The following is a 71,661-nucleotide window of genomic DNA, read 5'->3' as shown; positions in this document are numbered from 1 at the left end:
AATGGTGTTCATGGGTTCGCTGGTTTTGAGAGTCTGAGAGGTGGGAAAGTAAGAATGAGAAGATAAAAGATGAAAACGGTGCTGGAGAGAGAGAGAGAGAGAGAAACAACCTAGTTCTGGTGGCGCTAGCCACCGGTGCCTGAGTTCGTAGAGTGAAAACGATGCGTTTGGGTTTGCCAATTCTGAGAGTCTGAGAGTGAGAAGAATTTAGGGTTAGGTTAGGCAGTTTAGGAACTTAGGGTTTAAACTATATAAAAGTCGGGTTGGGTCGGGCTCGGGCCAGGCTTTTTTTGACAAATCCCGAGCCTGGACCAAAAAAAATCGAGCTGGGCATTTAGGCTTGAGGTGAAGCCCACGGGCTAAAACTCATGTTCAAGCCCATTCAGGGCCAGGTCAGGGCGGACCGGCCCATCAGGGCTACCCGATCCATGAACAGGTCTACCTACTAGAGACCTGATGACCTACCTCTAGAAACCTACTAGAGACCTGGCAACCTACCTCTGGAGACCTACACTCAGCTCGGCATCCAAGTCACCTTCCAGCAAGGAATTCTCTAGCTCGACTTTTGAGTCATCAGCTAGTAGGGAGTTGCCAGATCGCACATCAATTATTATTATTATTATTGTTGTTGTTGTTGTTGTTTTTGTTGTTGTTGTTGTTGGAAATGATTCAGTTATTATTATTATTATTATTATTATTATTATTATTATTATTATTATTACAACCATTTTTTTGCTTTAAAAAAAATCCGTTTTTCAATACTTTACACCTCTATAAAAAAAGATGGTTTTGATGAAACATTTGTTTTTCAATACTTTACACCTCTATAAAAAAAGCCTCTACTAAAAAAAAAAAAACATCATTGTGCCTAAAATTAGCGTCCATGTACTTGAGATAGTTTTGCTATAAGAGTGGCTAAGAAGGTTGAGAAGAAAAAGTGAGAGGGTTGTGACAGGTTCTATGAGAGGAATAACCAAAAGTACTATAGAGAAGATTGAGAAGAATAATCAAAAGTTGTGAGAGGATATGTAAGAGGAATAACCAGAAGTTGTTGAGATGTTTGTTACTGAGAGGCTTTGAGACGTTTGGTCTCCCAAGGGGCATTTAATTTTTTGAAAAAAAAATGAAAAATCCCAAAAATTGAGAACGCAAAAATGTTCTCTAAAGCAACTTGAGTGCAACAATGTGCCAGGTCAACACATTACCTTTTAACGTGTGTGTATATATATGGAAAATTTCTTAAACTATTCCTATTCCTAAGATTTAAGAAATTGACTAACTATGCCACAATTGTTTCTGACAATTGTCATCATTAAATCTAACAAAAAAGTCAAATTTTCCCTCCATTGTTTCTCAAATTTTTACAATAAAACCCAACTGCTAAGAAAGAAAGAGGAATTGGGTTTTTTTGGATGCCATGGAGCAAGCCAATATGAGGGAAAGTGATAGGACAATGCATTTTTACCCTCCTGGTTGGAAGTTTGTGAGGGAGAGACCACCGTCCAAGCGACCGAATCCTAAATCCCCAACTTGGGGCCCCCCGCACTCACGGCTATTGGCTACTACACATCTCTGTCCAAGGTAGACATTTTTATGGGACTGTGCTATTCCTATTTACCGGCAGTATATGGTCACCATGTAAGAAGCTCTGAAAAAATATTCCATCCCACTCACTTTCCATGCACGTCCACCCTTATCTTCCATCACCCTTCACCTCCTCCATAAATTCATCGCCAACACCACTGCTGCCCCCACGCTCCGCTCCTCCTCCCCCTCCTCCTTCCTTCGATTCTTCTCTTCACTACTCTCCCATAGATTCATAGTTTCATCATTCTAGTTATGTACTTATGTTAGCTGTTGCCAAGGCCGGGGAACCTCCGATCCTACGCTCTTCCCCTACTCTCAGCTTTCCTTGCCTGAGGTTCTTCCGTTACCGGAGATTGAGGTAGCTTTTTTACTTGGATTTCTCCCTTCCTCTGCCTCTTCTGAAGATTTGTTTACTAATTGAGAGGCTGCATAATAGGATTTCAATGCTCCAAGTGGTGTCTAAATTGAAAACGTCTCAGGAGAATGAGACATTTGGAGTACCAAAATAGATTGTGGTCTATGATTTTGAAACGTGATTTTCAATGGTCTAGGTGGTGTTTGAATTGAAAACGTCTCAAGTGAATGAGACATTTGGAATACTAAAACGGATTGTGAAGCCGTTGGTGGCCGATGGGAGTGTGAAGTCGCACAAGATGTCACTTGCGTTCAATCGTGATGGGTTCAGCTTGCTAAAGCCGTCGATTATCTTTAGGTGTACTTCGTTGGGGACTATGTGAATTAAAAATGCATGAAAAAAATAGTCCTTAAAAGAATTTATTTTCTCCCTTGGATTTCACCCTTCCTCTGCCTCTTTTGAAGATTTGTTTACAAAAGGATGCCGACTTCTTCTTCCAAAAACCACCAACAGAAGTCCTCTCGGGAGAAATACAGAAACACAATGCAGAAAAGAACCTAGAAAGGCCGTCATCAAAACACTCATCATCATTTCATAGACAGGGTAACATAATCCCCCTACAACTTCTTCTCCCCAAGACCGACCTAGACCTCCTTTCCGGCAGGAAGCTCACCATTACCATGTTGGAGACTACGCCAGCGAAACTAATGAAGTTGTTGTTGAATGTCATGATACAAAGGAACCTGGGTGCCATACAAGTGGTGATTTCGCTGATGGGCGTGTGGAGTGATGCTTCAGGCACATTTTCTTGTTGGTGGTAGGGGTGCAAGTCGGGCAGGTTGGGTCGGGTTTATGGTCAACCCAGGCCCGACCCTAAAATTTGGGCTTAAGGCCCAAGCCCAAGGTTAAGCCCAATTTTCCAAAACCGAGTCCAGCCTGCCTTGTAATTTGATGCATTCGGGTTGGGTCGGGCCCGGGCTAGGTTCGGGTTGGTCAATGAACCCACTCTAAAATTATACGTATATAAATGTATTTATGCAAATATATACATATATTTATGTACGTATATATGTAAATATGTATGCAAAATATCTATACAAATGTTATATATACAATAATACAAATATGTACGTGTATTGTATATATATATATATATATATGTAAATATGTATCCAACATTTACATATATACACATATATGTATCCAACATCTACTGAATTTTGGCACAGAAGCAGAAGCTTCCGTACAATTTGTTCCCCAAAAACGATTGCTGGGGGTGAAGAAACCCTTTAATAGTCCATGCTAGAAAAATAATGCAGTGTTGACTTCAGTACTTCACAGCTCCGGCAAGGGAAAACCAATGGCGAGAGAGTAAACGATAAGTATGTGAGAGAGTTACGGTTCGGCGTGAAGAACCACAACAACCTACTGGAAAGGTTAAACTTTGGCAAGAAGAAATAGAGAATGCTAGAGTACCATGGATCAGGGACATAAGGGAAAATTTATTCCTAAAATTGATTACGTGTGTAAGTAGGTGGAGTTAAAAAAAAAAAAAAAATGAAATCTTTTACCCGTACAACACTAACAGCATTTCGAATTCTCCCGTGGAGCTGGCAATTAAAACTCCTAAATTTTATACCCGAATAGATGATAGGCAAAAGGGTCAAATTGGCATTTTGAAGAAATAAATGAAGTACACAAGCGTTTCCATATGGGATAAGGGAGGTAACTGTAATTTTTCTAAACTACAAGGTATTTATTAAAATCAAAATATAGGATGGTTTTAATTGTTAGAAAACTTAGGGAGGTTTTTCTATTTTATCTTTATTTACCGTTGATATAAGAATACCTGTTGTCTTTATTGTTAGGGAATGGTAACAGGTTTTAAGTAAAGGTGTAAATTGGGTCATGTCGCCTGCGACCCAATACAGCACGATAGATGGTTTGGGCTGTGTTGGGCCTAGGGTTTTAGGTCCATGGGCCGGCACAGCACGACCTACGAGCCCGTAGTGAGTCAGCCTTAGCCCGTCCGATGAACTAGCGGATGAGGGCGGATCTAACCCTCCAATGGTATTATGACACATGGCACCTCGGAACAACTAGGTGACACCCGGAACTACTTTGGCAACAATTTGCCTTAGCCAAGTTGATGGTGTCCCACCTGGCGGCCCAGGCGCGGCTTGGCGGCCTGGCCCTGGCGTGACCTAGCGGCCTGGCCCTGGTGCGACCTGGCGGCCTGGCCCTGGCGTGACCTGGTGGCCTGGCCCTGGCCCGACCTGGCGACCTAGCCCAGGCGCGACATGGCCTTGGCAAGAGCTGGCAACCTAGCACAGGCATAACCTGGCGGCCTGACATAGGCACCGACCTGGCGTCTTGGCCCAAGTGCGACTTGGCAGCCTGGCACAGGCATGACCTGGCGGCCTGGCACAGGCACCGACCTGGTGGCCTAGCCCAAGCGCGACCTGGCGGCCTGGGTCCTGTCTCCCGTCGTTCAAGCAGAGCCGAGCTAGATCGATCCGCTCGCGAGCTTCCTGCTACACGGAACCCTCCCTACATATCGTAATGCCATCAGAAGAGTAGAGCGTCAGGCAGCCAAATACATCGTGATAGACGAACGGTTGTATCGAAGATCCTACACACTCCGCTATCTGCGTTGCTTGCGACCCTCTAAGGCCGAGCTCGTCCTCTACGATACTCATGAGGGCCTGTGCGGCGGACACTTGGGGGGTAGGGCCCTCGCCTAGAATGCACTGCGGCAGGGGTATTACTGGCCAACGATGAAGACAGACGCGACCGAGCTCGTCAAAAAATGCGACAAGTGTTAGAAGCACGCCAACATCCACCACCAGCCTGCCGCTGACCTAAAATATCTTACTAGCCCGTGGCCATTCACACAGTGGGGGATCGACATACTCGGGTCATTCCCACCAGCAACAGGGCAAAGAAGGTTCCTAGTGGTGGCAGTCGATTATTTTACTAAGTGGGTTGAGGCTGAACCCCTCACAACAATCACAACTCGGAATGTGCAGAACTTCTTCTAGAAGAGCATAGTGTGTCGTTTCGGATTACCTCGGGTACTGAACTTGCGCCATCTGCACTCTTAGCTCTCTCTTTGCATTCTCTACAGTTCTCTCAGAGTTCTAACTTAAGCATCGGAGTGTTCCCATCAGGCGAGCTCCCCGGGAATTCTTCACTTTCCTCTTCCTCTCAGGTATCGTCCGTCACCATCTAGAAGCCAGGTTTCCGCCAGCTAGGAGTGTTCGGATCGCGCTGCATCATTTGGCATCGTTTATGGGAATCGCTTCAAAAAGCCTTCCTCTAATCTCTGCAACTCTCAGAACTTAGCATCCACGGCTTCCTCCAACAATGCCAGACGAGGTGCAAACCAAAACACCTCTGAGGAGCAACCCCAGCTTCCCACTATCTACATTGGACAGTTCATCGTACCCCTCTTTGTGGACGGAGTTTCCAACCTGAATGTGCCTCAAACAGTGGCACCTGTGAACGTTCCACTTCCTTTCACGATCGGAACAACCTTCACTGAACCCTCCATCATTCCTCTAGTGGCCAGCCAAAGCCAGCTTGAAGACCTAATGCAATGCATGCGAGCTATGCAAGCTCAAATGCAATAGTTCCAGCAGTTTCAACTCTATCAGCAACAAGTGTTGCATCAAGTTTCCTAGTATCAGTATCAACAGCAGTTTCCTCCACTGCCTCAGGCCCAGTAGCCGCTCCCTCCTTGGCATTAGGCCACGCAGCAAGCCAAGCCTTGCCGTCGGAATGAACTTCCTTCTCGCCGGGGAGAGACCTTGGCATCGTCTCACGGCAGGAAAGAGAGACCAACTACCCCTGCCTCGCAGTCTGCAGTCAGGTCGAGGGCCTCCTAGCTAGACCTATTCATGGGTCGGGCCAGGCTTTTACTGTGTATTAACAAATTTTTTTTAAGGCCCGAGCCCGAGCCCGACCCGACCATCGGGCCTATAACTTGGGCTCGAGCCCGGCCCTCATAAAAAGCCCGAAGCCCGAGCCTGGTCCCGGGCCCAAAATTTAGCCTATACTATTATTATTATTATTATTAATGTTGAAGCAGCTGAATAGAGAGAGAGATAGATTGAAATTATAAAGAAAAGAATAAAATATATATATTAAATTATAAATATATATTTTAAAAAATATTATATTATTTATATATTTTATATAATATATAAAATACATATTATATATTTTATAAAATATATAATACTAAGTCGGGCCGGGCTTTTTGGACAAATCCCGAGCCCGGCCCGAAACACAGTCGGGCTTACTGTGTTAAGCCCGAGGTCAGGCCCGCGGGCCTAATTATATGACCAAGCCCGACTGGGATGCGGACCGGGCCGGGCCGGGCCGTCGAGCTACCCGGCCCATGAACAGGTCTACTCCCAGCCAGTTCGAGGTACTGGCCAGGGGCCTCCCAACCAGGTCAGGGGGCCCCAGTCAGGTCGGGGGCCTCCCAGTCAAGTCGGGGGCTTCACAATTCGAGCTCCCGCTTGCCGAAAACCAGTTCGAGGTACTGGCCGCAGATTTGAGGCAAGGCCCCTCAGTTCGTAGCTACTAGCAGTAGTCCGAGCCCCTCCCTGGGCCCATCGAGCTCGGTAATACAAAGGCCAGCAATACTAACGCCGAGCCAACAAAGAAGCAGCGGAGGCATCGCCGAGCTCGCCGAGCTGCCACTCACGACCTGCCCGAGCTCAAGGGTAAGGAAGAGGTAAGCTCGGGTGAAGTAAAAGCCACTCCACTTCTCTCAGTTCCATCCCCCTTATCTCTAGAACTCCTTGTTGTTCCTATGCCCAAGGACTTTAAAGTTCCCCTGTTGGATAAGTATGACGGATCCTTCGATCCGAATGACCATGTTGACGCCTTCTAGTCGCAGATGCGCTTGGCGAGGGCCAACGAGTCTTGCATGTGCATGGCTTTCTCCACCACCTTCAAAGGGGTGGCCCGCACATGGTACCGGAACCTTGCGCCCAGATCAATAAGAAGCTGGGTGCAGTTTGTACAAGTCTTCACTTCTCATTTTGTCACCAGCAAGGAGTGCCCCAGAACCCAAGAGAGCCTCCTTGGCATAGTCTAGAGGGAGGAAGAGTCCATTAGGAGTTATGTCAAGCGGTTCAATGACGCTTGTCTGCAAATACCCGACCTGGACCCTACTGTTCGGCTCACTGTGGCCAAGAGGGGCATCACGCACAAGGAATTCAAGTGGCATGTGGTTGTTAATCAGCCCAAGACTGTGACCGAGTTCCTCAAGCTCACGGATCAGTTTATAGGGACGGAGGAGGAGATCAACCAGAAAGGTGAACAGGCCCTTGAGAAAAGAAAAAGGGAGACAGAGCCCTCAACTCAGGGTGATAGCAAGAAGAAGAAGAACCAAGCTCGGGGGGCAAGGCCAGGACAGCCTTTCCGAGCTCCAGCGGCAGAGAGGACGGACTACACGCCCCTGAATGCGAAGCGGGCCGAGATCCTTATGGCGATCAAGGATGCCCCGTATGTGAAGTGGCCACCTCGGCTGAAGGCGAATCCTAGTGTGTAAAAACCTCCGCGACGAGATAGAGGAGCTCATCCGTCACGGATACTTAAGAATTTTTGTACAGAATAATAATAATAATAATAATAAAGCAGGTCGGCAGGGGAGCAGAGTAGAGATGCTCCCGAACCCAGCAGGCAAGCAGAGCAGCCGCAGAGGCAGCCCCATGAAGAAAGATCAGTTCGGGGAACTATTCATGTGATTGTCAGAGGTTCAATCATCGCGGACTGCACCTCGGCTGCAGCTCGGACATCAGCTCGCGAGACCTTTGTCGAAGGTTCAAAGGTTCACTACCCCCACGATGACACGCTCGTCATAAAGATAAAAATCAATGACTTTGAAGTCAAGCGTGTCCTCGTCGACTCTGGTAGCTCGGAAGATATCCTTTTCAAAGTAGCATTCGACAAACTTCAGCTCCGGGAGAGCGATTTCAAGCCTGCAAGCACTCCATTGGTAGGTTTCAGCGGAGAGGAGGTTAGGCCCTTGGGAAGAGTCACCGTACTTGTGGAGGTCGGCTCCTAGCCTAGCATGGTAAGGCTCAACCATGATTTCTTGGTGGTCGCAACTCTCTCCCCGTACAATGCCATAGTAGGTTGGCCCATCACCCACGCCTTACGTGCGGTGGTCTCCACCTACTATCTAGGGATGAAGTTCCCTACGGACTTTGGAGTTAGGGTGGCGAGAGGCGATTAGCTTAAGTCCTGCAAGTGCTATGTCACCGCCCTCAAAGGAAAAGCCAAGGTGGTAGACGACCTCGAGCTAGAGCGACCTGCGGAGCAGTGCAAGGAGTGAGCTACATCCACAAAAGAGACTGTCTGCATCCCGACATCGATAGAGGACGCAGTTCGGACACTTCAGATTGGCGCTTCTACCGAGGAGCCTCTGCGATCCCAACTGGTAAGTTTCTTACTTAAAAATTTAGATGTTTTTGCATGGTCCGCGGCAGAGATGCCTGGCATAGACCCTAGCATCATAACTCACAAGCTGAATAATGATCTTGTAGTTAGGCCCGTTAGACAGAAGAAACGCAACTAGCCCCAGAGTGCTGGAGAGCAGTTGACGAGGAGGTCGAGAAGCTCTTCGCAGCCGACTTCATCAGGGAAGTCCATTACCCGAGTTAGGTGGCCAACCCCGTTCTGGTAAGAAAGGCTAACGGTAAGTGGTGCATGTGCGTCGATTATACCGAGCTTGCCCAAAGGACTACTTCCCACTACCCAGGATCGACCGTCTGGTGGACGCAACCTCAGGGCATGAGTTGTTGAGCTTCTTAGATGCCTATTCAGACTACAACCAGATCAGGATGGACCCAACTGACGAAGAAAAGACTGCCTTCATAACGGAGCTCGACCCGTACTGTTACAAGGTCATGCCCTTTGGGTTAAAAAATGTTGGGGCAACCTTTCAGAGACTTGTAAATAAATTATTTGAGCCATTGATTGACAGAAAAATAGAATGTTATGTAGACGACATGGTCGTCAAAACCCAATTTTCACATGATTTAATACAAGATTTGCATTCAATTTTTGAAATTTTGCGTAAGTTTAACATGAAATTGAACCCGAATATGTTATGGGCCCGCGTGTAGGATCTCGTCACGAATCGGTCCGCCGGAAGAGACTCCTGTCTTCCCTTGCCCTTGCCCTTGCCCTTGCGTACAGACCCTATTATGGCAATCGTGTGGGTGATTTGTCCAAGAGATCACCCGAACTCTCCTAATGGGTGATTTGTCCAAGAGACCACCCGAACTCTCCTCACTCTTTTCTTGACTCAAAAACTGAATGCCTCTATTTCAATTCGTGGCTCCTTAAATAGGAGATTACAGAAGGAAATTCCTAATTAAACTCAAACTCCAACTTGAACTCAAACTCCTAATTACCTACTCCTAATAGTAACACACTCTTAAGATAAGATAAGGGATAAGTGATAAGTATTACAGAAGGAAATTCCTAATTAAACTCAAACTCCAACTTGAACTCAAACTCCTAATTACCTACTCCTAATTGTAACACACTCTTAAGATAAGATAAGGATAAGCTAAGATAAGGGATAAGGAATGGTGTAGCTGGCGGCGAGTTGGCGGGCAGAGATGATGTGGTAAGATAAGTGTGGGCCCACCCTGATGAGCTGTCATGTGGGCCCCGCCCTACTGCTGCTGCCGGGCGGTGCGTGCTGCTGGGTGGCCCGCTGTGCGTGTTGCTGCCTATGACTGCGCCGCAGTGTGCTATCGGGTGGTGTGTCCATAACATCACACCCCTCCCGGACGACGAGCTTGTCCTCAAGCTCGAATTGGGTGTCAAAAACACCCTCAAAGTAATCCTGGATGGCTTTGCCCTCCTAGATCGGGTTCCCATGGAGAGGGTTCATCCTCATCTTCCTCTTGTTTCACCAGGAGGCAGAAAAGTCTATTGCACCTGTGCCCTTCTGAGTAGAGTTCATCGCAATTAAAACATTGCCCCCACGCCCTGCAATCTGCCATCTCAGCCCTGGACAAGTGCTTAATAGGGGGTGTACCGCCGCTGCTCCCCACACTGGATGCTGACCTGGAATTGGTGCTCGTCTGTGTCTTCCGTTCTGGGCTGGCTGCTGGATATGGAGCCATTTCGAGTGGTTCCCTGTTGGCTATCAGCGAAGACCCTCCTCCAGTAGGCTTCGGGTTTGTCCAAGCCGCTGCTGGGCATCCCATGTTGAACGGCCCTCGACTAATCTGCAGTTTGCGCTCGAAGGCTCGAGCTAAATTCATTGACGTGACTAGGTTAGGCGGGCTATGCATCTCTACATCAACTCTCAGGGGTTCGGCTAGACCAGCTGTGAACATATCCACCTGCTAGTCTGGGCATACTGAAGAGGCCCTGGCGAGAAGGGTCTGGAACTGCCGCTGATACTCTGCTATGGTCCCGGTCTGCTTGAGGTTAATGAGTTCCCCCAAGGGGTTGCTTGTTAATGGGGGTCCGAACCGAAAGCGGCAGTACGACTTGAACTGATTCCAACTAAGTCTTGGTTCCTCATGCTCCACTCGGTAGAACCAGAGCTGCGCTTCTTCGGTCAGGTGGAACGCGGCCAGGCTGACCTTGTCCCTGTCATCGGTGCGCTGGTTGCGGAAGAACTGTTCTCAGTGGTGCAACTATCTCAGTGGGTCTCCAGCGCCGTTGTAGGACGGAAATTCTAGCCGACTGTATTTGGGGATAACAGCGGCAATCGGGGTGGCCGTCTAATGTTCGCCAGGCGTTTCTGCCCAGTCCGGTCTGCGGCTGTTGTTGGTGGCGGTTCCTTCTGAGTTTCTTTCCCTATTGGCTAAGAATGTCTCCAGCAAGCGTCGAAGCTCCCGGACATCATCCTTGACCTCACGTACCTCCATGCTGGTCTCTGCAAGTTTGTGTTCCAGTTCGTGGACCTTGGAAGACAGCAACTCTTGTTCCCCCATGACGGTAGGCTCTGATACCAAAATGTTATGGGCCCGCACGTAGGATCTCGTCATGGGTCGGTCCGCCGGAAGAGACTCCTGTCTTCCCTTGCCCTTGCCCTTACGCACAGACCCTATTATGGAAATCGCATGGGTGATTTGTCCAAGAGATCACCTGAACTCTCCTAGTGGGTGATTTGTCCAAGAGACCACCCGAACTCTCCTCACTCTTTTCTTGACTCGAAAACTGAATGCCTCTATTTCAATTCGTGGCTCCTTAAATTGGAGATTACAGAAGGAAATTCCTAATTAAACTTAAACTCCAACTTGAATTCAAACTCCTAATAGTAACACACTCTTAAGATAAGATAAGGGATAAGGGATAAGGAATGGTGTAGCTGACGGCGAGTTGGTGGGCAGAGCTGATGTGGTAAGATAAGTGTGAGCCCACCCTGATGAGCTGTCATGTGGGCCCCGCCCTACTGCTGCTGCTGTGCGGCGCTGCCGGGCGGTGCGTGCTGCTGCTTATGACTGTGCCACAGTGCGTTGTCCGGTGGTGTGTCCATAACAGAATAAGTGTTTTCGGTGTCACCTCGGGTAAATTCATTGGGTACATCGTTAACCAGCGTGGCATTGAAGCCAACCCAGACAAAATTAAGGCTATCCTAGAAATGAGACCACCCCGGAAATTGAAGGAGGTTCAGAAATTGAACGGCCGTTTAGCCACTCTGAGCCGTTTCATGTCCAAATCGGCAGATCACTACCTACCTTTCTTTAAGGCAATAAAAAGCAAAGGCTTTGAGTGAACCGAAGAGTGCCACCTCGCGTTCGATGAGCTCAAAAAGTACCTCGTCAGCATCCCAGTCTTAACCCGACCCGAAGAGGGTGATGTTTTAGAGTTGTACCTCTCGACAAGTAACGAGGTGGTCAGCTCGGTACTAATAAGAGAAGTAGATTGGGTCCAACGACCCATCTACTATGTTAGTAAAGTGTTACAGGGAGTAGAGATGAGGTATCCAGAGATAGAAAAGATAGCCTACGCACTAGTCATTGCAGCCCGGAAGCTCCGCCCGTACTTCCAAGCTCACACTGTCATCGTCCTTACCAACAAACCTCTGAGGCAAGTCCTGCTTAAGCCCGAGGTCTTCGGAAGGTTGACGAAGTGGGCCATCAAGCTTAGTGAGTACGATCTCCAATACAAGCCACGAATTGCTATCAAGGCCCAAGCCTTAGCAGATTTTGTCGCAGAATGCACCTTTAGCTCCAAATTCCCCAGGTCGATCGAACACGAGGCCCCCAGCTCGGGTGAGCTTGAGGTTCCTAAGCCGGTTGAGCTCGAGCACCGTGAAGTGGCAACCAGCACGACATCTCTCCTAGTTAGACCAAGCGCGAACTGGGATGAGGAGCCTTGGATCATTCACGTAGGTGGCTCGTCAAACCAGCAGGGCTGTGGAGATGGGATCGTTCTGTACGGGCCAAGCGGTGTGAAGCTGGAGAATGCACTACACTTCGAGTTCGCGGCATCCAACAACGAAGCAGAGTACGAGGCGTTACTAGCCAGGCTGACTCTAGCAAACGAAGTGAAAGCCAAGCACATTGTTATCTACAGTGATTCTTAGCTCGTGGTCAACCAGGTTACGGGTGAGTACGAAGCTTGCAAGCCAACCATGATCGCTTACTTAGCCAAAGTAAGAGGGGCTCTACTCGACTTCCAGTCACACTTCATCCAGCAGATCCTCAGATCAGAGAACGCTGAGGCCGATGCTCTATCCTGGTTAGCCAGCACCAGTGATAACACCATGAGAACCGTGTATATAGAGAACTTACCTCGGCCTAGCATTCTCGGCGGGGCAAAGGTGGTCGCTCTCGTCGTTCAAGCAGAGTCGAGCTAGATCGATCCGCTCGTGAGCTTCTTGCTAAACGGAACCCTCCATACATATCGTAATGCCGCCAGAAGGGTAGAGCGTCAGGTAGCCAAATACATCGTGATAGATGAACGACTGTACCAAAGATCCTACACGCTCCCCTATCTGCGCTGCTTGCGACCCTTTGAGGCCGAGCTCGTCCTCCGCAACACTCATGAGGGCCTGTGCGGTGGACACTTGGGGGGCAGGGCCCTCGCCCAGAAAGCACTGCGATAGGGGTATTACTGGCCAACGATGAAGGCAGACGCGACCGAGCTCGTCAAAAAATACGACAAGTGTCAAAAGCACGCCAACATCCACCACCAGCCTGTCGCCGACCTAAAATATCTTACTAACCCGTGGCCATTCGCACAGTGGGGGTTCGACATACTCGGGCCATTCCCACCAACAACAGGGCAAAGAAGGTTCCTAGTGGTGGTAGTTGATTATTTTACTAAGTGGGTTGAGGCTGAACCCCTTCACAACAATCATAGCTCGGAATGTGCAGAACTTCTTCTAGAAGAGCATAGTGTGTCATTTCGGATTACCTCGGGTACTGAACTTGTGCCATCTGCACTCTTATCTCTCTCTTTGCATTCTCTATAGTTCTCTCAGAGTTCTAACTTAAGCATCGGAGTGTTCCCACCGGGCGAGCTCCTCGGGAATTCTTCACTTTCCTCTTCGTCTCAGGTACCGTCCGTCACCATCTAGAAGCCAGGTTTCTGCCAGCTAGGAGTGTCCGGATCGCGCTGCATCACTAGCCGTTGGGGGTTTTTTTATAGAAATACCCCCCAACAGTTATAAACAACTATATAGGGGGGTATTTATGTATTTTGGTTTTGGGGTAGAAAGAATGAAAAAATCGCGCCAATAGCTATAGATCAACTAGTTTGGGGGCATTTTGGGTATAATGATAAATTACTTTATAATAACCAAAATACCCCTCCCAACAACTAAAAAATGACTAGTTTTGGGGGTATTTTGGGCAATTAAATTATTTTCAATTCTTATAAATAGCCTTATCCTCCACCATTCTCATCATACCAATTCAACAATTCTCTTAATTTCTTCTTTAGTTCTCATACTCTTTCAAGTTTCAATCTCTCATACATTATATAATTCTCTAATTCTCAATTTTATTGTAGTTTCAACAAGAAGAAGGCTTGCTCAACAACTCAAATATCTCAACTCTCAAGTTAGCAATTAGGGAGGCTTGGATTCTTGGAATTGAAAGGCTTCAACCATTGAAATCTAGTTGGGATTCCAAACTGACAATCCGGGTAAGTACAATTAAACTAATTTTTATAATTAAAAAAAAATGGCCGGCTCCTCTCAAAATCAATTCCCTAACATGTTCAATGCCGATGATATTTAGTTGTAGAATGGTAGTATTAGCACTGATATGGATGCTATTGATATTGATGGAACTTCCACCTGTAGTACTGATACTAAGAGAAAGAGAAAAAAAGGCCATTAAATTGATTAGCCTAGTTTAGAAAAATTGGGTGGGGGGTTGGAACTTTTAAATATTTTCAAGAAAAAAATGAGGCAAGAATTAGTAAAATACATTATACATGCTGAACAACCATTTTTGTTAGTTAAAGAAACTAAACTTGAAAAATGGTTAGGTAATTTTGTGAATCCACAATTTAAAAATGGTTAGGTAATTTTTTATTCATATAAACAAAATTTAATTAATATGTTATCAAATCTTAATTCTAAAGTCGCAACTACTTCTGATATTTGAACTTCCAAATTTAACACAAGTTATATTTGTGTTATCAATCATTTTGTTTATGAAATTTGGCTTTTAAATAAAAGAATTTTAAGTTTTACTAGGGTCGAATGGGCACAACTATTGCTACAAATATTTTAAATACTTTACATGCTTATAAAATTGATAATAAATTATTTTCTATTAGTTTTGATAAGGCTAGTAATAATGATTAAGCAATAAATATTTTAAAATCTCAATTAAAACCATGTTGAAATGGTAAATTATTTCATATTAGATGTGCATGTCGCATATTAAATTTATGTATTTAGGATGCTTTAAATATTATTTCTACTCATATTTCTAAAATTATAAATTATATTAATTAAAAGTTCTAGAGGAAGAAAACACGAATTTAAATATTTATGTCAAAATTATGGTTTAAAATATAAACATTTTATATTAGATGTTAAACATAGATATAATTCTACATACGCTATGTTAGAAAGTTGTATTTCTCACAAACAAATTCTTAGTGATTTTTATAATGCAAAAATGCCTACTAATATTATATTTGAGGAAGACTAAGAAATGACAATTTGTATAAGAGGTTTTTTAAAACATTTTTTATGATGCAACTAATGAATTATCAGATATTTATAATCTAACTAGTTGTAATTTAGCTTATCAATTAATGATGATTAGTGATTGTTTTGCAAAATATAGAAAGAATCCACAATTTAAAAGTATTGTTGAAATAATTGAAAATAAATTTAAAAAATATTGGGAGAACATTTCTCATTTTTGTTGCTTAACTATAATATTAGATCCTATGATTAGGAAAGATGGTTTAGATATTTTAATTGAAACATATTATGAAAATATGAATATTGAAATTGAAAATAAAAAGAAGAAATTAATATGTTATTATCTGACAAAAAAAGGGAAGCTAATGTGGAAATGTATCAAAGCCACTACTTTGTGGACTTTATGCGAGGAGAGAAATGCTAGAAAATTTCAAGAAAAGGAAAGAAGTCTTGCTGAAATTAAGGAATGCATAATGACAAGGACAGTCTCATGGCTAAAATCTTCTCTTCACACTTGTTGGCAGATTACTCCTTTGATGACTTAAGGAGAAACTGGGCAGTTGTGGCTTCTACAGTCTCCACAAAGAACAAATCACAAGCTGAATGGGAATCCCCACCGTATGGAGTGGTAAAACTGAATTTTGATGGTAGCTGCTAAGGTAACCTAGGGCCATCTAGAATAGAAGGGATTCTGAGAGACAAAGATAACATGTTGTCTTTTTTTTTCAAGACCAAATGGGTGTTGGTGATTCTGTAAGGGTAGGGATACTAGCAGCGGTACAAGGTATACAGATGGCTAGTCAACTTATAGTGAATAATTTGATAGTAGAAGGGGATTCCAAGGTAGTAGTGGGTTGGTTGACAAGTCCAGATACAACTTGTTGGGGATACAGGGATTTGTTAAAGAAAGTTAAATGGCTGACAAGGAATATGTCAATCAGGTTTCAATGGGTCAGCAGATCAACAAATGCAATGGCTGATTCTTTGGCCAAGCAAGGGGTGTCAAGGGGAGATATGTTTTGGGCTACTTTGTGATTGCCTTTCAGGCTTGTGTTTGTTTAGTGTTTATGGCTCAGTCTTAGGGGGAGGTAACACCTCGTGCCTCTTCCTAGGCTGAATGTACTACTATTTTTTGAATTAATAAAACTATTCTCATTTATAAAAAAAAGTTTATTATTTGAAATGTATAGTTTATATGAATCTTAAGTAACAATGAATAATAAAAATTTTACAACTTGTACAACTGCATCTTCCACTTTTGAACTTGAGTCCAATAGTGGAAGAGAAAAACTTTTTTATTTAATAAGTAAGAGGCAGAATTCACTGCCTTGACAATAAGTTCATTTATTGAACTTAATTTTTATTTACAAATAAATTTGTCTATTTTAAGTGATTCTTCCTTCACCTTGGAGGGAATAAATAATTTTGATATTTTAGCTTGGTGGAGAGTAAACATGCAAAAAATTATCCAGTTCTCGTTGCATGGCACACGATCTAGTAACCCCTCAAATGTTTATAGTTCCATCAGAGTCTTATTTTAATGTAGGTACTAGGGTATTGGAAAATGAGAAACTGTATGAATGATGAAAGTCTAGAGATGTGTACCTGCTTTAAAGATTAGCTGGATGTTGAAGATATGTTACAAGACAAAGGAGGGCATGACACTACACTTGATGTTTCACCTGAAGCATATGATCAAAGTTAAGAACAATAGAAGAAAAAGATGAAGTCAATATTTTTTGTATACCCAATAGTTGCATAGCATTTTTCAAATTATTATAAATTTTGTTATAATTTTATTTAATTTATTTGATATCTTTTAATAACGTAATTTTTATTTTCAATTTGTAACTATATTGAATTTTTTTTATTTTACTAATTATTCTGTTTTCCAATTTTCATATTTCATTCATCCAACCATTGTATGCTTTGTATCATTCAAATTTAAATGAAATAAAATTCCTATTTTTCTTCCAATTTGTTATTCACTTTGAGTCTTTGTCTCCTTGACTTCTTATTTGGCTAAGTATTTTTTTTTCCATTTATTTGTTAGATTTCTTATTTTTCAAATAGTTCTCAAAGGAAAATTAAATATTTTAGTTTTACTTAACAAATAAATAAAAAATGTAAAAACACAATCTGACCTGATTCGACCATGCCTAAGGCCCGGCTTGTGACCCAGTTTAACACGGCCCAAGCCCATAACACGGATCCGTACAAATTTAAGCCGTGGGCCGTGCCGGGCCGACCCCAAATTATCCCTGTAGAGGGCGGCACGGACCAAGACGGTCCGCACTTTGCGCGGGCAGCTGGCGGGCATGCCGTGCCGGCCCAGCAGGCATTCTTTCTTTCAAGTTTTAAGTACTGAATCAATTGCATGTGTACACGTGGCAGAAGCAGAGGCATTCTTGCTTCGTGCGGAAAATACAAAGCAGAAGCTACGTCACCACCTCCTCTGCAATGAATGTAGGCATTTTGTCATTAACATCATCCTCATCAGCACCATCATCACCATTATAGCGGTGTATGCGACGGCCGATGAGATCTCCTCCAAGTGATAATAGCTCAGTACACACTCTCTGATAGCACAGGCATTGACCGCAGGATCGAAACATCTTCTCGTGAATTTAACATATATGTGCAAACAAAACATCATACATACATAGATACATCTGAATGTAATGGTTTATGTCATGGTCATGCATAGTCGTGAGTTCACGACTCATTGCTTGTGAAAAAAGTTCATAGCCCATCAAGGGTTTTGGGTAAAAATATTTGGGTTCAAAGGGGTCGTCTTCATTTTGGGACGTTGTGAAGAAGGTCCAAAAAGGTTACTCAACTAAAACGAACGATCCGAAGTACTTCGCTTGCTCTCTCTCTCTCTCTGCGTAGAATTAGAAGATTGAGATAAAATAAAATAAAGGGAAAAGGAGAAAACTGAACAAGGTTTCTCTCCCTTTTGTGTCTCATTTCTTTGTTTTCCCTTTCCTTCTTCGTTTTGCAGAAGATTTTCGAGTTTAGTTTTCTCCAAAGCGATCTAGAGGAGGTTTCGTTTTTGATCAATGAAGACGATTTAGAGAAGCAGGTAAACTTTCATTCACAAATGTAATTTGGGGTCATTTTCTGCTTTTTTTTAGGGCAAATTTACTGTTCAATCCAACGATCGGAAATAAAAATAAACAAATTAGAAATCACAGAGAAATTTCCGAAAGAATCATTTATCGTGGTGTTCCGGTCATGGCGGTTGTTGAGAATGCTGGTGTCGATATGGGGATTAATGTTGGTTCTTCAAGCCGGAATTTCGAAGCTGCCGTTCCGGATTCGCACGTTTCCAACGATCTGGATCAACCGAAGCAGAATCATTTAGTCGCGAGAATGACCGATCCTACTTTACAGCAAGACAACAATAATAACTCAGTTTTACGGCCCCATGATCAACCATACCACATGAAGGTTCATTCCTTTCAGCAGCAGCAGCAGTCGCAGCACAGGGGGGCAGCTCCCGTGGCGCATGTTAGCAACCACAAGCCTCAGCTGTCACAGGTTCGGCACAACCCTGACCATGTGCCGAAGAACGCTGTGCAAAATGTGCAGGGGGGAGCGACGCCGCCGCAGCATGGTGCACCGGGAAAGTCTGGGTTTGTGCAGGCACATCAGCGATCAAATGGTGTCGATTTGCAGAGGAATGGGGAGGTTGATGAGGGTTACAAGCAGGATATCAGGGATTTGGAGGAGCTTCTCTCTAAGTTAAATCCTATGGCTGAAGAATTCGTGCCTCCTTCCCTTGTAAACCATGGATCAGGCGGTGGCCTTCATACTAACAGCTTTTTGATGCCCAATAACACTGTCAACGGCAATGCCAACGGAAACGCCGGCCGCCGGGTAGGATTAAAACTGCTTTCCCTTGATTTATTTGCCTACGTTTCTCTGTTCCTTCTGTCCACGTCTTTTGTCTCGTTCTATCTTTTTTTACAAGTCCCATTTTTCTTTAACCTCTTTTATATTTGTTATCATTGCTTTTGTACCTTCACCCATAACCTCTCTTGGTTCAGAAGAAGAATAACTACAGTCAAGGGAAGCGGAGAATGAACAGCAGAACAAGTATGGCGCAGCGAGAAGAGGTAATCAGGAGGACTGTCTATGTTTCTGATATTGATCAACAGGTAAGCAATTACATTTACTTGGTTGGCCTGCCAATCTTCCTCTCCCTCGCTTTCTCTTTCTTTCTCTTTCTCTTCCTGCTCATCAACACTTCGACTAAAATATGACTTTGTTCTAGGTCACCGAAGAGCAACTTGCGGCACTCTTTATAAACTGTGGACAGGTAACCATGTTTTTTGCCACTCTATACTGCTTTTACTCCGTAATGGTGACTTATTTCTTTGAATAACTTCCCCTTTTTTGGGCTGAAGGTTGTTGACTGCCGTGTATGCGGTGATCCTAATTCCGTTCTTCGTTTTGCTTTTATTGAGTTTACTGACGAGGGTAAACTTCATGACCTCAGTGGGCTATTTGGTTTGCATTTTTGATGAACTTTTTGTTTTGTTGCAATAGTTTGAACAAGTAGTTATTTATACTTTTTTGCTCTGTGACAATTCAGAGGGTGCAAGGGCTGCGTTGAGTCTGGCAGGAACTATGCTTGGTTATTACCCAGTGAGGGTGCTTCCCTCAAAAACTGCAATTGCACCTGTTAACCCAACATTTTTGCCAAGGGTGAGAAAGTCTGCAACTGTGGTTGCTTGCACCATTCTATATGATGATAGTGCTTCATTCATTTTCCATATATTTGAATTTAAGAGATCATACTCCTAGTTCATATTTTTTCTCATTATGTTCTAATGGTTTATGTGGTTTACAGTCTGAAGATGAACGTGAAATGTGCGCAAGAACTATTTATTGTACAAATATTGATAAGAAGGTTGTTTAAAATTTCTATATCATTGTAGAATGTCATTTAGAGAATGTAATGACATGCTCATTTCTGAATTTGTTAATTTGATGTAGGTTTCTCAAGCAGATGTCAAACTCTTTTTTGAATCAATTTGTGGAGAGGTTTGTATATTCTACTTAATTAAACACAAGGATTAATTGTGATATCCCTGTTTGGTAAGAAAATAAATATGGGTTATGTCTTCTATGGTGCAGGTTTATCGCTTGAGACTGCTGGGTGACTATCATCATTCTACCCGTATTGCTTTTGTCGAGTTTGTATTGGTAATTTCTTCAGTTCTTCTTTTGTCCATTCTGAAGCCTTTACCACAAAATGTGCTATGGTATACTAGTGTTTTGACATGATGAACTATCAGTGGTATTTTTTTATTTTTTTTGTATTTATGTACTTTTCATAAGGGACCATTGCTTTGTGCAATGCTAAGTTCTTGGGCTGACAAATGTGAAAATATGGGTTCAAGTGTGAGAGTGACCATTTTGCACAAAAATGTCAAGGTTAGGTGATGTAGGACTCATCCAAACAGCAGCTAATTAGGGGCAAAAATGGGTCCTAAGCAAGTTAGAAGTAGGTCCACAAAGTCCTTAGCTTGCTAGTTTGAAATTTATACTTGTTTTTCCCATTAAAGTGAGCTGGACAGGATGAAGAGGCTGAATAATCACCATAAAAAGTGAAAACTTAATCGGAAAATGGGTGAAATGAGCTCAAATAGAGTTAACAGGTTGGCTAAGTAAAAGAAAAGAAAAGAAAGAACTAGGAAAATGGATGCTGTACTTTCTTAGTGAGGATCGCAAAAATTAAGTGATAAAAGAAAATGCAAAGGAGAAGAAAGGAAAAATGGTGGGGAAGTAAGAAGAGGCATGAAAAATTTAAGCTACTTGCAGTAAATTCCAGAATCCAGATAGGTCGTATGGAGTCAGCACCATTAGGTTTCCATAGGTCAGCGGCTGGATATGGAGTCAGCAGCTTCATAATTTTGGAGTCAGATGCATGAAGAAATTGAGGAGATAATCCAAAATGCTATAAGAAGTTAAGAACATAAGAACAATAAAAAAACCTGGAATGATAAAACAGAAATTCAACAAATTTGCTTTTATCAAAAAAAAAAAAAATCAACAAATTTGGACTCAACAAAGAATTAAGCTAATTGAAGTAAATTCCAGATACCATTAGGTTTCCATAGGTCAGCGGCTGGATATGGAGTCAGCAGCTTCATAATTTTGGAGTCAGATGCATGAAGAAATTGAGGAGATAATCCAAAATGCTATAAGAAGTTAAGAACATAAGAACAATAAAAAAACCTGGAATGATAAAACAGAAATTCAACAAATTTGCTTTTATCAAAAAAAAAAAAATCAACAAATTTGGACTCAACAAAGAATTAAGCTAATTGAAGTAAATTCCAGATAGGTTTGCAAATGACTCCATAACTGAGAAGGTCACTTGGCATCCCTCTGATTATTGGAGCTGTGGGATCAGTGTCTAATTGTAGGCAGCAGGCTTTCCGTGGTAAGTTTAGTGGACCTCACATGCACTTTGCCCTGTCCCCACCCCTCAATCCCCTGTAATGCATAATATATAATATTGAAAAACAAAGATAGGTCTGGATGGAATCATCACCTAGAGATGGAACATATCCAAGGTTTTGACCCAGTGAATCACCCTTGTAACTATGCATTTCGTTACCACTTCAGAATTTTCACACTTATCTCTTGTTTTTTGAAAGATTCTTACATTTCTTACCCTAGAGGCAAGAATTTTACTCCTCTTAGGCTAACTCAAAGTAGACGGGTCAAAGAGTCCATGTAATTCTAGAGGCAAGGTCCACTTATACCCAAATAAGGTAAAAATATTTCTCAAATACTTGCAATGAAAGGACAGGAGATCAGTAAGTGGTAATAATATTCCTTATTGGCTTTGCAAAGAACAGACAAGCAAAGAAGAGGCCTTCTCTATTGCAAATTATATGCAGTATCAAATTTTCCATGCAATATTTCCCAACAGGAAGCACTAATTTTAGGGGGAATAGGCTTACAAGGAAACACAAAAAGGAGAAGAAAGACTCACATGTAAAGGCACCTGATTGACCAGGGGACCAAATAAACTTATCAGAATTGGAAGGATCTAACCAAACTTTTCAAGGAATTGCAAGAGACTGGCCACTAGAGTAAGTGGTAATAACATTCCTTGTTGGCTTTGCAAAGAACAAACAAGCTTGGAGGCAAGCAAACAAGAGGCCTTCTCTATTGCAAATTATCTGCAGTATCAATTTTTCCATGGAATATTTCCCAACAGGAAGCACTTGCTTTAGGGGGGGATAGGCTTACATCAAATTTCCTTGAAAGGGAAAGACTGAGTGGATGGGGGAGAACAGAAAGAGGAGAAGAAAGACTCACAAGTAAAAGCACCTGATTGACCAGGGGAGCAAATAAACTTATCAGAATTGGAAGGATCTAACCAAACTTTTCAAGGAATTGCAAGAGACTGGCCACCACAACCACTTGCCCAAAAGAGCTAGGTTCTTCTTCCCAATGTTTTTTTTTTATTGACCAGTGATTCTTCTCAATGTTACCAATTCCTACTCCCATTGCTCCTTTGTCTTACACATGGTCTCCTAGCTGATCAAATGAAACTTATTTTCTTCACCTAGCCCCCACAAAAAATTCCTTAATAATTTTCTCTAGCTACAAAGCCTCTTCTTGTGGCATCTTAAACACAGAGAGATAATAAACCGACAATAATTATCTTCCCAACAAATGTAACTAAACAAGGGAAGACTTGCTAACAAAGACCATAGATGGGCAGGGCCATCATTGGGTAACATGCAAAAGTTCCCTATGGGGGTATGTAGAATTATCTTTTTGGTCACATGCAAAAGTTCTCATACTAAACATGCAGGCTGCATCTAGAATTATCTTTTTGGGATCAATATCAGCAATACGGTTCACACAACTATAAACCTAATCCAAAATGTTGAATTAATTGTACCGATCCCTATGGTGGGTATGTAAAGAGAGGTTGAATAGATTTTTTTTTTTTTTATTTTTTTCTACAAAAATGTTGAGTTTCCTTCCTTCTATATGCAAAAAGACATTGCAAATGGTAAGAGGCTCCAGGAGATTCTTTCCCAAGGGCTAAAGCAATTAGGAAGAAGTTTGAACTGCTCAGGTGGATTCAGAAGTCTGCTAATGTATTAACTGAAACCTAGAAAAATTTGGGGTAACAAGACAAAGGTGCATAACCGATCAAAAATTCAAAAAAAAAAAAAAAGGCAAGGTGCATATGAAAATGCTGGGACCAGGGAATGAAATAAATATACTGTTTTGGTAGAAATTAATATTGTGGCATGGTTAGCTAAAACTAGTTTTATATACCCCTGCTGTCTAATTTTCATGGTATGGGTTCTGTGTTTTCCGAATTGAATATAAAATATTACTGTTGACTATAAAAAGGAAAAAGAAAAATCTTTCCCAAGGGCTATTATGCCTCTAGCTGGCCAGGAGGATATCACATAGAGATGTCCCTAGGCAAAATTATGCTTCTTTTAAATGGCAGCAAAAAGTAGGACCATGCCTCTACTATGATGATGAAGATCTTGTCTTGGGCTGTAGTGGACACCCTTGTGGGCACATGGGCCTTGCAAATCATCTCCAAGGAAAGGAATTTGAAGTGGGTAGGCTCAGTAACCTATCATAGAAAGATTTGACAATGTTGTATCTTCTGCCCCTACTCTGGTTATGGTCTGCTTGCAGCTTTCAAGCAACCAGACTAGAGAATCAACTTCCTAATTAACGTGGTGACACAACACTGGACTCCATACTACCTGATCCTAATAATAATAGACTCCTCTGTAGCATTCCTTACTACACCAGGTTAAATAAATCTGGAAGCACTTCATATAAAGGGGTCAATATTCCCAACCTAGCAATCTTTCCAGAAATATATGTTAGGTTAAATTTAGTTTCTGTTTTTAGGTTAGATTTCTAACTTTTTAAACCAAACATAAATAGAGCATCACCACTTTTTTTTAATTATTATTTCATCTTTGTATGCTAGACATCATTTTATCATTTCTTTATGTGATCTTTCAAAATGATTAAATAATATATTGCAGTTTCTTGTGATGAGGATGGGCCTTGGCCCAACGGTTGGGTTGATCTATTGCAACTTGGGTGATTGGGGCTCAAAGTCTTGGAAACAACCTTTTATTGTAGTTTCTTGTGATATATCAAGAAATGGTAATATCTTGGTCAATATATAGAATAACATCATGGGGCCTTTGAGGGAGATTCTGGAAATGCAATCTAATGGTGCCAAATAGAAGGCATGGGACCATCAAGACTTGCACATTTTCTTAATTCAATCTAATGGAGTAATTCCTTTTAGCTCCATTTATTTGCATTGCAAATCCCCTCAGATTTGCAATGGTTTGTTTGTTCTGTCAATCTGCACCCTTCTTGGGTCGGCTGGGGCTAGTGCTAGTTTGTCAGAGTTGGTTTGGAACAGAATCTCAGAGGAACAATCACACTTGTTAGAAAAAAGGTTCTCTTTACAAGAGATTAACAAAGCAGTGTTCTTGGTGGAGAGATCCAATGCCCTGGGACTGGATGGCTTTCTCATTGGCTTTCTACTAGGAGTGTTGGGATTTCTTGAGTTCAGACCTGTTGCAAGTCTTCAACAAATTCTTTCATAAAGGGGAGATCTCATTGGGGTTAATGCCACTTTTATTGCTTTGGTGCTGAAAAAGAGAGAGTTTGGGGGTCTTTATAAAATTACTTTGAAGGTTTGGTTTGTAAAGTTGATATAGAGAAAGCCTATGACCTAGTGGGCTGGAAAATTTTGATGGAAATCTTAGAGAGGCTTGGTTTTGGGGCTAAGTGGAGGTTGTGGATTGAAGGGTGTGCTAACTCAGTTCATTACTCAAGCCTCATCAACGGTGTGGCCAAGGATTTCTTCCCAGCCAAGCAAGGAATTAGTCCAAGGGACTCTTGATCTCCTTTCTTATTCACTCTAGTGGTAGAGGTGTTAAGCAGATTAGTGATGAAAGCAGATTCACAAGGTCTGATCAGGGGATGGAGGATTGGTAGAAATAATGTGGTTGTCTCTCACCTTCAATCTGCTGATGAGACACTTATTTTCTGTGAGGGTGTTAATTTGGTGATGATAAGAAACTTGAAGTTTTTTTTTTTTTTTGATAAATGGTAAGAAACTTGAAGTTTTTTTTTTTGATAAATGATAAGAAACTTGAAGTCTTTTTTTGATAAATGGTAAGAAACTTGAAGTTGGTGATTAAGAATCAATTGGGGTAAAAGTGGAATTGCTCGATTGCAGGGATCAATTTGGAGGAAGGGGAATTACTAAGATTTGTAGAGTTGTTGGGATGTGAGGTTAGGAACTGGCCTATAATTTACCTAGGTTTGCCAGAGGGAACCCAAGGTTTGATGGATTTGGAAGCCAATAGTGGAGAGATTTGCTAGGAAATTAGCTATTTGGAATCTGAATTTCATTTTGTTGGGAGGGAGAATTACTTTAATTAGATCCACGCTGGCAAATCTTCCCATTTTTTTCCTCTCCACCTTCTGTATCCCGGTCAAAATAGCAAGACAATTAGAAAAGTACATTAGGGATTTTCTTTGGGAACCGGGATAGGACAAAAAGGAACACTTGGTTAAATGGGAACAAGTCAATAAGCCCAAAGAAAAAGGAGGTCTAGGGATAGGAAACATTGTCTCTAGATACACTGCTCTATTTGGTAAGGGGTTATGGAGATTCCCATTTGAGAGTGATAGGCTATGAGCATTCATTGGGTTGGATGGAAGGCAATGGTTGGGATGCGAAATTAGTCCCTCATTCTTCTTTGGCTTCCTCGTGGTAAGTGATTTGTGAAGTGCACCCGATCTTTCTTAATTCCACTTCCACCAGGTTTGATGTGGGAAGGATGACAAAATTCGGTTCTAGGAAGATTTGTGGGGTGGGTGAATTTCCACTTAAAGACCAATATCTTGATCTCTTTGCTTTGTCTCTCCTTAAGGGAGAGATGATCTTCAGATTGGGAACACCTTGGGCTGGAACTTAGGATTTAGAAGAGGGTTAAGGGAAAATGAATGTTCTTCGTTGATTCACCTTTTAGACACTCTAAGGCAAGTTTCTTTAGACCCTTCCCTTGAGGACTCTAGAATTTGGTTGTCTTCCTCAGATAGCCTCATCATTTGCTCTTCCTTTCACAAAATCCTTGCCTCATTTACCACTCAAGGGGTGGACTCCCGGTGAAAGAAATTTGGTGTAAGGTAAATACTTGTGTAGGGGTAAGGAAATTTGCTGGGAAATTTCCTTGATAAGGTAAATACTTGTGATTTGTTGCAGAAAAGAAGAAGGCCTTATGTTTGCCTTTCTCCTCATTTTTGCTTCATGTGTAGGGGTAATGGTGAGACCCTATCTCGTTTAATAATCTCCTGTTCTGTTGTGCATAGAATTTGGGTGTTTTTCTACTCTCTTTTTGGTTGTAGATGGATCCCCCCTCAAGAAGTGGTGGGCATTTTCAATCCCAACATTTTTTTGATCAATAACAGAAAGCTTTATTAATGAATAATATTTGTGAAACTTTAATTACAGAAAAGGGGAGGTAAACTATCTTAACTCCCCAGCAACAAAAGGACAAAGAACAAACTAAAAATTAGCCCAAAACAGAGATTCCTTAGCCACCCCTTGCTTAGCTAACCCATCAGCCATTGAGTTAGCACTTCTCTTCACCCAACTGTACTTCACCTCTATATCCTTACTCAGCCATTTAAACTTTTTCTTTTCATTGCTGTAGCACGACAAACCACTGTTGTCTCCTTTCAGCCACCTAATCACCACCTCCGAGTCCCCTTCAATAACTAAGCATCTGATGCTTAATTCTCTTGCTTTTTGGATTCCTTCAAGAACTGCTAGAATCTCGGCCCTAAGAGAGTCACCCTCTCCAATTGGCCCTGAGAATTTTCAATCCCATCTTCTTGGGACAATCTAATAAAGTGCTTTGGAAAAGTTATCAAAAAAAAAAAAAATAAAGTGTTCTGGAAAGCCACCAAACCAGCAATCTGTTTGGGTTGTATGGGAAGAAAGGAATAGTAGGATTTTCACTGAAAAAAGCATATCTTTGGAGGATTTAATGGATAGAATAAAACTAAAGGTAGCTTCATGGGTAAGGACATTGGATTGCTTCCAAAACTTTTCTATCATGGCATTTTAAGGGCCTGGACTGAGGTAGCACACTTGTCAAGAGCTAAAGATAAAGTATTAATGGAGTAGAAGCCTCCAGAAGGTAACTAAGTCAAGCTGAATTTTGATGGAAGCTCCCTTGGGAATCCAGGTATGGCAGGAATAGGAGGGGTAATCAGAAATTTAGGAAGGAAGATATTGGCCTTATATTCAGGACAGATTGGCATGGGAAACTCCTTGAAGGCTGAACTATTGGCCTTGCTGCAGGGGCTCAGATTAGTTAAACAGTTGGGATTCAGATCAATTGAGGTGGAAAGGGACTCAAAAGTTGTTATTTCTTGGGCAAATGCAAATAGGCATATCCCTCAGATTCTTAGACATAGAATAAGGGAAGTAGAACAGGACACAAAGGGCATAGGGGTTTGCTGACTTCCTAGCTAAACAAGGAGTTACAAGACATCATTTGCTTTGGGCTTCTATATAATCTTTTTTTTTTTTTCTGATCAATAGCAGATTCACTAAATTCATTGAAGTATCAAACTATTTACAGCAAGGAAGTCAAAAACTCTTATCTTCCGATTACAACTTAAACCCTCCAAAGAAAGAAAAGGAGAAAAGAAGAAACAATTAAGTTACAGCCTAGCCCAAAACATTGCTTCCCTTTCTATCCGTTGTTTAGCTAATCCATCAGCTTAAGAATTACCTGATCTCTTAACCCAACTCATCCTGATTTCCATCCCCCGTACCAGCCACCTGAATTTCCTCTTCTCATTTCTGTAGTTTCATAAACCACAGTTGTCTTTAATCAGCCACCCTATCACCACCTCCGAGTCCCCTTCAATAATTGCCAAGATCTCAGCTCTAAGGGAATCCCCCACACCAATTGGGCCTGAGAACAGGGCAGAGATGATCCCGTTCTCATCCCTAAAAACACCTCCAATCCTTGATTGTCCAGGATTCCCCCTACAACTCTCATCAAAATTTAATTTTAAGAAGCCAACAGGTGGGGGAGTCCAAGACACCCTTATTATTGGTTTGATCTGAGTGCAGTTTGCAATCTCACCCCACTTTCTCAACCTGTCTTCCACTGTGTAGTCCGTAAATAGCTCTAGTGATTTCAGACACTGTACAACCCTTATATGGATCACAACCCTCAATTTTTCAGCCCCTTTCTCATTTTTTGAGAAGATCCTAGAATTTCTTTCTTTCCATCCATAATGTCCAGCATACTGCAGCCCTCAAACTTCTCCACATAGTCTTTCTCCTTTTCATGTGCCACTTGAAAAAGGAAAGGGAAAATAGGCTCTACAAGTCTGAAGGAGGGTTCCACCTACACCCAAAGAGAGAAAAAACCCACTCCCAAATTGACTTTGCAAATTGGCAAGACACCAGTAAGTGAAAACCAATCTCCCCATCCGCTTTGCAAAGAACATACCAATGAGGTGACAAACGAGTATTGGGTCTCTTCGGGCTTCTATATAATTTGGGCTCGAGGAAAGGTTTTGACATTTCTGTTTTCATCTTGTACTAAGCACCACTTTTATTATTTAATGAAATAAAACTAATTTTTTGCTGATAAAAAAGAATTTGCACCCTTCTTGGGTAAAATTTGCAGTTGGCACCATATAGTTGGAACAAAATTAAGTTGAGGTGGGGTATAATTTGCAATTCTCCACATAGTTGCACCCATTGAATGTGATGCAAAATTTGCCTCCCATATAAAGTGGGGATCACATCAGAATTTGCACCCATGCATTTGCAACCATAAACAAATGGAGCCTTTGGGGATGGGGTGGGATACTTTTTTTGTTTATACGTGCATCACTTACATCTTCTCATGTAGACATTTTTATTTGTATAAGTGAAATTGAAAGATTTAAGAAGAGGAAAAACAACACAGACAGAGAGAGATTGAATAAGGTTGAGTTGGTTATGCCAGCCCACCCATTCTATTTTATATTTTGTTTAAAAGAATGGAAAAATTACATTTTTGCCCTTCAATCAATGAATGAAGTAGGTTATGGAGATTTCCATTAGAAAAGGAGAAATTATGGGCTAAAATAGTGGCAAGCATACATGGGTGGGAGCTAAATGGATGGGATGCTAGATTCCGGACTAGGACTATAAGCGCTTCGCCTTGGAAAGCGATTCATGATCTATTACCAGTTTTTTCCTCTCTTATCAGGTATATTTGAATTCTGGTAACTCCATAAAATTCTGGGAACAAACTTGGGTGGGGAATGCCCCCCTTAAAGGACCGGTTTCCTTCTTTGTATGCCCTTTCTGTTTTCAAAACTGAGACAGTTTCCTCTTTCGTTACCCCTTCCTCTTCCATCTCTGGGTTTGGTTGGAATTTGGGTTTGAGAAGGGTTGTGAGAGATTCAAACCTCGACAGTGTTTCGAGCCTACTCCAACTTCTTGATAATGTGTTCTTAGATCCATCTAAGGAAGACTCTAGAATTTGGACCCCCACCTCTACTGGCTTCTTCTCCTGTGTCTCCTTCTTTAAGGCGTTATGCCAGTCCACCAATCCTATAACCCCCCCTTCCCTGTTAATGAGGTATGGTGGAGACCAATTCCTCCTAGGGTTGGTAGTTTTTGTTGGGAAGCATTTCTGGAAAGAATCAACACCGGTGATTTGCTCCAAAAGAAGAGACCCAATTCTTGTTTGCCTCCCTCATTGGTGTGTTCTTTGTAAGGCTGATGGGGAGATTGGTTTCCACCTACTGGTGTCCTGCCAATTTGCAAAATCTATTTTGGGAGTGGGCTTTATCTCTGTTTGGGTGTACTTGGAATTCTCCATCCAATATACAAAGTTTGTTTGCTCCTTTTTTCAGGTGGTGTATGAAAAGGGGAAGGACTATGTGGAGAGGGCTGAGGGCAGCAGTTTGCTGGTCTTTATGGGAAGAGAGAAACTCCAGGATTTTCTCTAAAGAAGAAAGAAGTGCTGAAGATCTGAAGGTCCTGATCCATATAAGGGCTGTACAGTGGATGAAATCCTTAGCTATTTACAGACTATACAGTGGATGACATGCTGAGGAAGTGGGGTGAAATTGCTAGTTGTACCCAAATTAAAGCAGCTATGAGTGTGTCTTGGACTCCACCTGCGGGCTTCATAAAACTAAACTTTGATGGAAGTAGCAGACAATCAGGGATTGGGGGTGTCTTGAGGAATGAGAATGGGGCTGTTTCTGCCATGTTTTCAGGCCCCATTGGAGTGGGAAACTCCCTTAGAAGCTGAGATCCATGCAGTATTGGAAGGAGTCTAGAAAGCTAGGGAGATGAATCTCAGAAAACTCATAATTGAAGGGGACTCGGAGGTGGTAGTAGGGTGGCTGAAGAAAAACGATAGTGGTTTATGGAGATATAGCAATATGAGAAGGAAATTCATATGGCCGGTTCGAGAAATTGAAATTAAAATCAGTTGGGTAAAAAGATCAGCTAATTCTTTTGTTGATGGGTTAGCAAAACAAGGGGTGGATAGGGAGTCAATGTTCTGGGCACAGATGTAGTTTTGAATGAGAATGAGAAAGAGAATGGGGCTGTTTCTGCCATGTTTTCAGGCCCCATTGGAGTGGGAGACTCCCTTAGAAGCTGAGATCCATGCAGTATTGGAAGGAGTCCAGAAAGCTAGGGAGATGAATCTCAGAATAACTCATAATTGAAGGGGACTCGGAGGTGGTAGTAGGGTGGCTGAAGAAAAACGATAGTGGTTTATGGAGATATAACAATATGAGAAGGAAATTCATATGGCCGGTTCGAGAAATGGAAATTAAAATCAGTTGGGTAAAAATATCAGCTAATTCTTTTGTTGATGGGTTAGCAAAACAAGGGGTGGATAGGGAGTCAATGTTCTGGGCACAGATGTAGTTTTGAATTTGATTTCTCCTCTTTCCTCTTTTTTCCATTTTTCCTTTCTCTCCTGTTCAGTTCTTGGGGCTTAAGCTGAAGTTGGAAAGATAAGAAAGTTTGTCTTCCTCTTTGTAATTCTAATTGTTGATAATTAATGAAATGTGTTATTGATCAAAAAAAAAAAAACAATGAATGAAGTACTTAAAAACTAAGTATTACTACACTCCCCCCTCAAGTGGAGTATAGATGTCAATCATGCTTAAAACTTGTCTAATATAGTATCCAGTTTCTTCTTTACTTAGCCTTTTGTCAAAAAATCAGCAAGTTGGTCTTCAGTCCTAACATATGGAAAGCAAATCTCATTCCTATCAATCTTCTCCCTTATAAAATGTTTGTCAACTTTGACATGTTTAGTACAATTGTGCTGCACAGGGTTGTAAGCAATGCTTATTAGTTGCTTTGCTATCACAATACAGCTTCATCGGCTCCTTGGATTACTATACCAAACTCTTGCAAAAACATTTTCAATGATATCTCATTGGCCATAGACCTAATTTCAGCTTCTGCACTAGGTTGGGCCATTACATTCTGTTGAGGTTTTATACAGTTTTAAGCAGTTTGTAATGGCAGTTTTTGATTATTTATTGTTTAGATAGAAAGTGGGGGCAACAACACTCTTGTTAGGTCCTTTTTGAGCAGTTATTTTAAGTGTTTTATGTTGTTTTATGTGTTAGTCGCCCTATAAGGGCATATTGGTCTTTGTACTCTTTATTATTTTAAACTATAAATAATAGTGAAGAGGGCTGCTAGAATTATTGCTCTCTTTTCTCTCAAATCTCTTCTCTTCCTTCTCTCTTTCCTTCTTCAAGAAATATTCTTTTCTTTTACAGATTTTTATTTCAACAGTCTTCTACTTGGTATCAGAGCTTAGATAGGGTTTCTTGGAGTTCTTCCATGCAGTCCTAGATCAGCTGATTGCATGAGGAGATAAAGGGCTGATTGATCTACTTCAGATTGCCTAGTTCTTGGATTTTTTGGTGTTTTCTAGTCATCATGAGGGTGATCTATGTTTTGGCATCAAAATCAAGAAGAATTGGAGTGTGGGGAAGAGTTCTAGTCAAGTTGGACTCTTCAATTTTGATATGATCTTGGGCACTCAGGTACTGTTGGACTTCTCTAGGTATTTTATAGGGGGTGATTAGAATTCTAGGAATTTTTGGTCCCTTTGGAGTGATCGATTGATATTTCTCTTTGGTGGGAGACAGTAGGAGGAGAGAGATTTCTCTTCGGATAGTGTTTTCTTCTTCTGTAAAGGTTTGTTACCCTTGTGTGTGAGATCGATTTGATCTTGGAGGCTTTCTACCTAGTTATTTCCTAGTTTTGAGCTGTTTGAAGTTAAATAGAGTGTTGGAGTACCAAGCAAAAGTCCACTGGTAACATGGGTCTGGGTTTGGAGGTAGTAGTGCTATTTTTGGGTTTGGAATTATTATTACAGTGAAATTCGATGGTACAAATTACCTAGAATGGGCACAGTCGGCCAAGATGGTCATTGGTGCTCGTGGGAAATTGGGGTACATCACTGGGAGAAGAAACTTGATATAGATCCCTTCTGGTGGGTATAGGAGAATTACATGGTGGTGGCCTGGCTGTGTAACTCTATGTTGCCTTACATTGGTAAAAATTTCTTGTGGGCTAATATTGTAAAGGAGATTTGGGATGGAGTGACTGAAACCCATTTCTAGAAACAAAATGTAGCTAGAGCATATTAGTTAAGGAATTGGGTGAGCAGTACAAAACAAGGAGATAGATAGACCTCTTGCCATGTATTTCTCCATGCTGAAAATTCTTTGGCAAGAGATAGACCACTTAGAAATTGTGGTTTGGGAGAGTATGAAGGATGCTGCAACCTATTGGGCATTGGTAGAAAAGAATAGGGTTTTTGAGTTCTTGGTTGGGCTGAACCTTGAATTTGGCATTGCTAGGCAACACCTCCTTTCTAGAGAAAGTGCGACTCTTTTTCAAGCCTATGCTTTTGTCTCTAGAGAGGAGAGTAGGAGGAATTTCATGTTGAGAGAACCTGGGATTGATCAGAGCTATGACAAGTATAGTTAAATCTAAGCCAAATGGAGACAGGGGGAGTAGTGGGGCTAAGAGGGAGGATAAGGACTTGGTATGTGACTATTGCAAGAAGACAAAGCATACAAGAGATACTTGTTGGAAGCTTTACCCTCATCTCATACCGCGGCTCGGGTCAAGAACAAGAAGGGAAATGCAAATGTGGAAATTACAGGAGACTCTTCGGGATCCCTTTCCCAAATTGATTTGGAGTCCATTGCAGCAGCAACAGTGAGAATTGAATTGGAGAAGTATGGACAACTTATGAGTAAGAAGGATTCAACTCGTTCTAGTTCTTCAGATGGGCAATACAGTGTAGGAGCCAATCACACTACTTCCTTTGCTCATACAGGTAGTTCATATGCGGATGCAAATCATGCATCCACCTCAAGTAAGGAGGGACCTCTTTGGGTTATTGACTTGGGAGCATTTGAGCACATGACTAATATATCTACCCTTTTTAGTTCTTACCAATTGTGCTCTAGTAGAGATAGGGTCTCTATAGCAGATGGTTCCCATATTCCCATTGTTGGGAAAGGGATTGTTAGAGTGACCAATGACATTATTTTATCTTCTGTCTTGCATGTCCCTAGTCTCCATACTGATCTTCTTTCTGTAAGCTCTCTAATAAAAGATTTGAATTGTTCAGTGAACTTCTTAGTAATTGTGTTTTTCAAGATCTGGGATCAAAGAGGACGATTGGGAGTGGTCGTGAGGTGAATGGAGTCTACCTTTCGGATGAGATTTCGAGACATCAGAGCCATCATGTTAGTAGTAGCAGTAGTAGTGGATCAGAGTCAATGAGTCAGATTATGCTCTGGCATAATCATTTGGGTCATTTTTCTTTCATTTCATTAAGGACTTGGCCAAGTAATAAAAGAAGTTCACATTTCTTTTGATATTGTTCACATTGATGTATGAGGACCTTACCACATTTCTTCCATGGGTGGTTACTGTTATTTTCTTTTGTTTGTGGATGATCATACATGGTATTTTTGGATATATTTGATGAGATCACATGATGAAGTACCTATTTTGGTGCGAAAGTTCTACTAGATGGTTCTTACACAATTTGGAGTGAGGACTAAAGTCTTTAGATCAGATAATGTTAGAGAATACTTTGAGAAGGACTCGACCACATTTTATGAAGCATGGTGTGATTCATTAGAGTAGCTGTGTATATGCACTGCAACAGAATGAGGTAGCAAAGAGAAAAAATAGACACATTGTGGAGGTGGCAAGAAGCCTTATGGTGTGTGCTTAAGTTCCTATTCGTTTTTGGAGGATGCAATTCTCACAACCGTGTATTTGATTAACCGTGTTCCTTCACACACTTTGAGGTTTAAGGCACCTTTTAGCATGCTATTTCCAGATGGGGAGATATTTCATATGTCTTTGAAAGTCTTTGGGTGTGTTTCCTATGTTCACATTCTTGGTCCTCATCGCAAGAAATTGGATCCTAAGGCCAAGAAATGTGTTTTCCTTGGGCATGCTCAAAACTAAAAGGGGTATTGTTGTTATGATCCAGTGTTGGAGAGCAGGTTTATCACTATGGATGTTACTTTCTTTGAGTCTACTTTCTTTTTCTCGGGTGGTTCTCCTCAGAAGGAGTGTTTTGGGGAGAACTCACAACTTGTCCCTCTTCTTGTTTCATTTATTCCTTCATCTGATCCATCTGTTCCATCATTAGCAGCTCCAGTCCCACTACTCGATCCACTACAGCCAGCTTCACAGTCCTATCAACACCGATAGAAGAGGGTTGACTTTACACATGCTCAGATAGAAGAACCTGCTCCACTCTTCGTCAATCCATCTGAGATCCCAGGTTCGGTTGATACAGTTCCAAGTATTTCCCTTGAACCTGAGCCTATTATTTCCCATGATAACGATGTTTCTATACTTAACATTGTTGTTGTAGTTGATCCCACCAATCTTGATCTTCCCATTGCACTCCGCAGAGGGAAGAGAAAGTGTACAACCCATTGCATTTTACACCATCTTTCTTATAATGCCTTATCACCCTCCTATTGTGCTTTCATTTTTTCCTTGGATTCTATATCTATACCCAAGAATGTCAATGAGGTTCTTTCCAAACCCGAGTGGAAAATAGCTATGCAAGAAGAAATGAAAGTTTTGGTTAAGAATTAGACATGGGAGATGGTTGATCTTCCTATTGACAGAGATAGTCGGATGTAGATGGGTGTTCACTGCGAAGTACAGGGTTGATGACAGTATAGAAAGGTACAAGGCAAGGTTGGTTCAGTGTTTTAAAAGCGTAAGGCACAAAAAAAGTGCCAAGGCCAATTTGCGCCTGAGGTGTAAGACGCAAGGTGTGGTGCGTGCCTTTTTAAGCAAGGTGCATAATTACAAAAAAAGCTAAAAAATAAAAAAAATAAAAAAATTTAAAAATTAAAAAAAGAAAAAATTTCAAAAAATATTGAACATAATGTTGATAAAAAATATAAACTTAAATTTTAAATAAATGTTTTAAAAACCTATTATCTAAAATTAAAATACATAAACCTAACATGTAAAGTGTATTCAAATGAAAATTTAAAAATAAAAGCAAACATATAAAGCATTTTCAAGCGTGTAAAACCCACAATCTCTTTTTCTCCTTAATTGCATTGCTTCAAGTAACTAATGTGATGTAAAACATATTGCATTCTTGGTTCTATGAGTCGCCTTTGTACCATGCCCCTCGAGGCAAGCTCGAACAAGTCTATGTTACAGTTTTAAATTCTTATTTCTCACATAAAAAGTAATGATTTTATAACTTTCATTGCCTTTTAAGAAGATATTTTATAACTTAGCCGTTAGACTAAAAAAAAGAAAAATGCGCAAAATTTTAAAAAGGCACATGCCTGGGCTGAGGTACAAGGCACATTAGGCGCACGCCTAGGACTTGGGTGAGGCACATACCCCAAAATGCGCCTCGCCTGTGTGCCTAGGCGTGCCTTTTAAATCACTGGGTTGGTTACAGAAGGGTATACACAAACCTATGGTATTGATTACCTGGAGACTTTTGAATTAGTTGCTAAGATGAGTTTGGTTCGAATTCTCTTGTCCCTAGTAGTTACCTATTCATGGCCTCTATTCCAGTTTGGTGTTAAAAATGTTTTTCTTAATGGTGAATTGCAAGAGGAGGTATATATGGACATTCCACCTAGTTTTTATGAGAATGTTGGTAAGGGAAAAGTTTACAGACTGAAGAAATCACTATATGATTTGAAATAGTCACCTAGGGCATGGTTTGATAGGTTCGTAGGGGCACTTATCTGTTTTAGGTACAAAGACTCAATCTGATCATACTCTCTTTGTAAAAAGGAGAGAGGCACTCTTGTTAGTATTGATTGTATATGTAGATGTTATAGTTGTTACAGGAAATGATCTTAAGGAGACTGATGCACTCAAGAAGTCACTACAACAAGAGTTTGAGATCAAGGATCTAGGTGAACTTAAATATTTTCTAGGGATTGCGGTTGCAAGATCCAAGCATGGAATTTTCATCTCTCAGTGGAAGTATGTGTTGGACTTACTATAGGAAACTGTGAAATTAGAAACTAAACCAGCTGATACTCCTATTGACCCAAATCATAGAATTAATGCTTTGGATGGTGAGTTGGTTAAGGATGTGGGAAGATATCAGAGGATGGTAGGCTGACTACTATATTTATGTATGACACGTTTAGACATTTCCTATGCTGTTAGTGTGGTGAGTCAATATATGCATGTTCCTTGGGTTCAACATTGGGAAGCCATCGAGAGGATACTTGCATACCTGTAGAAGCATCCTGGCAGAGGGATTCTTTTCTCAGATCATGAGAATTTAAAATTGGAGTCCTAAACAGATGCAGATTGGGCAGGTTGTTTAGTTGACAGGAGATCTACATCAGGGGTATGCGCCTTTGTGGGAGGAAACTTGGTTTCATGGAAGAGTAAAAAACAACCAGTTGTGACTAGATTAAATGCAAATGATGAATATAGATCTATGGCTCATGGTATTTCAAAACTACTTTGGGTGAGATCTCTACTGAGTGAGATTGGAATAAAAGCTGAGGAGCCCATGATGTTACATTGTGACAATCAAGCTGCAATCAATATTGTCTACAATCCAATTCAGCGTGATAGGACTAAACACATTGAGGTTGATAGGCACTTCATAAGAGAAAGGGTGACAATTGGAAAAGTTTGCTTGCCTTATGTCTCCTCCGAATTATAGTTGGTTGATGTCTTCACCAAAGGGGTTGCAAAGAACAAGCATGAACACAATCTACGCAAGTTGGGAATGTGTGGCATTTACTCCCAACTTGAGGGGGAGTGTTGAGGTTTTAGACACTTTTGTGCAGTTTGTAGTGGTAATGTTTGATTATTTATTGTTTAGATAGGAAGTGGGGACCACAACACTCTTGTTGGGTCCATTTTGAGCAGTTATTTTAAGTGTTTTATGTGTTAGCCGCTCTATAAGGTCATATTGGTCTTTGTACTCTTTATTATTTTAAACTATAAGCTTGGGGTGAAGCCCCGCTCAAACTTTCTTTCCCCTTCTCTATCTTTCCATTCCCTTTCCTTTTCTTTCTTTTTCATTTTTTCTTCTCTTTTTTTGTTTAATTTTCTTTCTCTTCCCTTTTTTGTTTTTTTCCTTTTTCTTTCTTTTTTCTTTCTTTCTTTGTCTCTTTATACGAGGCGTGCATACTGGCATATGCCTTAGGGCATTTTGGGGGGGCACCTCACTTGGAGGCACACCTACAAGCATACGACTCTCACACCTTTCTGAATGGTATATAAAACTAAGGAACTAGCCAAAAGTTAGTTCTTTATTTTATAAAATTCTTATCACCTAGGCGACTAGGCACCCTAGTGTCACCCAAACTCGCCTAGACGCCTTGACAACTATGATCTCAGTGTAGTCTATACCATATTGATTGATTATATCCTTTTGCAACCAGCTGAGCCTTGTATCTTTCTCAGAACCATCAGATTTATGTTTGACTATGAAGACCCAACTACACCCAACAGGTTTCTTCCCCTTGGAAGATCTACCAACTCCTAGGTTTCATTTTTTGATTTTTAACAATTTTATTGACCATAAGAAATAGCAAAAAAAAATTTTACCCCACTGAAGAGATTTTGTAATGGAAAGATACCCCAAAATGTTGATTAAAATCTGAAATTTCTGTGCAAAATAAGTCAGCTAATAAAAATGATACAACCTGTCATATACTTGCTCACTAAATATTCTAGAATTTTGCCATTAATCGCTTAATCATTTGAAATGTAAAGGTGCATCAAAAGAAAATGTTGTCAAAAAATAAGGTACCTTGAGTACATGACAGGGTCTTATAGATTGAGGAGTTTATGCATATAGCAAGTTTTGGTGGCTTTGGCAGTTGACATAATGGGAAAAATGTGGTGAATCAAATATTTAAAATGACATGTGCTAACATAATAGTATCTAGTGTGGACAAGTGGTGCTGGTGGTGTCATGAATCAATGGTTGTTGACCCAGCTAGATGATTATCACGGGCCCATATTAGAAATGTTATAGAATAATTATTATGCTAAGATCTATGTCAGTATCTTGTTCTTCATAGATGAGTGTGAAGTTGTAGTCTTGGGTGGAAATAATCCATTTCAATGAAAGGAATATTTCCATCTGGCTTCTAAATGCCACGATTGCTTTTTTTATTAGCAAAATTTATATTATTATATTGATTGGAAGTGAACGGGGACAAAAGTGTCTTCATAGTACATAAGCTGATTTACAAAGAAGCCCAGTACAAATGTTGTGTTACATCCCCTTATTTTGCTAGGGAGTCAACTAGCCCATTGTGCTCTTTCTAACCCATTTGAACTCAACATTTGGGTCCTTTGCTATCCTTTCCACTTCCCTGAATACATGTTTGAGGGTCCATGGGATATGTCTATTACATCTTGCCCACAAAATAATGATTTTTGAGTCCCCTTCCACCTCCACTTGTCTGAAGTCCAATTGTTTTGCAAGCTTGAGCCCCTGAATTAGTGCCAAAAGTTTTGCCTTCATCGAATTTGCAGTACCAATTGGCCTTCAATAGCCAGTATCCTATTCTTCGAGTTTCTAATTGCACCCCCTATTCTTGCCAATCCTGAGTTTCAATGAGCTCCTATCAAAGTTCAGTTTTACTTTAGCACCTACTGGAGGTTTCCACTCCATTCCTATCTCCTCTTTCCTTAGAGGAAAGTGCTTCCTCCCTCCAATTCTTTATAGTTTTAGACAATGAGAAGTTGTAGAAATTGTCCATGGTTTTTACCCAAAAGGCTATTTTCACTTTAATACTACTAGTAATTAAGCACGTGCATTGCAAGTGAGAATTTTTTCTTCATATTAATTACTTGAATTTTAGATACATCATAATTAAGATAAAAATTGAAAATTAACAAAAGTAACTATGATTAAAACTAAACTTGAATGCTTGTTGTAAATGTGCACATGCATTGCACACAGAAATTTTAAATTATAATAACACATTAATAATAATAAAATTATTATTATTATTAATAATTTATTTTCCATTTTTTTGATGAATAAATTTTTATATTCCATTTCTATCATAAATAAAAATAATTTTTATTTTAACAATTATGTTTATATGAAATGATGAATATAGAACATTAGAAATGTTTCCAAATGTTTTTGACAAAATTCTGCACTTTTTTCATTTTTTGTGTTCTATATTTTTTAAAATATTTATTATTCAATTATGACACCATGAGTTTCCTTGAAAAGTTGGACCATTGACCCGCCATCTAAATAAGAAAATAGCTTTGCTTTCGATAAGTTTTAAGCTATATATTTCATCTATATTATATAAATAATTTCTACTTATCATACTTAATTTTTGTTTGACATAATTAATAATTTCTACTTATCATACTCATCATACTTGTACTTTTTTATTTTTAAAGGTTTACAATTTAGCTATCATTTCATCGATTAATCCATGTGACCCAAACCACTAACCCACCACCCAAAAAGAAAACTAGTTTGATTTCTATGTTGACATTAAATTTTGTATTATATTTCCATCATTGATAAAAATATTTCTTATGTATAATACTTATTTTTGTTCAATATAATGAATGTATAATATTAGATATGTACCCAATATTTTATTTTTTATAAATATATAACATTAGATATGTGCCCAAATGTTTCTATATTTTTATTTTTATTTTTGTGATTCTCTGTGTTTTTTATTTTTAAAAATTTTATTATTTGACTATGGCATCATTTCATTTTTAGGTTGATTTTAAATTTGGCGTTCCATTTTCAACATTAATAAGAGTACTTCTTACATTTCATACTTTTTTTTGTTTAGTATAATAAATATACAATATTAGAGATATGCCCAATTCTTTTTATTTTTATTTGTATTACATATTTAATTTATTTTATTATTTAATTATGACATTATTTATTAACCCATTTGACCCAATATGGTAGAATTGCTTACCCACCACTGAGAGGAAAGAAAATGGTTTTGTTGTTAAATTCCTTTTTTAAAATATTTATTTTTATACTATTAAAATCAATGTTATGGATTTAATTAGTAGGATTTAATGATGAGAAAAATATATCTTAAAAATAGGATTTAATGAGAGAATATACCTTAGATATGAGATTTAATGAGTGAAAATAGGAAAATAGTTTTATTTCCAATTAGTTTTAAAATTTTCATTCCATTTCCATCATTAATAAAATCATTTCTTATTTATCATACTTATTCTTGTTTAATATGCCGAATATATGATGTTAAAAACGTTCCTATTTTTTTAGTTTCTATATTTTTTTTGCATTTTATCTATTTTTGAGTTTTATTATTTAATTGTGACAACATGGATTGTCCCATTTGACCCAAAATGATTTAATTTCTTACCACCTCCTAGATGAAAATACTTTTTTCAAGGTATATTTTAAAAGTATATTTTTTCAAGGTATATTTTAAAAGTATAAGTTTTTGTGTTATTGAAATTATTAATTTATTATATATGGGTTTAATTTATAGAGTTTAATGATGAGAAGAAACAAAAATGCCCTAAATATATGATTCAGTGAAGGTGAATGCAAGTTAATACCTTAAATGTTGGATTTAATGAGAGGGAATTGAATGCATTGGATATCTTAAAATTATCTCTTTTCAAGTCATTTAATATCAATAACCAATTACCTTATTTGCCCTCTTTTTTTTTATCAATAAATTTAAATATGGAGGGTTAAATTTTGTCCTCAAAAAATTTCAGAAATATTGTTGAGGCTATTCATACTTTTTAAAGTAGTATAGATCTAGCACCTCCTCCATAGGCCCATTCTTTGCCGAAAAAAAAATTGTTATTCCTCTCCTATACCGATCACACAATTGCTGCCTTAGTAGCTCTCCAAATACCCTTCTTCTCTTCTTTGGGTGCCTCAAGAAAGTTGGGTTGAAAATATCCACCACCTCTTGAGGGGGGTCCCACCTGCAACCAAAAAGAGAGCAGAAAAACTCCCAAATATGATGTACAAAGGAGTAGGATATTAATAGGTGAGATAAGGTCTCTCCACTATCCCTGCATAAGAAGCACATACGGGGAGAAAGGCAAGAAGAGGGCCTTCTTTTCTGCAGCATATCACAGGTATTTACTTTGCCAAGGGAAATTTTCCAACAGAAGTCTTGAATTTTAGGTGGAATAAGCTTACTGCAAATTCTAGGATCTTCCAAATTGGGATCCAGAAATTTTGACTCCAAAATGTCAAGCAAATCAGTCAAAGAGTTACACTCACTTTCCCTCAGACCTCTTCTGAAACCAAGGTTCCAATTAAGACTCAAAGGGGAGGGTGTACCCAAACTAGAGATGGTTTCATTCTGGAGGTTAGAGAGGGCAAAGGGTTCAGGAAACAGATCTTTTAAAGGTATCCCATACCCAGAGGACTTTCCAGAAGCGATCTTTGTCACCTTTGTGCTACAGATTGTCTCTTTCAGAAGGAAACCTCTATAGCCATTTTCCTAGTAACGCCGTATTCCTGAGGCCAATGTTTCCTAAACCTAGGCCCCCTTTCTCTTTTGGTTTACAAACCTGTTCCCATTTAACCAAGTGGTCCTTTTTTTCCTCTCTTGGTTCCGAAAGGATATATCTCATATATTTCTCTAGTTGTCTTGCTATTCTAAATGTCATGGTTGTTTGTTGGGCTTTTTCTTCATTCTTAGATGCCAAATACTCATTAAGCTATCTCCCAATTGATGAATATTTTGCCATGGATATTACCCTTCAGCTGAAAAAAATAGTGAGACAACTTATAATCTTGGTATGGACTGTGGACTGTGGGTCCAATTTCAATCTTTATTGAAAAGAATGAGAACAAAAAGCTTATCCATTTGACAATAATTTGTTTTTCTTCTCTAACTATAGTCTTTGAAATCTAATTGCCAGAATAGAATACCCATTAGAGATTGAGTGCAGTTGCTCCCACTTAGAAATCTTAGTTTTCCTTACCCAGGGCTAAAATGTTTGCTGCTTCAAGGAGAATAGAAGAGGGTGAATAGGAGGGAGAAGGTTGCTACTCTATAGGCTAACTTTTAAGGAAGTGGACAGTGAATAAGCAAGCAGGTTTGCGATATGTTGAAGTGGGCAGTAGTTGAGACCTGTACAGAGAGGCATTGTGTCAATTGACTATATGAGGAATGGAGGTGGTAGAGAGATGCTAAAGTTCAGGGATTAGTAGAGACTATATGAGGGTTGAAGAGGATCAAGCAGAGCCTAGTGCAGTGTGTGGCAAAGGTAAGAAGAGGGAACTTGATTGAGGTATCATGAATAGGAAAAGTGAAGAGATAGAGGCTTTAGGGGGAGGAAGATTGAAGTGGTTCTTTTGTTTGTGAGTGTCTGGAGGAACATTTGGGTCTGGTCCTTTTTGGTTAGGTGGTTGATGCAGATACAGAAGCAAGTAAAGAATCTATGGAAAAGCACTTCGGTTTTCCAATTTCTACTGCCTAATTCAATTTGTTTGTGAGTGTCTGGAGGAACATTTGGGTCTGGTCCTTTTTGGTTAGGTGGTTGATGCAGATACAGAAGCAAGTAAAGAATCTATGGAAAAGCACTTCGGTTTTCCAATTTCTACTGCCTAATTCAATTTCAAAACTTTTGGGTAATAGGATATTGGTATCATTCGAGTTTTCTAGAAATTAACTGCTATTTTGAAATTACTATATGGTAACTATTGGTCTTACCATTTATAGTAATTCATGTGATTATTATATATAGTAAAATCCTAATTTACTATTTTCAATAATTTATGGCGTTTTACATCAAGTTTAGTAGGATTAGTAAGGTGTTATTGGAGTTCTTTAAGAGTTAGATTCGTAATTTAAGTGCCATTGTGGTGTTTACCTATGGATGTCTCAGTTTCAAATCAATTACAAGTTGATTCAGGTCAGTTTGTAGTCCATATTAGAGTCTGTGAAGGGACATCCAAGCTCAAGCTCATATATTGTGTCTATAAGTACAATAATTTAAGCTCACTTTGGTTGCTTCATTTGCACTAGCTAAATGCATGGGGGTGTAAATTCTGGTTTATTTTTGCTTCATATTTGACTGTCTTATTTGTTGGTGAGAAGTAAGATGATGTGGTCCCCACTTTATATGAGACTATGAGAGTGGAGGTAGGTCGATGGTGGTGCAAATTTTTCTTCAGTTTTTGAGATGCAAAATTTGTACTTCCTATGGGTGCAAATGAGACAAGTACCAATAACAGTGTAAATCATAATTACAAACGGATGCAAAACTGAACTGGGTGCAGAATTTTATCTGGTTCAGATTTGCATTGCAAACAAACAGAGCATTAGTTGCAATTAAGGAAGGGTTCAGAATTTTATCTGGTTCATATATATATATATTTTTTTTTATCTCTCTCTTACCTATTTCTTCTTCTAAGTTCTAAGTAATCTATCTTTTTTTGATCAATAACAGATTCATTCAATTCATTGAAAGTTCCAAGTATCTATCTCTCTGTTTTTTATCATAACAGCAAGAGTTCTCTTTCTTTCTAATTTCTTTGCTCATTCTACAGTTGACAACAAGCTCTCTACTTGATTTTCCATCTCTTATCTTCATCTTTAATCACCTAAAGCCCCTCCTTCACTGCACAAAGCCCACCATCAGATCTGAAATTTATAGGACCCCTATCATGTCCTACACCAGTAGTTCTTTGCTGTATTCATCTCATGTTCTGTTGGATGGTTTGTATTGGTAGTTTGGACTTGCTTTATCTTTGTCCACACGGGGTTTTTAATTGGTTGCTGAATTAAGTGAAAGTCGACTTACATGGTTTGGTCATGTGCATGGATGGCCAATAACTGTACCAGTGAAGAGTGACTTGATGCAAGTAAAAAAGATCTATGGACTTGTAATTTAATAGAAGACATGTCTTTTGATACAGGATAACTGTGGGGCAGTGTTTATGTAGCTGAATTCAAATAGCTGGAATTAGGGTTGAACTTAGTTGGGTGCATTGGATGTGTTGTTTGGGTTGGGTCAATCCTTTTTGTGTTGTGTATTTTTATTATTAATTAGTAACTACAATCAGATTTCATCAATAGAGAAAGACCTGCCTTTTATTGTCCAACACAGTAGAGGAGCTCTGATAAGATGGAGTGACAGCCAAAGTGATCTTTTGGATTAAATCTCTGAAACTATTCTCTGACTTTTCATATGATAATTTGATAAGGAATTGGAGAACAGTTGCAGCACTACCTTCTTCAAAGAAGAAAACTATAAGGGAGTGATCCCCCTGGAATGGGCTCATCAAACTGAATTTTGATGGTAGTAGCTTGGGGAACCCGGGCCCATCTGGTATGGGGGGGGGGGGGGGGGGGGTATTCAGAAATGAAAGGAGAGAAGTGGTTAGGCCCATGTGGGCAGGGGGGTTCAATTACAGCTGAATTGACAGCAGCAGTATTTGGGCTACAGAAGGCAATGGAGATGGGGGTGAGAGTTTGCAAGGTGCCAGAGCGACAGGGGGTGTCTTGTTGCCTGGTTTTCTAGTTGGGCACCTAGGCATTGCCTAGGTGATGGACTTCTATAAACTTTGTATTAAAACATAGGAAATCAATATATTCATGAGAAGGAAAAGAAGCAAGAAAATAAAATTCAGAAAATATAGGGGTTGAGTCTCTATTTTTGTCATAGGAAAAGAAGAAAAGAAAAGGTGGAAGAAGGTTGGACCAAATTTTGAGATCTTCCTTGCTTGGTGGGTTAGGTACTTAGGTTTTGAAGTTATCGAGGGTTCAAGACACCGAACACATAAGAAAATAATAAAAAGAAATTAGTGTACAGCTTCTCTGTATGAATAGGTAAGGCTGCATCTGTCCCTCCCCGCATTGGCGGGAGCCTCATGCACCGGGCTGCCCTTAGTGTACAAACCCACAAGATGAATTATTTAGGTTAACAATATTTATTTTGTTGTTGTAATATCAAAAATTAAAAATATATAAAATAATTCACAGCACCATGTACAAAACTACAAATATCTTGGTGTTTGAGCGAGGTGACCCTCCATGGTTAACTTGTCTCCTAGGTGTTGCCTTGACAACTATGGAGATCTGCCACTTCGCACAGAAAAGTGCCAAAGGTTGCGTCTGGTCCACCCCTCCACAGAACTCTAGATAACTGAGGCCAACATTGGGTAATGATGGCCTTTTTATCTGGTCTTTGTTGTAAAAAGTAGTGTGAAGAATGGGTCTATCCCATGTCAGAGAGTCAATAGAATCTAAGATGACTATTAACTACGGCCCTGTTTGGCATCCATCCGGAGAATCGTTTCTAGCGATTCTGGCGATTCTCCAGATGAGAATGACGTTTGGGTTTGACTCATCCTAATAATCGTTCCATTTCTTGATAGAATTTTTGCTCCAAAACTGTGATTCTCCAAATCCACAAAATGTCGCTTCTTAGGATGAGAATTCTCATCCTTTAAATTCTTGCTACGTCCTCTGTTAATTAATAAAATGAACACGTGTGCTCATGTTCCATGTGCGAACATGGGCACTTTTGTAATTTTACGTTAAAAATAGAATCCAGCTCAACAAAAGCCCCAAATCCTTTTTATCTTCTTCGTGTCTCTTCTCCAAGAGCTCTCTACGCAGACATTCCTCAAGGGCAAGAGGCTTCCCCAAATGGAGGATCCACCGATGGAGTTTTCTGTAACCGAAAGCATCCTGCAACCAATGACCATAGCTGCAAATTCATCACGTTTGGACGAAGCCCTAGAGTAGGTTCTGCAAATTCGTCTCCTCAGGAAACTCTGCGCAGGAGAAATCATGAACCAGAACTCTTTCATCAAGGAAATTGGTGTTGAGATCATCTTGTTTGCTTTAAAGTCTGTAGGGTTTGGTTCCGATTCGGATTATGGAATCTTTCGTATTGGGTTACAGGTTCTGGGGAACGTCTCCTTGGCCAGAGAAGAACATAGGTCCGCAATTTGGGGTTGGTTTGTCTGCTAATGCAACAATGTCTTACTGATGAAAGATAATCTGTTCTTGAGAGAATGGGGCAGAAGACTCGAGGTTCTGCTGATGTAAGGAACTTATTGGAAGGAAATGCAGAAAACCAAAGGAAGTATCAGAACTGGAGCTTTTTTATTTTTTTTTGATTCAAGCGGAATAGGAGCTTCGAGGTTCTGCCGATGTTCCTGAAATTTCTTGTCTTGGTTTACGGGTAGAGGTGGATCAGAAGATTTCGCGTGCAAAGCTGGTCAGTGTTTCTTGATTTATGATTATTGGCACCAACTTTTTTTTTTTTGCAGAATGGCTCCTTTTATTGCATCAACATGTAAACAAATCAAACCGATATGAACTCAGACTAGGTTCAAAAATGATTCAAACTATCAAAGAGAAGAAACTTTGGATAAACCAAACAGAAAATTAAAGATTCAATCCGGTTCAATCCACCGTCATTCCCCCTCTTCGATATCTCTTCTTCGGGTGAGGCTACTTTAAGTAATAAGCCAAGAAAGAGAGAAGCAATGCTCTGGAAGTCCTGTTGTCGTCTTTGTTGGTTGCAAAAAGCAATTGTTAAACTTTTATACTTCGTGTCTTCTTAGATCTATTGAAGCACAAGAGTATATGAAGACAAGTTGGCAGTTGTAATTTGCAAAGCCACTTGAACATAAATGTTTACACTTTGATGATCAAATAACTACGAAACTATTGTAGCTTCATTTAGATTTATATTTATTAGAATTGACATGGTTTTATGTATTAGTTATTTAGAGAATTGATTTCAAGAAATTGGTTGCTGCCAAATGTGATTTTGTTTCTGAGAAATAGGAGTTAGATGACTACACCAAACACATCTGACGATTCTCTGGATGAAAATTCTCAGAATCCATTCTGTTCTGACAAGGATTCTGAGAATGAGAATCCCATAATTGATACCAAACGGGGCCTAATTTTACATACTGTGGAGGAAATCTGGGTTTGGTGAAATTTAACAATTTTTTTTTCTTTTCTTTCTTTGCCTAGCTTTTGTTGCCTTCTTAATAAAAAGAACTGCCAAATAGAGGGACTCACCACATGATTCAGACCAACAAACCCATATATAGGTGGCATAAAAGCCTCATCTCCTTGAACCGGTTGCTCACAGCAAGGCAAATCCTTCTTCCTCTATGCGCAAACAGAGAACACTCCTATGTGCAAATCTTTTTGAAGAAGGAATCAATTCAGGTGATTAATGGTGCATTGGTGCTGATGCCATGTGATCAACCTTAACCTTAGAATCATAAAGAAAATAAAAGAAAAACCTTTAGCAGCAGAGAATAATGAAGAACAAGAACAGAGTTTGGCATGATGGGAGATCCCAACTGATCTCTTATAACTGCCAAGTGTCATCCTCCTATTTTAATATTATAATGTGGTGAAATTATAATGCGGCCCCTATTTTGATTAAACAATAATAAATCTGCCGCTATACACTTTTAACATAAGCTTTAAGCTCATCGTGTAGATTGAATCACTACAATGCCATTCTTAACTGTTTCTTAATTGCAGGCTGAAAGTGCAATTGCTGCCCTTAACTGTAGCGGTGTAGTGTTGGGATCTTTGCCGATAAGGTCTGTTTTCTGTTCCTCAAGATAATGGTTCTGAAGCTACTTTGTGGATTAAGTTTTAACAGTGGCAACCCTTTTACATGATTTTATGAAGGTAAACGTTTCTTGTATAATGTTTTTTCAGGGTAAGCCCTTCAAAGACACCAGTTCGGCCTCGTGCTCCTCGCCCACCGATGCATTGAATCATCTGGAAGGTGTCCAGTCTGATTGTCGTTGCTATATAAAAATCTCAATATACATACCGATACTGATACTGGCCTCGCTATTTAATTTATAGTTTTGTCCTCGGCATCTTAGTTTGGGGTTTTTGTTATCCATAGGGGGTTTGTTAAAGGATTGTTGATTTTAGTATGTAGAATTGGATGGAACTTCGAGGCTTTTAAATAGTTTTTATCTATCAGTGCACTCTTTAAGATGACCAGCTGTAGGGGATGACCAGAAAAATGAATACTCCAGTAATGTTTCTAACCAACTCTTTTAAATGCACTGCGGCATAGTTCTAGTATAGTAGTCTTGTTGCGTTGTGGTTACCAACTGTTCTGTGATTTCTACCGTCAGTTTTAACCAAGAAATTGGAGATCCTGCTTGCCAGTAGGCATTTTTGTCAATACACTTGCAAGGACGTTAAAGGGGAGCAGCCGGCAAAAGTAACACGCTATTTTGAGTTGGCCGCAGTGGCACCACTAACTTATGTGCCAGCCATATTTGCTGCGTTTGACATTGACATGGTTTGAGAGGAGTAATTCTAAGTATCTGATGAATTTTGTGGTTCTAAGAATTAATTTTAACCTAAGTTTGGATGCATGAAAGTTGCTGGAAGCAATTCCTTTTTGGTGCTCAAGATTTGAAACTCATTGGAAGAGCTGGTTCTTTGGAGTTACTTTTTTAGCTTAAAAACAAAATCATTGTTGTTGGTTCAAGTTCAAATTCAAAACTCTAATTCATGGAGCAGAATTTTAACCAAATACACACCCATAGGACCATAGAGACTTGATTATTCCCTCGTGGATGGTTGACAACTTGACATTGAAGTTTAAAGTTCCATGTTCGGGTTCGGGTAGGTTGAAGTCTTCTATTTTGCTTGTAACCAGATGGGTGGAAGGGTGGAAAATGCAACCACTTCACATTTAAAAGTTGAAACGAAGTTGTGGCCTGTGGGGTTTGGCACTACAGTTTTTTCTGGAGTTAAGCACACGAGAAGCTAAGAAGGCCCCTATGACCGTGTAGGTCACAATAATAGCCTCTAAGTCAGGCTATTGCTGCTGTACAGGCCAGTGTGTCGTGCATCCTTGGCCCTGCTACCCTAACCACCCGATTCCACATCTACTGATCATGGTCGCAGCAAATTATTGTGACCTTATAAAATATAAAATATGGACACAAACCTAGTCAAAAAGCCGATTAATTTAGTTTAAAACAAATAAGGTGTCAGTGTCATATTGAAGTCTCTTGGGGGTTGACTGGTCAAGTTGTTCCGGTCATCACCACTGTCTCTTGGGGAATTACTGTTCTAAAATTTGCAGCGTCCATCGTTGTAGATATGATGTGAGAATTTAAAAATCGGATTTGTTCTCACAAAATTGGTCCTCACACAGCCGAATATCTTCGAAGCGGGATCTGCTCCTCACAAATAGGCGTCTCATAGGCACATCCATCATGTATTGGAAACATCTTTCGTAAATGATAATTAATTATGGGAGATGTTCTCAATGTATGGTAGGATGTGCATGTGAGGCGCTAGGTGTAAGGAGCAGATCCGGATATTCTCATGAATAATATTTTACACGAGACTGGATCTGTTCCTCACAATTGACGTCTCACATGCACATCCTATCATGCATTGGGAACATCTCCCATACTTATCAGTTATAATTCACGGGAGATGTTCTCAATGCACCATGAATGTATCTGTGAGACACCCATTTGTGAGGAGCAGATCCTATCACGTTTTACGCAGGTGGGTGTGAGGACCAATTTTTGAGGAGCAAATCCCAACTCGTTTGTTTAAACCTTGGCGTATGTGATGTGAGCTCTGGCCCCATTAATCTGTCAGTCTGGCGTATGCTATCAGAAGGAATTTGGGTAATAAGCAATAAGTTTGGGTTTATGTTTCTTTATTTATAATCGTGGTGATGGTTTTAGTTAAGGAATTCGTTTTCGTTTCATTTCATTTTTCTTAGTAGTAATAAAATAATTGAAAGAATAGTTCTGAATTAAGCCATAGATTCCAAAAGAATTTATGATGTTTATGTTATACATATTTTCCATGATTTATTATTATTATTTTTCTACGGTAAATGCAAATTTGCACTAACCATGTTTGATTCGTAATATCGATCATTTCTTCAAATCAAGGTCACGTCTTGACGAACAAATTCATTGCAGTCTCTAATACATCAAATATCCTGCAGCTACAGCGTACAGTACTTGGCGAAAGCTGTTCTCTCTCCTGATCCCTAGTCAAGTCCTTTTCAACTTACTTCTTTTTCAGTACAGCATGCACTTTGACGGTAATCTACACATTTGACCCAACCCTCGGATTCGTTTCTCCAACAGAGTTTCACTTTTACTAGAAACTTCTCCACGATCTCACATCTGATGCAGATGCAGACCCAGACCCAGACCCAGACCCGCGTGCTCGACCTCCAAGTTTGAAACAGTTGAAAGGAAGAGAGAGACACCCAAAGCCCATATGAATTGGGTTGCATTTGCAATGCAGATTTGCACAGTGGAGATATACTAAGATAAGAACGACGAAACCCTCTTCTCCACTCCTTTTAATTAATTGTTGTATTATCAGAAAGAAAGAAGATAAATTACAGAGAAAGAAATGGCCAAGCTATATATGCAAAGCTGGGCTTTCTCCTAGACTAACCAATCACCAATGTTGATACTTGTGGTCCGAAGAAATAAAATCAGTCTTCTGAACCAATGCCAATTGCCAATTGGCTACTCACCCACTCCTCAGTCCTCACTAAACATAAAAACATGGCCGGGGAAATTGTCGCCGGAAGCGCCGTGCTTTCGGAGACGTTACACCACTATATCTTAAAAGATCAGTATTGGGTCGAATCCGAAACCAGTCTTTCGTCTCGACATTTTTTTTGGCTAATTAATACAGAAAGAAATGTGACCTTTTTCATGCTAATAAACAAAGACTCCCTCTTTTAATTTCTCCTACTAAATCCCCCATGCCCCAATCCCCAACCATGTATGATGAGAGATGATGAACGATGACGACAATAATGACCGTGTTCTCTATCTATCTCGAAAATACGAAGATGAATGAATGGACGATGGTTAGCATGCAGAGCGAGCTCAATCGCCCGTTCCATGAATTAACAACAATCTGTCCGGCAGTTGCTGCTATGCTTGTTTCTTCTTCTTGTCAGTCAAATATCAACAACTTCAGGCATGCTCTCAAAATAAAGTGTCCCAATGCCACCACTTCTCTATTTGTTCTTGTTCTTGTTTTTGATTTTTTTAACACTCTTCCGTTTGCTTTCTGTGTCCCCTCTTTGGATGTTGACGAATCCTGTAAATATGTGTCTTCATGGAACGAAATTAGATTTTCTCCATTCATAAAAACTAGGCCGATGGTGAAGTTGATGTGTTCTGTTCGGGTTGTGAAGCACTGGGACCTGATCCTGCCACCCCCACTGTAATTGTTATAGTCGACATTATTCAAATATATGTGTTCAAATGAACGAAACAAGAATCAGAATAAGAACTGGGTTTAGAAGTTGGACCTTTGGTTGTCGTCGTGGTTAAGGTTTCGGTTGTTGAAGCAGCAACTGAAGTTGGAATTGACAGGACCCCACCGGCGCCACCGTAGTGCTGAGGTAAATATGGGTATTGTACCATTTGGGGATACTGAATGCCGAAACCCTGGGATTGATTACTGTGTATATATTGGGCGTAGAATGGATAGAAATTATGGAAAATGCCGGGCGCCCCCGGTGACGCTGCCGTTGCAGCGTAGTACGGCGAGAACTGTTGCCCTCCACCTCCATATACACTGTAATAGTTCTGCAGATATACATATATGCAACAACTTACCATTATATGCATGTGGACTATAAATTAAATTCTATTTGGTTTACGGTATGCTAGTAGGAGGAAAACTCTTACCATGGGGTACGTGTTTTCTTGTGAATATCCTGAGTACCTGAACCACAGCAGAATAATAAACTAGGATAGGATCAAATGCAGAAGGAAAACAAACTAGTTTAGAGTATTTTGTTTCTTCAAGCGTATAAAAAATATTCTTCTTATTATTTACCCGTATGCAGAATAAGGAAATGAATATTGAGCGGTTGGTTGATGGAAATACGTTGAAGAGGTTCCGTGATAAGCGGGCAGAGCCACCGATCCCCGTGCTGGTCTGAATCTTCCCATACCTACGTTTTTTTGGTTAAAAGAGAAAATGAAATGTTTAATACCGTTGACAATTCATGCTGTTCTTCAACATTTGCTTCTGATGAATAATTAATGGATTGGAAAACGATGACGTTATTGAAGAATAGATGAAGATGGTATTGCAATTGAAATTCTGAAAATATATAACCAGGCGTTCATGGGCATTACTAGAGGTTACTGGTTGGTTTGATGATTCATTTTGGATCACCCAATATTCAGTGTGAGATTGAAAGCCTACGGAGACAGACGAGATGGATACCCATAGAATGAATATCTGAAATTTTTATTTAAAAAGAAAGAACTTAAAGGGAATAGATACGGTTCAGACCATGCTGATAAGTAGATGGGTGATTCCGATGTGCACCAAGAGATGCAAGATTGCAGTTAGCCCTTCTTCCATCGATCACAGGTGATGGATCCTGGCAAGCCCTCATTGCGGCATCCGGATCCTTAAACGTTACCTAAGAAATCAAGAGCCAAAGAAGTGAAAGATATTCTATAAAAAAAAAAAAAATAAAAAATAAAAAAAAGAAGTGAAAGATAAAAAAAAATTAATGCCATGAGAGAGAGAGAGAGTCTGGACATACAAAACCGTATCCCTTAGATTTTCCGGTGTTCTTATCGGTGATCACCACAGCTTCTTGGATCTCTCCAAACTGCTCAAAATAGCGTCTCATCGTTTCTCGCTGAGTCTCCCAAGCCAACCCACCAACGAAGATCTTTGTAAATGTTGTATCTCCGAACTGCCCAGCATTATTGCCTCCAACCATCTGGAATTGTCTTTGTTGAGACATGAGGAATTACAGAAAAAGTAGAGGTATAAGAAAAGAAAACAGAATCGAAACAATTCAGGTTCAAGCCCCCGACCAAACAATCAAAAAACAAATAAATCCCACCCAAGAAACAAAACAAAAGAACCAAAGAAGAAAGAATCCAGTATGTCAAATAATAGAACCCAGAACTCAGAATCGGCCTTAGTGATCAGAGAAAATAAGTGCCAGAAATAGGAATAACTATTATCGAATGTCGCTCTTCTTCTGATTCTTCTTCTTCTTCTTCTACTACTACTACTATTATCACTTCTACGGCTACTTTTCCAAAACCATACCACCTCAGATTCCTCAACAACGATACCCGTAACGAGAAAATCATTACTGGTGAGAGGGTGGAAAGGAAGAGATACAGATACAATAGAAAAGAACCCCAAAGTATAAAAGGAGAATAAAAAAAGAGAATTTTAGGAGGGCGATTGTTATTATTTATAAAAAGAAGAAAGGAGAGAGAGAGAGAGAGAGTAGTAGGACAAAAAGCTGCAGTGGGCACCTATGATAACAGTGGCGGAGATGTCAAATGAAAAAAAAAGAAAGAAATTGCGATCGATTTTTAATGGGTCCGTCTGAATATATCTGCTTCGCTGTATTCAACATCGTATTTCTGCTCTATCAATCGCTCTTTGTTCGTTTTAAATAATTAAACAATATTACTATTGATCTGGTATTTATTATGATAGGATAAATATTAATTGTTGATGCATGGTATGATGGCTAATTGGCTATGGCATTTGAGAGGTTTAGAGCAGCAGATATACCTTGATTTCCCCCCTCTTTTGCTGTTTCTTTTATATCCCTCTGGCCTCTTTCCTTTCTTCTCTTTGGTTAATTTGTTCCTATCCGTCGTTCGACGCTAGCCCCTTCATCCGTCTGTCTGTCTGTCTCTCCCTCCGTCTGAAGCTTTGTTGGTTAACCAGCTGTAGCAAACTAGCTATTCTCGTAATCGAAGAAGTGCAGACGAGGCCAGCGGGGGTTGTATTGTATGTGTTGGATGGAGGCAAAGAAACAAACAAATGAGAAATGGTAAGGCTTTTTCCTCTGCTCGCCTGTTTGGCTCGACTTTCAAAATCCTCTTTTTCTCTCTGTCTCTTCCGCTTAAGGCCTTAACAAAAGAGATGACCAAATTTAGTTTAATGAAGCTTCAAGATTAGAAGTTTTTTTACAAGGTAAATAAATAATATTTATTAACAAGAAAAGAAAGAAGAAGAACGAAATGGGAAGTGGTATATCATCTTGCCTTTTGTAATAGTTTAATTATTATTGGAGATTAAAAATAGTAGTGTAGGAGGAAGGAGGGGGAAAAGAAGGAAAGTGATGATAGAAAAAGAAAAGAAAAGGGCGGGTTAAGCGGCGAGTACTGTGGTGGATTTAGGGGAAAGCGGGCGGAGTTAACGTTAACCAATGGCAATGGGAGCTCCATTTCCATTATTATAAAACCTGAAACTGAATCATGACTGTCGCTACCACCACATCGGCTTTGGATGGGACTATCCACATCCACATTCCACACCACACCAGATATTGGTCAAACCTCACCTCTCTCTCTCTCTCTTTCGTTTTCTCACGTCGGCTCCCGTGGCGGCTACTTCGCCGCGCTGTCTCCTTTTTACCTTATAATGCGAACCAAGAACCCAAGGAGTGTTGCTTAAAGTCCACCTCTTTAGTGTCGCAAATTTTTTAATAAAAAAACACAGGAAAGGGACCTGACTTGATCCATCCCTCATTCCCTCCATACTCCATAGATGTTCTTTTCATAATCGATGCAGGGTGAGCAGGGTATCATCATCAACTCCATACATTATCTCTTCACTCTGCCATTTCTATGGTGCAGAAGATATAAGATAGAAGAAGAAGAAGAAGAATAGCATTCCTGTGCTGTATTTTTAATGTTCCCTGAGTCCGGATTCGTGGGAATTGGCTAAACCAACCCACCTGATCCTCAGGATAGGAATTAGGATGATAATATATACATGGTGTTTGGAAGTGTGGGAGTTTTTTGGGATCAATTTTCAAGAAAAAACGTTTATGCTTCTAAGGCCCGTCTTTCATAAAAAAACATTTCGGTCGTGTATGCAGTGAGTAACACTACGATGTTTGGTAAGATGATTTTCATTACCATTTTTCATCTATGTGCTGACGTATACATCTCAAATGATATTTATTAATATACACATTAGTCAATCGTCAACGATTCACCAATGCATGAAACGCTAAATTTGACATTTCATGCATCGATAGAGTTCCGATTTTCAAGACATGCCCAATTTTTTAATAATGGGCTGAACCTAACAATGAGATGCAAGAACATTTGTTGAAATGCCTGTATAGATCTGACCTAGCACTATTTTTTTGAAAAACGGCCACGGTTTCAAACATCCGTTACGATGTTATAATAGAGGTACGTATAAATATATATAAGGTATTTATCATTTCCCATGAAATTTTAAGGAGGTTGGCTTCTTGATGGGTTTCCTTCCATTTGGACATTGGAGCCCACCAAACACCACATGCAGGAGATTACACGTGTCAATATGTTATGTCATATGGATGAGATGGTCGAATGGTCTTCTTTATCTGCTTGCTTTGGTAAAAATTAAAAAAAAAAAACACTGACACACAAAATGAATTGAAAAATATCTCCGCTCTCGTAGTCGTAGTTTCAAATATCAGTTACTTCTAATGCCATCGGTTTTGCGATGGATAAAAACAAAAGAGAATCAAAGGCAAATCAGAGAAACATAGTGTAAACGTACAAAATCATGAGTGAGTAGGATGGTGCATTAGATCATTCAAAATACCTTTTTTTTTTTTTTATGTTAAAGTAGTGGATTTGCTTCTTTTTTTCATTTAAAATTCAAATTTGAATTGCTTAGTTTATATTACAATGAACTTAGTTCGAAAGCTAGTCTTATTTTAGAAGTCTAGCTAGAAACTTGATATTTATATATAGAATGAAGTAAAAGAAGTGCTGAAAAGTTATACTTTAAACAGTTAAACTAGTATTTACATATCTGGCCTGTTCCTTTATTATAAGCCGTTGGAATTGAAATATTAAAAATCAAAAAATCAAACTGCATATGCCTTTCTTTCCAATTAATAATTATTTTAAGTGTGAGAAAGAGCACCTTTTTCTTTCTTTTAAAAGAAAAAAGTTAACAGTTGGAAATCATTTCTAGAATGTTGAAGCTGGTAGACAGTAGATATATACTAGTTACAACAACAACAATAGCTACTAAGCTAATTAATGGTAATTTGTGATTTTTAATGTTGAGAGTATATGACTAACCAAGGCGCCTGGCTTGAGCAATAAGCAATAAGCAATAAGCCGAGAGAAAGAGAGAGAGAGATATGCGGAAGAAAAGAAACATGAGAAGATCGGATACCGTCGTACTATCCACATGAAGGCTGCAAAGCAGGCAGGCACGTCAGAGGCAGCACATGCTAGCTAGCATGCAAACATCGCAATTCTAAATTTGCCTATTTCCTTCTTTCTTTTTTTCTCTCTCTCAATTGCCAAGAGCCCAAAAAGCTCAATAAGTTATTTTTGGTCAAATAGAAAATCGAAATGCCCTTTTATTATTATTATTGTTCGCTCGTTGTCTCTTTATTAAAACTACTGTTTCCACGCTAATGCTAGCTACAAACACAAATATAAATATCTCTCTCTTCCTCTCTGAGTAGCGTGGTCGGCATGTGGTGGGGGTAGGAGGAGGTAACATGGCCAGCTATGTCCTTGCGGGTTTAGTCTACTTCTCTCTCTCTCTCTCTCTTTTTAACTTTGAATAATTATAAAACCAATCCAAATCCAATTCCAGGTAGTTGTGCTAGCAATTTACTGCCACAGTTTCTTTTCCTTCCTACTTAATATTTTAACCTTTTAAAGAAAGGAAGGAAAGAGTCATTCTTAGTTAGACTGGGTCCTCGGTCCTCTCTCTCTCTGTTGAATTTTCTTTTCCTAAGTCACCAATTCTTACACCTGGCAACTTAATTTACTGGCCAAACTCCAAAACAAGGAAACAAACATTCACGGTCCCTCTAAGAAGGGCTGTTGCCTATTTGTTCCATGGAGGAGAAAAAGTGTGTGAGAAAGAGCGCGGCGGGGCCAAACTGCCAAAGTGGATGGCAGCACCAATGCAACCATGCAATAGCAATGCATACGGTCAATCAAGTGTCCTGTGCACGCAGTGCTTACATAACAACCCTGCTGGCCCACCTACCTAGCTATCAGATGACTAGTGATTATAGATAAGTCCATAAATTAAAGTATAAACTATACTGCACTTCACATTCTAAATTTCACTCCAGACTTTCAAAATTCAAAATTTCAAATACTTCCACCTAACATCAATAACGGTTCGTGTTTTAGCATTTATTCTGAACGGGTACCTATCTCAATTGTATAGTGAAACTAAGATTTATTGGGGTGGACTGAATAATAAAAATCTTATTCAGAAATGAATTTTTTTTTTTTTTTTATAATAATTTTCCCCAAAGTGCTGATTGCAGGATTCAATTTGAAATGAACCAACTAATACACTAATGAACCAGCCCTCGATTGGTTAAATGAATTTGTTTTATAATTGCTCTAAAAGAGATTTCACAAGTCAGGATTGCATGGTGGCGTTTGGCCGGTTCATAAGTACTGAAGTGCATCTGCATGCATGCACTACTTTCTTTCTCATGTCTCTAATTATTATTATTTTTTTTTGTTACAATCTATAATGAAATATTAATTATTTACCATATGGTGTCTTAATATTAATTTTTCTCCGATAACTGAGGTGACAAGATCAAAATTGCAACCAACTACATTCTTTCATCTGTTCATGTCATTTTGATAGGAAAGCCCGGAAAGCTAAGACATTCATTAATTAGTAATATGTGTAAATTAACAAAAAAAATATCTCATATCCATCCTATCCTATTCCTAATGACTCATAAAACACAGAATTTAAGCCCTTTTGATAAGTTACTTATCTTGGTAATGTATTTATCTAGGTAAGTGTTTTCTAGGAAACATTTACTTGGGTAAGCACATTTATCCATATTCTTTTATTTCTTAGTGGGAAAGTTACTTATCCACTTAGGAGATGTGGCGCAGTACGGAAACAAACCACATCTAGAGAATCTTCAAAGAAAAGAGCAAAATCTGAAATAAACAAAAAGAACAAATTTCACTAAATACTTAAGAGAAAATAAACATAAACTCCCCTAACTACTCTTTATATAGACTTCTTTACACCCTTATACCTCATACAAGGAAGTTTCCTAATCAACTTTGAACACTCCTTCTAAGAATCCTACTAAAACTCTTCAAAAAGAAAGTCCTAATTGAATACAAATTCGGAAATCACACGTGTTGTAACTCTAACTTGGTAAATACGAACTAAGATAGAAATTCTGTGATAATGCTAACTTGGTAAAAATGAACTAAAATGGGTTGTTGAAATCAACTTAGTAATTGTTTACTCAGTTGTGTTGAATCCCATGTTGCATCATCCCCCCTATACGTACTAAGATGAGTCTTCGAAAACCAACTTTGTGAATGTTTACTCAGTTGGTGTGAATCCTATACTGCATTATCCACTTCAGGTTGGAGAGAATCCGACATCGGATTCATGTTACAATTTAAGAGGCCATCAACATATGCTGTTGCACTTTTGTGTACTTCTTTGTTTCTAACCCTTTTGATGATGCACGATCCGGTCGGTCCTAGCTGTCGGTAACCTTGCCTCTGAGGGAGCAGGAGATGCCTGAAACAGGGAGGATACAAGAGATTTCGGGGGAGGAACCCGGTGGGAATTCTCCGATGCTCAAGTTAGTACTCTTGAGAAGGCAAGGAGAATAAGAGATTCTAAGACTAGAAGACACAAAATATCACATACCTTTACTCTGGGGGAAGAGGGCCTTTTATAACCACCCTGGTGCACTCACTTCCAAGCCTCTGCCAGATCAGGTATAACCGCCTCTGTGGGTGCAGGCATAACCGCCACTGTCTTCTCTTTCAGGGCCGTCTCTACAACAACTGAGATGGCGGTAGCAGGTGGCCGTTGGAGTGCAGTTGTCATTTTGTCAAATCTCTGATCGGTTAGGCGTGCCGCCTCAGAGTACGTGCTTCCTTGTCAGGTACGGTTATTCAGTCACGCGACCTGGAGCCGTGGTGTCGGAGTGGTGCACAAGGTGGTCTTGAGTCCGGATAGGAGTGTGGCTCGAACTGTCCCGAGGTGCCGGGGTGTGGCCTGGACTGACCCGAGGTGGGTTTGTCCGGGCTTCGTCCTTTGCAGGGTTCCTTGCAAGGCTTGGGACTTCTAGGGAAAGCGCGGGTTCCACCTCCTGGGAAGCGCGGGTTCCTTTCGGGGAGCTCAGGCTTCTTCTTGGGATATGGCTATGTCGCTGTGCCGAGCTGACGCTCCTGCCAGGTCATACCCGATTGCTTCCATGTGTCGCACAGCCAAGGGGTTGGGCCAAATCTACCTCCATCAATTGCCCCCCACTCCCCGTGCCCGAGGTCTTGACCCGGCGTAGGCAGTTCACAGATTGACGGGTGGATTTGCCCCGTGGCGTGCTTCGTCTAGTTCGGAGATTCTTTGGTCTGAACCGCCAATTCTCTTGGCTCGACCAGGGTCAGCTCGGCTCGACCAAAGGTCAACCCGGGTCGCGTACAGCTCACACGTGGACGTCAAACGATTATCAGTTTTCAGACGTCAAAAGTTTGCGCTAAACTGATTTCACCTTGGGGGTCATGTAGTCGGTTTTCCTGAGAGCCGTTGGATGGCTTTGATCTTGACTGTTGATGTGCGGGCATAGCGGCTATAAATAGTGGGGGCCCTGGTCACTTTTCCTTCGCCAGTATCCAGTGCTTGTTTCTTGAGCTCGCGTCCAAGGTCTTCAGCTCGCGTCACTCCTAGTTTGGTAGCTTTTCCTTGGTGAATCCCCTTAGCTTCTTTCAATTTCCTTTTCTTTTCAATGTCTAGTTCGGGTAGCTTAGATAGTCTTTTAGGAGGGCCTGAGGCGGAGACTTCGGGTCGGGCTACCTCCTTCGACATCCTTCTGGATGAGCCGGAGGTAGGGCCTTCAGTCTGGGTCACCTCTGGCAGCTTGGAATCCACTTCTCGTCGAGTTTGGATGCCAGACAAGTTCGGACCCTCCACTATGACGTCTGAGAGACTTCGGTCTCTTGTTCGTCAGTTCAACCTACCTGGGGAGTACACTTATAGCTTACCTACGGGCGACTTCCCTTGGGATCACGGTCCGGATGAGATCGTGATTTTCCGGGAGCAGCTCATTGCCGGGCTGCGCCTTCCTTTTCATCCCCTAATCGTCGAAGTCTTGAATCACTTCAACGTCACCGTTGGTCAGCTCCACCCGAACTCCATCCGCAATGTCGTTGGGACCATCTCCCTCTGCTGTGAACACGTCATTCCTCTAGACTTAGAATTTTTTTCTACCCTTCTTATGCTTAAGAAGCAAGCGAGCTTCCTCCCCGATCACAGGCGGGCCTACTACCTGTCTCCCCGCCCGGGATTTAAACTTCTACACAAGCTTCCAAGTAAGGTCCCAACGTGGAAGTGAGACTACATCGTGGCGTGAAGTTCTACGGGGTGACTGTTTCCCACTCATTGGAGGGCGGCTGTTCCCGACCCTGTTGCTATGTTAGATAAAGACATGGCTGAGACCTTCCAGTCTTGGGCCCAGGTCGGGCTCGAGTGCGGAGATTACCTTACGGAGGCCAAGCTTATTTAGGCCGGTCTGAGTCCGGGTAGGTTTCTTTACTCAGGGTTTTTTTTTTTACTGATGCCGAGCTCTTTTTGCAGGTGTCATGGAGGCGGAGAAGACCTGCGGTGTCAACTTGCTTGATGGGATGAAGAGAAGGAAGCGGGTTACTAAGCGGGCTCGCATCGAGTCTCCTCGGGCTGTGGAGCCCAAAGTCCTAAGCTATCCTCCAGTCATCAACTTGGAGACTCCTAGGGAGCCTGAGGTGGTTGGGCCTATCCCGGAGGTCGTGGAAGCTTGGGAGGTCGATACCACGGAAGCTTCCCATACCCAGACAATACTCTCCAGTTCGGGGAGCTAGGAGGGGGCTGGTAGCGTGCTGACTCCAAGCTGTGCTCTCCGCAAGAGCAAGAAGGCCGTCTATCCTGCGGAGGTTTCGGCATGGGTTGACCTTTTGAAGCGGGCACAGGTTGCCGAAGAGGCTTGCCATGCAGCACATGCCGAACTGAGGGCAGCTCGGGAGTAGATCCATTGTCTTGAGGGTGACACTTCGGCTCAGAAGAATAAGTTGGAGAGGCTTCGGAGAGAGAACGGCGCCTTGAGGCTCGTTGTAAAGCACCTCGCGACCTCAAAAGGGGCCTTGGAGCACGAGGTGGAATACCTCAAGGCCGATATCAAGGAGAATTCAGTGATCTTCTTCCAGGCCCTTGAGGACACTAAAGTGAAGGCCATCGATGATTACATCGCGTCGGAGCGCTTCGACGACCTGATGGTGTGCTCGTATCGGAGGGGTTTCAAACTGAGCCGGTGGATGATAAGGCATGCGTACCCCAAACTCGACACCCATGCCATAACCACTTCGCGTATCACTCCGGAGATGGCTCTCGTAGCTGACAACGACCCGGACTCTGAAGATGAAGCAGATGCCCCGAGTGCCGCCGAAGTTCCTGCTGATGCTTTGGGCGAGGGAGGTGTGCTTCCGAAGTGATATGTGCCAAGCCTGCGAGCTCATTTGTTTTTTGAATAGATTGTAAACGAAACAATGGTAATGAAATACCTTTTTTGTTTAAGTGTTGTGCAGTCATTCTTTCCTTTTTCCAAAGTGATTATATTGCCGAACTGTTAGAATTAACATAGTAAGGCTATACGCCCGATCTGTTCTCCGCCTGTGTCGGTTTTATCGGTTTGTTTTCAATAGGCCTAGCTCGGAGCAGGCTATGCACCTCGGGGTTTCATACCCGTGCTGCCTGCTCTATCGGCTCTAACACTTGGTTCTGCGTTGAAGAGGTGCCGAGGTCATTATCAGCTCGACGCTTTAACCCATTGGCTAGGATACTTTCCTAGGCTTTGCCCATGCCGAAGAGGCGACTGGGTCTTATGGTGTCGAGGTCATTATCAACTCGGCGCTTTAACCCTTTGGCTAGGATACTTTCTTAGGCTTTGCCCATGCCGAAGAGGCGACTGGGTCTTATGTTGTCGAGGTCCTTGTTAGCTCGGCATTCTGGCCCTTAGGCTTTGGGGGCGGCTCATAGTCCACTTAGTTCGGTAATTTACAGGTAATATCGCCTTAAGTTGATGATGTTCCATGCCCGGGGTATTTGTCTACCCTTCAGGGTTTCGAGCTCGTACGCTCCTCCGAGTACTTTCTTTACTTGGTAGGGTCCTTCCCAGTTTGGTCCGAGCTTGCCAACGCCGGGCTCAGGTACCATGACCTTGCGGAGAACCAGGTCACCGATGCGGAAGTTTTGCTTCTTGACTATGGCATTGTAGTACCGAGTTACCCTTTGTTGGTATGCTGCGGTCCTGATGTAGGCGAGGTCCCTCACCTCGTCGAGTAGGTCGAGGTTGGTACGTAGCTCGTCATCATTGGTCTTGTCGCCGTACGCTTCCAGTCGTAATGAGGGGATTTCGATTTCGGCTGGGATTCCACGGAGGATAGCTCTGTTTGTGACTTCTACCTGACCGTTTGCTTGCGGGTGCGCGACCGACGTGAAGTTCTGCCGAATTCCCATGTCTTGGCACCTTTCCTGGAATTTGATATCCTCGAACTGCTTGCCATTGTCGGAAATCTGTACTCGAGGTAACCCGAAGCAGCACACTATGCTCTTCCAAAAGAAGTTCTGGACGTTTCGAGTTGTGATTGTCACGAGAGGTTCAACTTCTACCCACTTTGTGAAGCAATCTACCACCACGACTAGGAACTTCCTCCCACTTGTTGCTGGCGGGAACGACCCGAGTAGGTCGATGCCCCATTGCGCAAAGGGCCATGGACTGGTGAGATACTTGAGGTCAGCGGCGGGCTGATGGTGGATATTGGCGTGCTTCTGGCACTTATCGCATTTTCTGACTAACTCAATGGCGTCTGCTTTCCTCGTTGGTCAATAGTACCCTTGTCGTAGTGCTTTTTGAGCAAGAGCCCTGCCCCCCAGGTGTCCACCGCACAGGCCTTCATGAATGTCGTGAAGTACAAGCTCGGCTTCGGGAGGTCGCAAGCAGTGTAGGTAGGGGAGCATGTAGGATCTTCGGTACAACCGTCCGTTTATTATGATGTATTTGGCTACCTGGCGCTCCACCCTCCTGGCGGCATTGCGGTCTATGGGGAGGGTCCCATGTAGCAGAAAGCTCGCGAGTGGATCGATCCAGCTTGGCTCTGCTTGGACGACAAGAGCTACCTCCTTTGCCCCCCCGAGAGTGCTAGGCCGAGGTAAGTCTTCTATGTACACGGTCCTCATGGTGTTATCACTGGTGCTGGCTAACCGAGACAGGGCATCGGCCTCAGCATTCTTCGACCTTGGGATTTGTCTGATGAAGTGTGACTGGAAGTCAAGTAGAGCCTCCTTTACTTTGGCTAAGTAGGCGATCATAGTCGGTTCGCGGGCTTCGTATTCGCCTGTAACCTGATTGACCATGAGCTGGGAATCGCTGCAGACGACGATGTGTTTTGCTCTTACCTCTTGGGCCAGGGCTAGCCCGGCTATCAATGCCTCGTACTCTGCCTCATTGTTGGATGCTGCGAACTCGAAGCGTAGTGCGTACTCCAGTTTTGTGCCACTTGGACCGTAATGAACTACTTTGGCTCCATTGCCCTGCTGATTTGAGGAACTGTCTACGTGAAGGATCCAGGACTCTTCATCCCAGTTCACGCTTGGCCTAACCAGGAGAGATATCGAACTGGGTGCGACCTCACGGTGCTCGGACTCAACCGACCTGGGAGCATCGAGCTCACCCGGACTGGGGGCTTCGTGCTCAACCGGGCTAGGGACTTCGGAGCTGAATGTGCATTCCACAACAAAATCTGCCAAGGCTTGGGCCTTGATAGTAGTTCACGGCTTGAATTGGAGGCCGTACTCATTGAGCTCGATGGCCCACTTCGTCAATCGACCAAAGACCTCGGGCCTGAGTAACACTTGCCTCAGGGGTTTGTCAATGAGGACGATAATGGTATGGGCTTGGAAGTACGGGCAGAGCTTGCGGGCTGCAATGACCAATGCGTAGGCTAGTTTTTCAATCTCCGGGTATCTCGTCTCTGCTCCCTGCAATACTTTACTAACATAGTAGATGGGTCGTTGGACCCGATCTACTACCTTTATTAGTACCGAGCTGACCGCTTCATCACTTGCTGAGAGATACAACTCTAGGACATCGCCCTCTCGGGCCGGGTCAAAACTGGGATACTAGAGAGGTACTTTTTGAGCTCGTCAAATGCGAGCTGCAACCTGGGTTCCATTCAAACCCTTTGCTTTTCATTGCCTTAAAGAAAGGCAGGCAGCGGTCTGTCGATTTGGACATAAAATGACTCAGAGCGGCTATCCTGCCGTTTAACCTCTAAACCTCTTTTACTTTCCGGGGTGGTCTCATATCTAAGATGGCCTTTATTTTGTCCGGGTTGGCCTCAATACCACACCGGTTGACGATGTACCCTAAGAATTTACCCGAGATGACACCGAAGGCACAGTTGTTTGGGTTTAGCTTAATGCTAAATTGGTGCAGAATTTGAAAGACAGAATGCAAATCTTGTATTAACTCGTGTGAAAATTGGGTTTTGACGACCATGTCGTCTACATAACATTCTATTTTGCTGCCAATTATGGGTTTAAACAGCTTATTCACAAGCTTTTGAAAGGTTGCCCCAACGTTTTTCAGTCAGAAGGGCATTACTTTGTAGCAGTACAGGCCGAACTCGGTTATGAAGGCGGTCTTTTCCTCGTCGGCCGGGTCCATCCTGATTTGATTGTAGCCCGAGTAGGCATCCAGGAAGCTTAGCAACTCGTGCCCCGAGGTCGCGTCTACTAGGCGGTCGATCTTGGGGAGGGGGAAGCAATCTTTTGGGCAAGCTCGGTTCAGGTCGGTGTAGTCGACGCACATGCGCCACTTGCCATTGGCCTTTTTCACCAGAATGGGGTTGGCCACCCAGCTCGGGTAATGAACTTCCCTTATGAAGTTTGCTGCGAGGAGCTTTCCGACCTCCTCGTCGACCGCCCTCCATTGTTCTGGGGCTAGGTTGCGTTTCTTCTGTCTAATGGGTCTAACTATAGGGTCAGTATTGACTTTGTGAGTTATTAGGTTAGGGTCTATGCCGGGCATTTCTGCCGCGGACCAAGCGAAAATATCTAAGTTACTGAGTAAGAAGCGTGCCAGTTCGAATCGCAAGGGCTCCTCCAGGGAAGTGCCGACCTGAAGTGTTCAGGCTGGGTCCTCTGTTGAGACGGGGATGGTAACAGTCTCCTTCGTGGGCACAACTCGCTCTTCGTTCTGTTCCACGGGTTGCTCCAGCTCGAGGTCGCTGGCCACCTTGGCTTTTCCCTTGAGGGCGGCGACGTAGCATTTGTGGGACTCAAGCTGGTCGCGTCGCACTACCCTAATGCCGAAGTCCGTGGGGAACTTCGTGGCTAAATGGTAGGTGGAGACCACAACCCTTAAAGCGTGGGTGATCGGACGACCTACTATGGCATTGTATGGGGAGGGGGTCGCAACCACCAAGAAGTCATGTTCGAGCCTCACCGTGCTAGGCCATGTGCCAACTTCCACAGGTATTGTAACCATTCCCAGGGGCCTTACTTCTTCTCCGCTGAAGCCGACCAGTGGGGTGTTCGTGGGCTTCAAGTAACCCTCTTGGAACTGGAGTTTGTCGAAAGTCACTTTAAAAAGGATGTCTGCCAAATTGCCTGAATCGACGAGGACGCGCCGAACTTCGAAATCATTGATCTTTACCTTTATGACGAGTGCGTCATCGTGGGGGTAGTGAACTCCGCGCACGTCGTCCTCGGTGAAGAGTATGAGGTCTTCTGTCTTTGGCCACTTTGGGGGATTCTGTTCTTCTCTGGCGGCCTCACGGGTTGATGCCCGAGTTGCTGTCGAAGTGCAACCCGCTACAATCGATCCTCAACGATCATATGGATCATTCCCCGAACTGGCCTTTTCTCCAGGGGCTGCTTCGATGCCTGTTCTGCTGGCCGGTTACTAGACTCGGGAGCATCCCTATTGTGCTCTCCCTGCCGACCTGTCTTATTGTTATTATTATTACCATTGTTCTGTACGAAATTCCTTAGGTACTCGCGATGAATGAGTTCCTCTATTTCGTCACGGAGATTCTTATAGTGCTCGGTACTATGACCGTGGTCTCTGTGAAAGCTGCAATATAAATTTTTGTTCTTCATTCGAGTTCCCTTTCAGACGGGGTGGCCACTTTACTTACGGGGCGTCCTTGATCGTCATCAAGATCTCGGCCCGCTTCGCGTTCAAGGGTGTGTAGTCTGCTCGATCTGACGCAGGAGCTCGAAACGGATGACTTGGCTTTACTCCTCGAGTTGAATCTTTCTTCCTTCTGTCCTCTTGGTTGGAAGGCTCTCTTTCCCTCTTCCTTTTTTCAAACCCGCCCTCAGTTCTTTGATTGATCTCCTCTTCGGTTCTTATGAACCTGTCCGCGAGCTTGAGAAACTCAGCTATGGTGGCGGGCTGGTTGACCACCATGTGCCATTTGAAGTCCTTGTCCATCACTCCCCTCTTGGTCGCTGCAAGCTGTACTGCGGGGTCTAGGCGTGGTATCTGTAAGCATGCGTCGTTAAATCGCTTGATATAGCCCCGGATGGACTCCCCTTCCTTTTGGACTATACCGAAGAGGCTCTCCTTAGTTCGGGGGCACCGCTTGCTGGTGACGAAGTGCGCGGTGAAGACATGTACGAACTGGGCCCAGCTCCTTATCGACCCGGGGGCTAGGTTCCTATACCAGGTGCGAGCCACTCCCCGGAAGGTGGTAGTGAAGGCCACACACATGCAGGACTCACTGGTCCTCGCTAGGTGCATCTGGGACTAAAAAACATCTACATGATCACTTGGGTCAAAGGAGCCATCATATTTGTCTAGCGGGGGGAGTTTGAAATCTTTAGGCATGGGGACAACGAGGAGTTCTGATGACAGGGGGGAAGGGACTGAGAGAATAAGGGTAACCTTTACCTCGTCCGAGCTCGCTTCCTCTTTACCTCTAAACTCGGGTAGGATGCGGGTGGTAGTTCGACGAGCTCGTTGGTGCCTCTGCGGCTGCTTGGAAAGCCCGGTGTTGATGCTGCTTGCTTCAGTGTTGCCGAGCTTAACGGGCCCGGACTGCTGGTGGTAGTCCGCGGCTAAGCTGCCGAACTGGTTTTTCGCGAGCGGGAGCTCGAACTGAGAACACCGAGCTGACGCTGGCTTGATAGGTCGGGAGGTTCCCGATCCGCCGGCATGCTGCGAAGCAGGGGTAGTTGGTCTTTTCCTTCTGCCAAGGGATGAGGCTTGGCATCTGAGCCTGTAAAGCTTCTCCCCAGTGAAGGCGCCCGCCCTGAGGAGAGGGCTTGACTTGCTTGACAGCAGGGTGCCGAGGTGGGAGCTGTGGCTGGTTCTGAGGCAGTTGGGGGAACTGCTGTTGGTAGTGCTACTGAGAGATGTGATGTAGTACCTGCTGCTAGACCTGCCCAACCCCCGGACGGGCTTGAACATGCTTATAGGCCTACGGGCTTAAAGTCGGGCCAAAAAGCCCGACCCGCAATAAATTCGAGCCGGGCTAGGGTTTTGTAGAAATAGCCCGGCCCGACCCGACCTAACATTAAACTTAAAATTAGTTATGTGATTATGTCCATTTGAATAAATTTTTTGATTTAAGAATGTAAAATTGTTTTAAAATATAAAAGAAAGGGATAAATACCATCTTGTAGGCCCATTGTTCATTTAAATAGAAAAAAATACTATATGAATTTTTAATTCTAATTTGAATAGGGAAATTTTTTTTTTCAATTAGGTTGGGTTTCGGGCTCGGGCCCAAGTTATAGGCCCGTTGGTCGGGACAGGCTCGGGCTCGGGCCTAGTATATTTTCATTAGTGACAAGTGAAAGCCTGGCCCGACCCGGCCCATGAACAGGTCTACCTGCTGCTGGTAGAGTTGGTGTTGCTGAAGCTGCTGCATTTGGGTTTGCATGACCTGCATGCATTGCATCAAATTATCAAGTTGGTTCTGGCTAGTTGCCAGGGGGACAATGGTTGGTTCAGCGAATGTTGTCTCGACAGAGGGGGGAAAAGGAACATTCACAGGCGCCACTGTTCGTGGCACATTCAGGCTAGGTATTCCGTCCACCGAGAGAGGGATGGTGAACTGCCTGATGCAGACAGTGGGGGGCTGAGGGTGTTCCCTGACGATATTTAGGTCGGCATTACGTCTATCACTGCCGGAAGAAGCTATGAATGCTAGGTTTTCTTTCTTTAGAAAAGAGCTAGAGGTTGGGGGAGGCTTTTTGAAGCGTTCCCACAGACGGTGCCGAATGATAATGCACGATCCGGTTGGTCCTAACTGTCAGTAACCTTGCCTCTGAGGGAGTAGGAGATGCCTGAAACAGGGAGGAAACAAGAGATTCCAGGGGAGGAACCCAGTGGGAATGCTCCGATGCTCAAGTTAGTACTCTTGAGAAGGCAAGGAGAATAAGAGATTCTAAGACTAGAAGGCACAAAATATCACATACCTTTACTCTAGGGGAAGAGGGCCTTTTATAACCACCCTGGTGCACTCACTTCCAAGCCTCTGCCAGATCAGGTATAACTGCCTCTGTGGGTGCAGGCATAACCGCCACTGTCTTCTCTGTCAGGGCCGTCTCTGCAACAACTGAGATGGCGGTAGTAGGTGGCCGTTGAAATGCAGTTGTCATTTTGTCAAATCCCTGATCAGTCAGGCGCGCCGCCTCAGAGTACGGGCTTCCTTGTCAGGTACGGTTATTCAGTCACGTGACCTGGAGCCGTGGTGTTGGAGTGGTGCACGAGGTGGTCTTGAGTCCGGATAGGAGTGCAGCCCAGACTGTCCCGAGGTGCCGGGGTGTGGCCTGGACTGACCCGAGGTGGGTTAGTCTGGGCTTCATCCTTTGCGGGGTTCCTTGTAAGTCTCGGGACTTCTAGGGAGAGCTCGGGTTCCACCTCCTGGGAAGTGCGGGTTCCTTTCGGGGAGCTCGGGCTTCTTTTTGGGATATGGCTATGTCACTGTGCCGAGCTGACGCTCTTGCCAGGTCATACCCGATTGCTTCCACGTGTCGCACAGCCAAGGGGTTGGGCCAAATCTACCTCCATCACCTTTGATAGATATTTAGTGATGTAAGCCTCCAATACGAATTGTGATTTCTTCATTATATATATTAAATTTTAAAGTATATTTCTTGCATTTCATAGAACCTGAATCTTCTTTTATTGACTCTCTTAAACATTGCAATAGTGCTTGCCAATAAGGATCTTCGTAGACATTCATGTAGACAATGCGATCATAATCCCTAAGATGATAAGTATTATATCCATCATCTTGAAATTCATCATAATGAATGATGGCATATTCCTCCTTCCTAAAATCTAAATTCAAGTTGGAATTTTTAATTTTTTTTTCTTCTTTTTTCTGTTTTTTTAAAGGCAAACAAATCAACCACACGACCTAGGGGCTGACCTAGGGTTTCCTAATCTAGTGGTTAAACCAATGTGAATCCTTTTAGGTTCACTTGGAATTACAACACTTCCTTTGGTTATCCAAGTAAGAGGTGGGGATGTAGGAGGCTCCCCTTGCTCTTGCAAGGACTTAATTAAATAACCACAAAAACCACTTACACTTAGTCGTTTAACCTCTTTCCTTAGACACCAACCACCATTTATGGAAAATAATTTTAAGTTTCCCTAAAATTCAGCACACCTTTGAACCAAATGTGAGGCTTCCCTAAAGGATCTTTCTATCCAAATTTTAAATTTGGGTTTAGGGTGAACTGCACGTGAAAGGTGGTGATTTTTGGGCCAAGGGAGGGTGATGAAATCCCCACCTTATCTTATTTAAGTTGGAGTGCCCTTAAATGGATTAACGGAAAGAAACAAAATAAACAAAGCAAATGCAAGTAACAAAAATGCATGAACAATTATTTCTAAGATGCAATTCATCAATTAAACCTAAAAGAATAAAGCAAATAACTAAGCAAAAGGAACAATTAAAATAATAAAAAGAGCACCTAATACATTCACAACTAACAATAATGATTTCAGCAAATAAATAAACCTATATGATGCATGCTCTAGAATATCAAACCGTAAATAATGGAATGAAAATGCAAGAGAAATATTCAAATTTTTTCGATTTATATATATATATATATATATTTTAATTCAAAATTTAAATTTTTGGGAGTTTAAATTCAAATTCAGATTTTGAAATTTAAATTTGATTTTTTTTAATTTTAACTTTTTTTTCTTTTTGATTTTTTTAAATTCGAAAATTTAAAATTTAAATTTCAAAATTTGAAATTCAAATTCAAATTCAAATTCAGATTCGAATTAAAATTAAAATTTAAATTCAATTTTGAAATTTAAACTCAAATTCAAAAATTTCAACAATTTCCTATTTAGCAATTAATTATTCAATTAAACAACTAAAAGAAAAGAAATTAAATAAAGCAACAGTTAATAATTGCAAACAGAAAATAAAACAACAATTAAATTGAAAATAAAATGATCAAAAAGAAAATTATGCAATAAATAGTTAAAAAAGAAAAAATAAAAATCTAAAAAAATGAAACCGAAAATAAAATAAAATAAGAGAAAAAAATATGCTGAATTTTTTCTATTTATAATTTTTTCTTTTTTTTTAATAAAATAAAAAAAAATCTAAAAATTAATACGAAAAGAAAAATACGCTTCCTAAAATAAATAAAATAAAATAAACGATTTTTTTATTGTATTTTATTTGAAATAAAAGAAAAAAAATGAATCTAAAATTTAAACCGAAAATAAAATAAAATAAAATAAAAAGAAGAAAATTATGCTGCAAGAAATAAAATAAAATGAAATAAACGATTTTTTTTTGTTTTTTGTTTTTTTTTTTGA

At 41.3% G+C, this 71,661-nt stretch overlaps 2 protein-coding genes across 7 annotated transcripts; one reads left to right on the top strand and one right to left on the bottom strand.

Annotated features, from left to right (window-relative positions):
- Positions 1-18,116: 18,116 nt before the first annotated feature.
- On the top strand, positions 18,117-48,842 carry LOC104604652 (polyadenylate-binding protein-interacting protein 12-like). 2 transcript variants are annotated; one of them, XM_010269085.3, is made up of 11 exons: positions 18,117-18,192; positions 18,305-18,989; positions 19,160-19,270; positions 19,387-19,431; positions 19,520-19,592; positions 19,708-19,820; positions 19,966-20,025; positions 20,112-20,159; positions 20,253-20,321; positions 48,279-48,340; positions 48,462-48,842. In XM_010269085.3, the coding sequence occupies exons 2-11, from the start codon at positions 18,345-18,347 to the stop codon at positions 48,517-48,519; spliced, it is 1,284 nt and encodes a 427-aa protein (XP_010267387.1). In that variant the 5' UTR covers positions 18,117-18,192; positions 18,305-18,344; the 3' UTR covers positions 48,520-48,842. The 2 variants fall into 2 exon arrangements, with proteins under 2 accessions (XP_010267387.1, XP_010267389.1); XM_010269087.2 differs by having other exon boundaries at positions 18,296-18,989.
- Positions 48,843-51,109: 2,267 nt separating this feature from the next.
- On the bottom strand, positions 51,110-54,813 carry LOC104604653 (uncharacterized). 5 transcript variants are annotated; one of them, XM_088896178.1, is made up of 7 exons: positions 54,345-54,795; positions 53,344-53,526; positions 53,085-53,217; positions 52,620-52,737; positions 52,469-52,505; positions 52,087-52,366; positions 51,110-51,984 (listed from the first exon to the last, which is right to left on the bottom strand). In XM_088896178.1, exons 2-7 carry the CDS (start codon positions 53,524-53,526, stop codon positions 51,926-51,928), a joined length of 810 nt encoding a protein of 269 aa, XP_088752304.1. In that variant the 5' UTR covers positions 54,345-54,795; the 3' UTR covers positions 51,110-51,925. The 5 variants fall into 5 exon arrangements, with proteins under 5 accessions (XP_088752304.1, XP_010267392.1, XP_010267394.1 ...); XM_010269092.3 differs by having other exon boundaries at positions 51,739-51,996; positions 53,344-53,536; positions 54,345-54,813; XM_088896177.1 differs by having other exon boundaries at positions 51,739-51,996.
- Positions 54,814-71,661: the final 16,848 nt, after the last annotated feature.

Source organism: Nelumbo nucifera, chromosome 1 (assembly GCF_055504915.1).
Source record: "Nelumbo nucifera cultivar China Antique chromosome 1, China Antique-T2T, whole genome shotgun sequence".
NCBI classification, from domain to species: domain Eukaryota; kingdom Viridiplantae; phylum Streptophyta; class Magnoliopsida; order Proteales; family Nelumbonaceae; genus Nelumbo; species Nelumbo nucifera.
The sequence above is the reverse complement of the archived record's forward strand: the minus strand, read 5'-3'. Positions and strand labels throughout refer to the sequence as shown.

Excerpts from the sequence above, each read along its gene's own strand:
- LOC104604653 (XM_010269089.3), bottom strand. The coding sequence starts at position 53,550 with ATGTCTCAACAAAGACAATTCCAGATGGTTGGAGGCAATAATGCTGGG. Across the intron at positions 52,506-52,619 it reads TTTCCTTATTCTGCATACGG|GTACTCAGGATATTCACAAG; the intron begins GTAAATAATAAG and ends GCTGTGGTTCAG. Across the intron at positions 52,367-52,468 it reads AAGAAAACACGTACCCCATG|AACTATTACAGTGTATATGG; the intron begins GTAAGAGTTTTC and ends GTATATCTGCAG.
- LOC104604652 (XM_010269085.3), top strand. The coding sequence starts at position 18,345 with ATGGCGGTTGTTGAGAATGCTGGTGTCGATATGGGGATTAATGTTGGT. Across the intron at positions 19,271-19,386 it reads TTTCTGATATTGATCAACAG|GTCACCGAAGAGCAACTTGC; the intron begins GTAAGCAATTAC and ends ACTTTGTTCTAG. Across the intron at positions 19,432-19,519 it reads TCTTTATAAACTGTGGACAG|GTTGTTGACTGCCGTGTATG; the intron begins GTAACCATGTTT and ends TTTGGGCTGAAG.